The sequence below is a fragment of the Oculina patagonica genome, chromosome 9 (assembly GCF_052425735.1).
Source record: "Oculina patagonica isolate OP01 chromosome 9, crgOcupat, whole genome shotgun sequence".
Classification (NCBI taxonomy): domain Eukaryota; kingdom Metazoa; phylum Cnidaria; class Anthozoa; order Scleractinia; family Oculinidae; genus Oculina; species Oculina patagonica.
The window spans coordinates 31,751,314-31,823,402 of NC_135766.1; the positions used below are offsets into that span (position 1 = coordinate 31,751,314).

Here is a 72,089-nt window from a genome sequence, read left to right on the forward strand (position 1 = left end):
CAGTGGATAAAGAGCGGATACGCAGAGGATAAACAGTGGATACGTAGTGGATAAACAGTGGATACGCAGTGGATACGCAGTGGATAGACAGTAGATACGCAGTGGATACGCAGTGGATAGACAGTGGATACGCAGTGGATAGAAAGTGGATACGCAGTGGATAAACAGTGGATTAACAGTGGATAAACAGTGGATACGCAGTGGACACGCAGGGGATAAACAGTGGATAAATAGTGGACACGCAGTGGATAACCAGTGAATACGCAGTGGATAACAGGTGGAAACGCAGTGGATAAACAGTGGATACGTAGTAGATAAACACTGGATACGCAGTGGATACGTAGTGGATAAACAGTGGATACTCAGTGGATAAAGAGTGGATACGCAGTGGATAACCAGTGAATACGCAGTGGATAACAGGTGGAAACGCAGTGGATACACAGTGGATACGCAGTGGATACGCAGTGGATACGCAGTGGGAAACAGTGGATACGAAGTGATAAACAGTGGATAAACAGTGGATACGCAGTGGATAACCAGTGGATACGCAGTGGAAAAATAGTGGATGCGCAGTGGATACGCAGTGGATACGCAGGGGATACGCAGTGGATAAACAGTGTTTAAGCAGTGGATACGAAGTGGAAATACAGTGGATACGCAGTGGATAGACAGCGGATACGCAGTGGATAGACGGTAGATACGCAGTGGATAAACAGTGGATAAACAGTGGATAAACAGTGAATACGCAGTGGATACGCAGTGGATAAACAGTGGATAAACAGTGGATACGCAGTGGATAACAGGTGGATACGCAGTGTATAAACAGTGGATACGCAGTGGATAAACAGTGGATACGCAGTGGCTAAACAGTGGATACGCAGTGGATAAACAGTGGATACGCCGTGGATAACCAGTGGATACGCAGTGGATAACAGGTGGATACGCAGTGTATAAACAGTGGATACGCAGTGGATACGCAGAGGATAAACAGTGGATACGCAGTGGATAAACAGTTGATACGCAGTGGATACGCAGTGGATAGACAGTAGATACGCAGTGGATACGCAGTGGATAGACAGTGGATACGCAGTGGATAGACAGTGGATACGCAGTGGATACGCAGTGGATATGCAGTGGATAAACAGTGGATAAACAGTGGATAAACAGTGGATACGCAGTGGATACGCAGTTGATAAACAGTGGATAAACAGTGGATACGCAGTGGATAACCAGTGGATACGCAGTGGATAACAGGTGGATACGCAGTGGATAAACAGTGGATACGTAGTGGATAAACAGTGGATACGTAGTGGATAACAGGTGGATACGCAGTGTATAAACAGTGGATACGCAGTGGATAACCAGTGGATTCGCAGTGGATAACAGGTGGATACGCAGTGTATAAACAGTGGATACGCCTTGGATACACAGTGGATACGCAGTGGCTAAACAGTGGATACGCAGTGGATACGCAGTGGATAAACAGTGCATACGCAGTAGGTACCCAGTGGATACGCAGTGGACACGCATTGGATAAACAGTGGATACGCAGTGGATACGCAGTGGATAAACAGTGGATACGCAGTGGATCCGCAGTGGACAAGCAGTGGATACCCAGTGGATACGCAGTGGATACCCAGTGGATAACCAGTGGCTAAACAGTGGATACGCAGTGGATAAACAGTGGATATGCAGTGGATACGCAGTGGATTGGCAGTGGATAAACAGTAGATAAACAGTGGATAAACAGTGGATACCCAGTGGATACGCAGTGGATAAATAGTAGAAACGCAGTGGATAACCAGTGGATACGCAGTGGATAAAGAGCGGATACGCAGAGGATAAACAGTGGATACGTAGTGGATAAACAGTGGATACGCAGTGGATACGCAGTGGATAGACAGTAGATACGCAGTGGATACGCAGTGGATAGACAGTGGATACGCAGTGGATAGAAAGTGGATACGCAGTGGATAAACAGTGGATTAACAGTGGATAAACAGTGGATACGGAGTGGACACGCAGGGGATAAACAGTGGATAAACAGTGGACACGCAGTGGATAACCAGTGAATACGCAGTGGATAACAGGTGGAAACGCAGTGGATAAACAGTGGATACGTAGTGGATAAACAGTGGATACGCAGTGGATAAACAGTGGATACGCAGTAGATAACCAGTGGATACGCAGTGGATAAAGAGCGGATACGCAGATGATAAACAGTGGATACGTAGTGGATAAACAGTGGATACGCAGTGGATACGCAGTGGATAGACAGTAGATACGCAGTGGATACGCAGTAGATAGACAGTGGATACGCAGTGGATAGAAAGTGGATACGCAGTGGATAAACAGTGGATTAACAGTGGATAAACAGTGGATACGCAGTGGACACGCAGTGGATAAACAGTGGATAAACAGTGGACACGCAGTGGATAACCAGTGGATACGCAGTGGATAACAGGTGGAAACGCAGTGGATAAACAGTGGATACGCAGTGGATAACCAGTGGATACGCAGTGGATAACAGGTGGATACGCAGTGTATTAACAGTGGATACGCAGTGGATAAACAGTGGATACGCAGTGGCTAAACAGTGGATACGCAGTGGATACGCAGTGGATAGACAGTAGATACGCAGTGGATACGCAGTGGATAGACAGTGGATACGCGGTGGATAGACAGTGGATACGCAGTGGATAAACAGTGGATACACAGTGGATGAACAGTGGATACGCAGTGGATAAACAGTGGATAAACAGTGGATACGCAGTGGATAACCAGTGGATACGCAGTGGATAACAGGTGGATACGCAGTGGATAAACAGTGGATACGCAGTGGATAAACAGTGGATACGCAGTGGATAACCAGTGGATACGCAGTGGATAACAGGTGGATACGCAGTGTATTAACAGTGGATACGCAGTGGATAAACAGTGGATACGCAGTGGCTAAACAGTGGATACGCAGTGGATACGCAGTGGATAGACAGTGGATACGCAGTGGATAAACAGTGGATACACAGTGGATGAACAGTGGATACGCAGTGGATAAACAGTGGATAAACAGTGGATACGCAGTGGATAACCAGTGGATACGCAGTGGATAACAGGTGGATACGCAGTGGATAAACAGTGGATACGTAGTGGATAAACAGTGGATACCCAGTGGATAAACAGTGGATACGCAGTGGATAACCAGTGGATACGCAGTGGATAATTGGTGTATACGCAGTGTATAAACAGTGGATACGCAGTGGATAACCAGTGGATACGCAGTGGATAACAGGTGGATACGCAGTGTATTAACAGTGGATACGCAGTGGATAAACAGTGGATACGCAGTGGATAAACAGTGGATACGCAGTGGATACGCAGTGGATAGACAGTAGATACGCAGTGGATACGCAGTGGATAGACAGTGGATACGCAGTGGATAGACAGTGGATACGCAGTGGATAAACAGTGGATACACAGTGGATAAACAGTGGATACGCAGTGGATAAACAGTGAATAAACAGTGGATAAAGCAGTGGACAACCAGTGGATACGCAGTGGATAACAGGTGGATACGCAGTGGATAAACAGTGGATACGTAGTGGATAAACAGTGGATACCCAGTGGATAAACAGTGGATACGCAGTGGATAACTTGTGGATATGGAGTGGATAATAGGTGGATACGCAGTGTATAAACAGTGGATACGCAGTGGATAAACAGTGGATACGCAGTGGCTAAACAGTGGATACGCAGTGGATAAACAGTGGATACGCAGTGGATAAACAGTGCATACGCAGTAGGTACGCAGTGGATACGCAGTGGATACGCAGTGGATAAACAGTGGATACGGGGACAGTGGATACGCAGTGGATAAACAGTGGATACGCAGTGGATAAACAGTGGATACGCAGTGGATACGCAGTAGACAAGCAGTGGATACGCAGTGGATACGCAGAGGATACGCAGTGGATACGCAGTGGATACCCAGTGGATAAAGAGTGGATAAGCAGTGGCTAAACAGTGGATACGCAGTGGATAAACAGTGTTTATGCAGTGGCTACGCAGTGGATACGCAGTGGATAAACAGTAGATATACAGTGGATAAACAGTGGATACGCAGTGGATAAATAGTAAAAACGCAGTGGATAACCAGTGGATACGCAGTGGATAAAGAGTGGATACGCAGTGGATAAACAGAGAATACGTAGTGGATAAAGAGTGGATACGCAGTGGATAAACAGTGGATACGCAGTGGATAAATAGTGGATGCGCAGTGGATTAAAAAGGGAATACGCAGTGGATACGCGGTCAATACGCAGTGGATAAACAGTGGATACGCAGTGGATAAACAGTGGATGCGCAGTGGATTAAAAAGGGAATACGCAGTGGATACGTGGTGCATACGCAGTGGATAAACAGTGGATACGCAGTAGATAAACAGTGGATACGCAGTGGGTAAATAGTTGATACGCAGTGGAGAAACAGTGGATACGCAGTGGATACGCAGTGGACAAACAGTGGATACGCAGTGGCTACGTAGTGGATACGCAGTGGATAAACAGTGGATACGCAGTGGATAAACAGTGGATAAAGAGTGGATCGCAGTGGATAAACAGTGGATACGCAGTGGATAAACAGTGGATAAACAGTGGAAAAACAGTGGATACGCAGTGGATACGCAGTGGATAAACAGTGGATAAAGAGTGGATACGCAATGGATGAACAGTAGATACGTAGTGCATACGCAGTGGATAAAGTGTGGATACGCAGTGGATAAAAAGTGGATACGCAGTGGATAAACAGTGGATACGCAGTGGATTAACAGTGGATACGCAGTGGATGCGCAGTGGATTCGCAGTTGATACGCAGTGGATAAGAGTGGATATGCAATGGATACGCAGTGGATAAACAGTGGATAAAGAGTGGATACGCAATGGATAAACAGTAGATACGTAGTGGATACGCAGTGGATAAAGTGTGGATACGCAGTGGATAAAAAGTGGATACGCAGTGGATAGGAACAGTGGATACGCAGTGGATTAACAGTGGTAAAAGATACGCAGTGGATGTGCAGTGGATTCGCAGTTGATACGCAGTGGATAAGCGTGGATATGCAATGGATACGCAGTGGATAAATAGTGTTTACGCAGTGGATACGCAGTGGATAAACAGTGGATAAACAGTGGATAGGCAGTGGATACGCAGTGGAGAAACAGTGGATACGCAGTAGATACGCAGTGGATAAACAGTGGATAGAGAGTGGATAAACAGTGGATACGCAGTGGATAAACAGTGCATACGCTTTGGATAAACAGTGGATACGCAGTGGATAAACAGTGGATACGCAGTGGATACGCAGTGGATAAATAGTGGATAAAGAGTGGATACGCAGTGGATAAACAGTAGATACGCAGTGGATACGCAGTGGATAAACAGTGGATACGGAGAGGATACGCAGTGGATAACCAGTGGATACGCAGTGGATAACCACTGGATACGCAGTGGATAAACAGTTGATGCGCAGTGGATAAAGAATGGATACGCAGTGAATAAACAGTGGATACGCAGTGGATACGTAGTGGATGCGCAGTAGATACGCAGTGGATAAACAGTTTATAACGCAGTGGATAAACAGTAGATACGTAAAGGATACGCAGTGGATACGCAGTGGATAAGCAGTGGATACGCAGTGGAAAAGAGTGGATACGCAGTGGATAAGCAGTGGATATATAAGAGTGGATAAGCAGTGGATAAAGAGTGGATACGCTGTGGATAAACTGTGGATACGCAGTGGACATGGATAGTAGTGAATAAGCAGTGGATAAGGAGTGGATACATGGATATACAGTGGATAGAGAGTTGTTACGCAGTTGATAAACAGTGGATACGCAGTGGATACGCAGTGGATAAACAGTGGATACGCTGTGGAGAAACAGTGGATACGCAACGGATACATGGATACGCAGTGGATAAACTGTGGATAAAGAGCGGATAAACAATGGATACGCTGTGGATAAAAAGTGCATACGCTTTGGATAAACAGTGGATAAGCAGTGGATAAAGAGTGGATACGCAGTGGATACGCAGTGGATAGGCAGTGGATAAACAGTGGATACGCAGTGGATACGAAGTGGATAAACAGTGGATAAAGAGTGGATACGCAGTGGATAAACAGTAGATACGCAGTGGATAAGCAGTGGATAAACAGTGGATACGGAGTGGATAACCAGTGGATAAACAGTGGATAAACAGTGGATAAGCAGTGGATAAACTGTGGATACGCAGTGGATAAACTGTGGATACGCAGTGGATAAACAGTTGATACGCAGTGGATAAACAGTTGATACACAGTAGCTATAAAATCAGCAGTGTTATGTTCTTTCGAATAATGGTTGTATGTTGATGACGCCTTTTGACGGTGTTCCTCAACGTATGTGTGAATGTGACCCTTTGTGTACCCGACATAACCTGCATCGCACAGATCACACTAGAACAAATAAACAACACATTGCTAGGTTACGATGCTACGCTTGGGCTCACGCAGGCTTAGATCTTGTTTAAGCTTGTGGCTGGTTTACGTAATCACGAGTTGGATGGTCTTTCGCACCTTGCTCTTAAGATGTGACGTGATATGAAATGTTGATCATGAAACATCGGGAAAGTACGATAAGTATCGGTAAAGTATCAACTACAGCGGCAGGCATGTGTGTACATACATATTGGCCGATATGTCGGTCCATATAGCAGTTTTTTTGGCAACCGAGTATCTATCGATAGTCGACCGACACTCGGTCGACATATCTACCATGTATCGACCGATTATGATCTAGACATCGATCGTTGGGTCAAGCGATACATCGGTCGAGCATAACTTTTAATTTAAATCATAACTGCATAACTCTTCATATCATACTCAGCTTCATCCAATAATTGCCTATTAAAACGAGCTGTGGTACCAAAATGAGTTGAAGTTAGCAAAGTAACTCAACAGTTTTGCCCGCGATTGTGTCAAGTGCATTTCGAGCAATTTTTAGCACCGGCGTTGTTTTGGTAAACGTAAAAACTGAAATTATTTAATTGTCTTCAAATTGCTCTTGTAAAATGTTTTTTGCCTGCAGAAAAAAAATTCTTAAGTGACTGATGCAGGCGTGTGGGACTTCAAGGATTCCCAGATGCTGTTTCGGGTAGAATAGGTGTGTTTGTTGACGGATGCTGACGCTTTTCCGATTTTAACGTTACTTAAGTGAAGAATATACCTCTATAACTTCAGATAAAATATAAAATAAGTTCTTACGTAACTGTGGTAAGTAGAAGAATTTGTATCATTTTCTTCGATACCGTTCTAGATTTACAAACAAATAGAGTATACAATGAGTATATTAAATTGAACCGGAATTTCGTAGTAAAACCGGCAAGCGTTCAGTGCAGATAGGGAAAAAATTCAACATGTTTAGCATTTGAAAGGAATAGAGCGAAAGCTCTCTCGCGCGATTACGTCTCAAGCGTGATAAATTAGATAACGCGAATTCAGTTTGTAAAACACACAATATTTGTGGATTACGTCGCAGTCGTGACAAATCAAATGACTCGTGAAGGGCTGGTGGTGGAGGAATAGGGGTTGTGGTAGGCTGAAGAGGGGTTAGAATCCGTGTGAAAGGATCAAGGATGAAGTAGACCAAATATTTTTATAAAAGTAATGATTATTTTATTGAAACGATGGATTCCAATTCGGATCACTAGGGTTGCAAATATATACCTTGCGGGCCGTACATTTACTATTAATAATAGCCATCCATTTTGCACCAAAACAAGCGCGGTGACCTGCTCCCTCTATTTTAGTAGAATCGCCTCAAGTTAGTATTTTTGGACAAAAATAAGATAACATAGGATAATTTTATTTAACGTGGAACTAGCACTCCACTTAGCTAAAAGCCACTTTACAAGAAATTCACAAATAAGAAAAAGTTAACCCTCGGACGTACAAGGGGAGGGGGGGGGGGGGTGGATGCCACCCCCCGTAAGGTTTTTTCCGAATTTTGAAAAAAAGCATTTACCATACAATGCTGAAACTTTCGGTAGCTGTTCATTCATCCTTTGCGAAAATTTTGATATGTCAACCATGTGTCCATGGTATATGACGTTGCCATGGCAACGTCATAAATACAAGCAGGTCTTGCCAAAAATCATCATTTTTAACATTTTTCTTGATTTTTTCCAGTTTTTTAAAACAGAAGTGCAAGATTTGTTTATTTTTACCTTCCATAAGCATCCTAGCTTGATTTTGCATCAATTTCCGTTATTTTGTGACTTTCTAAGAAAATGTTGAAATCCAAGATGGCGGATCCAAGATGGCGGCTCTTATGACGTCACTGACGTCATATGATATCACAGCCAATTAAAATTATGTCATCTTGTAGAATAAGCTAAGGGCTTTCTTCTCAGAGTAAAATAATTTCGCTACGTCTTAATATAACGAAAACTCCGGGGAGGGGTTCCATCCCCTCCCCCCCCCCTTGTACGATGATGGGGGTATGAGTTTGCTTGTACGTCCGAGGGTTAAAATAACAAAACAAAAGGAAAATAAGAGAGGTATCGGTATTAGAGAGGAGTCCGTGAGGAGAGGTTAGTTGGTTACTTAGTCCGTAACAAAAATGTTTTTGTTTCCCTTGCTGTTTACCACTGCCTTACAAAAACATGAGGTGGATATATTGTATCAGCAGTATTATTGTATTGTTTGCGCTTAGTATGATCAAGGCATTCGTAACAACCTTTAATTCCTCCAGACCAGTACTCGATGGCAGTACAATTGGAACAGCGTTGTTTGCATTCTTCTTCTGTGATACCTCTTCCAAACTGAATATTTCTTCGATAGTTTTGGCCACACCATTGAGGAGTATACTCGCGCCATTGTTCTACATAAACCAAACAAAGAAAATACTTTTGAGTGACTATAAATTTAAAGCCATTAGTCCATTAGGGTCTCTGATTACTTTTAAAGTGAAGGAAACATCGAAATAATAAGTTTTCTAACGCAGAAAAACAACAAAGGAGCAATAGAAACGCGAAAATAAACAAGGATGTTTTTAACTGACGAAGAGTAAAGCCCTGGCCAAACGGGGCTAAACTACTCAATAAACTACTCAATATATCCGGCTACCGCAGTCCCGCAGTCAACATAATCTACACAAGATCTGTATATAAACATCACGGGTATTCTGAAATTGCTCCCCAAAGGGCAACGCGAGTAGACGCAAGATAAAAATTTGCGTCTACTTGCATCTCCCTTTGGCCAGGACTTGCGTACACTTGCGTTGACTTGCGTTCACTTTGGTCGAGATCAAATTTGCACTTAGATAACGCAGTTTTTTTTTTCACCGTCTGGCCACCCATCGCAAGTCAACGCATTTTTTGCAGTTTACTTCAAATACTGAATTGCACCTCGTAGCATCTTAAATGACTTTTTGCAACTAAACTTGCGTGTCCGTTTGGCCACCAAACGCAAGTATGTATGCAAGGTTAACTTGCGACTACTTGCGTCCACTTCTGTTACCGTTTAGCCAGGACTTAAGACTGACTACAAACGAAGGGATGGATAAACACCTGATCTTACAATCCTGACAGAATCGAAGGATAAGTTGGCTTTTTCACTTTGCTTTATTGCACACTGGTTCTAACCTTGAAAAATACTAAGAATCGTCGACGTGCTAACAGACCCAAGCTTGTTGGTTGCTTTACACTGGTAAATACCGACATCTTCCAGGCCAAAACTGGTTATTTTAAAGGTGCCGTTCTCAACGGACGTTCTTCCTTTTGGTAACGCAGCTAATGCCTTTGACCATTGAATTACCGGCGGAGAATAGCCAAAGGCTTGGCAGGCAACAGAAACTACCGTTTTCTCTTTTATCTTTATAACTGAATTGGGAATCTTGGTGAATTGTGGAGCCACTAGAAGGATAGAAACAGAAAAACAAAATTAAAACAAACAAAAGAACGAACTAGCAGATGTACAAAATAACAATAACTTTGCCATACTATCATTCACGTAAGTTAAATTTAATACAATAGATTTAATACAAATTTGCTTTGCGCTAATTGACTCATTAACTTATAGGATATAAAATATATGCAAACATCTTTCTTTTGGTATACGTCACATCACGTGGTAATTAGATCATGATGTCAAAACAGCCGCCATCTCGGATCTGCCATCTTGGGTTTCAAAATTTTTCAAAAATGCCAGAAAAACAAGCAAAAATTGATGCAAACTACACAAAATCAATATAACTGTGCATAAAAACCGTAAAAATGTTACATTTATTGCATTTAACTTAATTTTCATTAGTAGAAACACGAAAAGTAGAAATTTGGGAAAACATGCCTGTAAAAATGCTGATGCCGTACATTCCCACTGGTTGGAAATCTATTTCACATCTTCCTCAGCCTCCTGCTACAATTTCCGTCCCCTGCACCCCCGGATTTCTGCCCCTCCAGACATGGCTCAGTAAAACAACCTACCTTCCACAATAAGTCTCACTTCCTTCTGAACTTGTCCCAAGACACTTGAAGCTGTGCAAACGTACCTCCCTGAATCATTGTACGCAGCATGTTTTATCTGCAACTTGCTAAATTGACTGCCCGTATTCACCAGTGTTACACCGCTTATTTTTCTCCAGGACACACTAGGCTTTGGATTACCATCAGCTGAGCAGTTAAACATGGCGGTCTGGTTCTGAATGACAGTGAGTGAAGCAGGAGAAACAGTCACTTCTGGAGCAGAAATGGACTTTCCTGGTTCTCCTTTAGGTCCCGGATGTCCAGGCTCTCCTATGTCACATTGTTTAGATCAGATAAACAATAAAGTTTCTTTTACAAGCTATTTATATTAATTTTAAGCCATTTGAGCGTTGTTTGAAATAAACGTCAAATTAAATGAAAGCTCTAACTCCAGCTTAATTCGGTTGAAAAGCAAACCATCAATGAAGTGGGATGATAGGACTGGATCATATTCAGACGAAATTAAAGGCTAACAAAACTTCTGCATTTTCAAACTGTATAACATGGACTAAGCTCAAGATAAGATTATTAAAAAAAATGTCGATAAGTCTTCAAACTTGATTAGAAAAATATAATAATAATAAAATGGAATAATAATAATAAAATAATAATAATAATAATAATAATAATAATAATAATAATAATAATAATAATAAAAAAAATAGAATAATAATAAGAAATTTTCAAAAATTTAAGGTGGCTCGAAACCACTCCGGAGAATTTTTTTAACGGTGCAAAAAGTTGTATCTTCAACATGCTTATGACTATTCAATAATAAAAAATGGTAGTCAAAAGAGTCGTTTCAAAGTTTAAGGCACTTCAAACTAACTGACGTCAAGAAAATAACCACAATTTGTTTATCGATGATTGGGCATCTGTTTGATACCATTTTGACAGTGGTAACTGATAAAAGTTTGTAGAACTGAGCCATCAAAGTAAGAGAGCTAGAAAGTGCTCGAAAACTGTTGTGAGCCTCCGTAACACAAATTTCCCTCTTGCAGAAATTGAGTGTAAATGATGCTTTTTTGGTCAAAGATGATGACGTCAAAATTGACGCTGATTTCAAATTAAAAAAAAAATAGACATATGACCTAGATGGCCACCAAAGTGAAAAACAAACAAACAAAACCACAGTGATGAAGCATTTCAATAGTTGTTACCGATATCAACGGAGTTTAAATATGGCTGTGACTACCTTTTACTCCTTGAATTCCAGGAGGTCCAATATCTCCCATCATTCCCCGCTCTCCTGGTGCACCAGGCGGTCCTATAAAGCCTCGCGGTCCTATTTTTCCGTTAGTCCCCTTGGGCCCACGTTTACCGGGATTTCCGCGAACCCCTTTCGGGCCGGGTGGACCTGCCATGCAAACTTTACTTGGAGCCTGGCAAGCAGATTCCATGTAAACCTTGATAATCGATGTCACATATCTTTTCACATATTTCTTGATTTCTCCCCGAGAACCCTTTGTACTAACAGAGTCCTCGGTATTCACTGTGTCTGCGCTGCGACGAACAATGGTACTTTTGTATTGGGTGTCTGACGAGAAAAGAAATCAGAAGTTTTATGGGGCTTTGTCACGGATTTTAACAGATTTTTGAACAGCAATAATGTATCGTCTCGTAGATAACCTAAAAATAACAGTCCATTTTCATTGACAATATATTGCTTAGTGAATAATAAAGATGGTAAATTTTAAGCTCGGTGATAAATAGTGAAGAAATTGCTCAACATGACACGAGCGTGGGATTGAATTCGCCTTTGTTTCAGTTGTGGTGCAAAGTTTCATTTTTGTACATTTGGAGATCAGTCATAGACTGGATAGAACCCCTGATAGAAAGAGAGGATTTTGCATGGATTAACATGTTATCATTAAGAAAAGGAAAGGAAGGAGGGAAGGGAGTGAAATTATTATACACAAATTAGCCGAACCACTCCAAAGTATTCTGGTTTAGTGGAAAACCGACCTGTTTTCTATCTTTTTATAACAATCTAACCCTGATCTCTATCATTCTCAATCATCATTTTAATGATGAAATTCACTAACCGATGCCTTACGGAAAAAAATATAAAAACTGTCAAAAATCACCCAACACATGAACCTACATCTTGAATCTCATCTTGAAAAACATAAGGCAATTTAACCCATCCGAAATCCGTTTATATTCTATTTTGCCAACGTCTATCAAGAGTTCACGGAACCATAACGTGTCGCTGATGTTTTTATCCTATCGCGTTAAGGGATAATACAAACAAATGCTGACTTACGTTCCGGATGTGATTAACTTGGCTTAAAATTAGTTATGACGTTTGGAAGTCGTTCAACTTTTGAGTAAAGTAAGGTGAAGGCCAGAATTGATTGTAGCTTGTTGTGGAACGCAAGGCGTTCGAAAGACGTTCAAATGTTGTTTTCGTAAGGAAAATGAAATGATTTATAACGGCCCGAAGACGTGCAAAACAGGTCTTGTGACGGTACGACTTGTAGTGCCCAAAGTTAATCTGTGGCTACGTTTAGGATAACACTGGCAAGACCCTGCATCGAGACCTGCCTGGATGAAACAGTCCTCGCCTAAACAGCACACATTTTATTTTATATCACGTATCCGTCTTCAACTCAAAAAAAAAGGAAAATATTAATCAACAATCGGAATCCATGAAATCGCCAATTTCTATATTCTTAGTTTGTCGTTGACCCGGCTGACACGAATAAACAGAGTTGTAAAGATGCCCGAGTATAGATATGAACTAAGCATTTGTTACCTACCACTTAAAATGTCAAGTTCTTCTTTGTTATTGTCCTGATGATCAATAGCTTCTTTCAGAGTTTCTTGAATCTGTTGAATTTGCTGTGCCAATATCCTCGAGTCACGAGCCACCATCTCGATTCTCACGAATAACGCAAGCGTCAAAAGAATTCCCATAACGAATAAAATCAAGGAACGTTTGTGAAGTTTTTCACCATACTGCCCATGGGCTGATTTAACATGTGGCTCTTTTACGCAGCTATCCATCGCTCTTTGGTCCTTATCCGTATAGCAGAGAAAACGAAACACGAAGTAGCCGTGGCCTCTTTATATACAGTGAGTCCTAAAATAACCTGAAACATTAGTAACGTCGTTCAAGAAACAGCAGGGGTATAAAATAACAATTGTGGTAATTTGTGCCTGTACACGTAATATCACAATATTTTTCTTAACGGGATAAGACACTAAAATAGCTTTACCTATAAAAGTTGCTTTGCCGCCTTTATGGCTAAAATTACCTTAGAAAAAATTGACTTAGTAGGTGTTGGCGAAATTTTCAAGCCATCCTTTAATCCGCCTCAGCAATATCCAAACCTTATACCTCGTTGGTCAATGTTTTTTCAACCTGTTTAGCGATTTTTTTTTTCATTTTTTTGATGCCCTAGGAACAAAAAAAGACATGTTTTTTCAGACATCAGTGAGCAGGTGAGTATATTGCAATTGTCAATCACATGTCGACTACACCTACGCTGAAGGCATATTATGTCTAAATTCTAGTGTCATTTGAGTGTCCTGCACGACTTGAGGTCAGAATGCAATGAATACAGGGCAAATGCCGATTTCACGAAACTCAAAGGGAAACGAAAATTTGTTTGGATATATTGAGAGTGAAACAGCAGTAATTGACTACTGAGGTAAGGGAAACCGCTTTTGGTTTCAGTTATCGAAGATTTCGAGAAATTGAGGGTTCAAAAATCGGGATTTTACTCTTCAATCTTATCAGACCCTTGTTGACAGCAATTACTTGATTTATGCCCTGCACAGCATGAGGCCAGACTGAAAGTAAGAATTCATTACTTTAGCGCTGTTGACTTAGAAAAATATGAACATCATAGCTATGTTGGCATTAGTGACTTAATGGCGTGAGTTATTTATAACTAATTCAGCTTTGTAGGCCAGCAGTCTATTTGACGCCTCCCCTCAGGACCCCTAAAATTTAAATATTAAAGCTAGTGAGTTCCCTAGTAGTGAGTTCCCTAGTAGTGAGTTTCCTAGTAGTGAGTTCCCTACTGTGAGTTCCCTAGTAGTGAGTTCCCTAGTAGTGAGTTCCCTAGTAGTGAATTCTCTAGTGAGTTCTCTAGAAGGGAGTTCCCTAGTAGCGAGTTTCCTAGTAGCGAGTTCCCTGGTAGTGAGTTCCCTAGTAGTGAGTTCCCTAGTGAGTTCCCAAGTAGTGAGTTCCCTAGTGAGTTCCCTAGTGAGTTCCCAAGTAGTGAGTTCCCTAGTGAGTTCCCTAGTAGTGAGTTCCCTAGTGAGTTCCCTAGTAGTGAGCTCCCTAGTAGTGAGTTCCCTAGAAGTGAGTTCCCTAGTAGTGAGTTCCCTAGTAGTGAGTTCCCTAGTAGTGAGTTCCCTAGTAGTGAGTTCCCTAGTAGTGAGTTCCCTAGTGAGTTATTTAGCAGTGAGTTCCCTACTAGTGAGTTCCATAGTGAGTTCCATAGTGAGTTCCTTTTTGAGTTCCATAATGAGTTCCAAAGTGAGTTCCATAGTGAGTTCCGTTGTGAGTTCCCTAGTAGTGAGTTCCCTAGAAGTGAGTTCCCTAGTAGTGAGTTCCCTAGTAGTGAGTTCCCTAGTAGTGAGCTCCTTAGCGAGCTATCTAGTAGTGAGTTCCCTAGTAGTGAGTTCCCTAGTGAGTTCCATAGTGAGTTCCATAGTGAGTTCCTTTTTGAGTTCCATAATGAGTTCCATAGTGAGTTCCATAGTGAGTTCCCTAGTGAGTTCCCGTAGTAGTGAGTTCCTTAGTGAGTTCCCTAGTGAGTTCCATAGTGAGTTCCGTTGTGAGTTCCCTACTAGTGAGTTCTCTAGTACTGAGTTCCCTAGAAGTGAGTTCCCTAGTAGTGAGTTCCTTAGTAGTGAGTTCCTTAGTAGTGAGCTCTCTAGTAGTGAGTTCCCTAGTAGTGAGTTCCCTAGTAGTGAGTTCCCTAGTGAGCTATCTAGTAGTGAGTTCCCTAGTATTGAGTTCCCTAGTAGTGAGTTCCCTAGTAGTGAGTTCCCTAGTAGTGAGTTCCCTAGTAGTGAGTTCTCTAGACAGTTATGTAGTAGTGGGTTCCCTAGTAGTGAGTTCCCTAGTAGTGAGTTCCCTAGTGAGTTCCCTAGTAGTGAGTTCCCTAGTGAGCTATCTAGTAGTGAGTTCCGTTGTGAGTTCCCTATTAGTGAGTTCCCTAGTAGTGACTTCCCTAGAAGTGAGTTCCTTAGTAGTGAGTTCCCTAGTAGTGAGTTTCCTAGTAGTGAGTTCCCTAGTAGTGAGTTCCCTAGTGAGTTATCTAGTAGTGAGTTCCATTGTGAATTCCCTAGAAGTGAGTTCTTACGACATATCGATAGACATATCGACCGACATATTGATGATATATTGGTCGAGATATCGGTCGACATGTCGGTTGGAGTGTCATAAAGTGTTTAATTTAAAATAAATGACCGATTTAAAAACTTTCCAATATTTACGCCTAACGGCTAAATTTTTGGCCGTTTTACGGCTAACGGTTAACCCCATTGAGACCCCCTATTTTGTCTTTGTGTTTTACGCGACGATTTCTTGTTAAGTTTAACTTGATTTCTGTGCGATCGAAACAGACAAAAAGGCAAAAAGATCCGGTCGGTCGTGCGTTGGCATAAAGCGATGACGTCATCGCTTATAATGAGAACATCACTGCTATGTTGACATAGCAAACCAATTAAATCTATAACAACCCAGCTTTGCAGACCAGCATGGGCTAAATGCACTTTTAGGCGAACGATTGAACAAGCGAGCGATAAGTATCGTAGCGATATATTTCAGTGAGGTAATATTAACTACATGTACATAGCTCGAAATCACAGAAAAGAAATCAACAATAAAACTTTTATTAATATGTTTTATTATAATCTTGAAACACACTAAACTTCCAATTTATGATCAATTACCCTAAATATGCGTTTCTTAGGGACGGGCTTTTCAGAAATATAGAGTACCACTTATCGAATATCAGTCAATCTCAACAGAATTTTCCAAAGAACTAGCGAATTCTCGCAGTTGTTGTGTTAGTATGAATTGCGCAGTAATTTACAATCAAGTCAAACTGACATAACTTAATTATTTCCCTATCGATAGTTCTACGCTATCGATAGTTCTTTTCGTTAAGTTATTTACTTTGCTATATTGTTTCTATTTATGGACGTACAAAAGACCGTTGCTATGGTGTTTGCTATATACTCAGTAGTATTACAAGTTATGAAACTGGCATTGTAACACCTTTGGTATTTTCGATTGAAATATTTGGCACAAAGCTACTAAATTACTAAAAGATCTGCTCTAATTTATTTGCCCAAATAAATGCTAAATAAGCACATTCAGGGGCGGATCCAGGGAGGGTGGATTGGGTGGCTAGCCACCCCCCTTGATCCACCAGAAAAATGAAAATAAACATATTAAAATAGAAAATAAGGACAATGTCCATCCACCTTTCACAGTCAAGTAAAGAAAGGCCATTTTTCAAAAATAGGAGATTTTCGACAGCCTGTTTTACGAACTTCTGGCTTAATGTAACAAAACATGTGTGTATAATTTGAAAAAATTAGATTCCTCTTAACTTTCAAGAGTTAATCCATTAGATTATCAAGTTGTTTTAGCCTTGCTGGAATGATTTTCTTCTCCATTTACATCTTTTTTAGCGAGTGTTTGTACCGGTTTTTTCTCATTGAAGCGATTTCACAAACAAGCAAAGTCGCCAATGTTGTCCCCAGGCCACTTTGCAAAGGGCAAAAACTTTTCACGCACGTGGGTGAGCAAAAAACGCATATCTGTTCTTTCCTGTAAATTCGTGACCTGTCAACTTTAAATTTCAATCACTGTTCATTTCATAAGAACTAGACTTTTTCTCGGAAATATAACTCAAGGTAAGTTGAAGAAAGAATATTTTGCCAAATTTTCAAGGAAAAACAGTGGTTTAATAACTTAATTGAAAGCTGTATAAAGCTGCTCAGAATCACGGAAATCACGTCTAAGAGGCTTCAAGTTTTCAAAATTTTCTGAGGGGGCATGCCCCCAGACCCTCTTAGGGGGATGGAGCCTTCGGCTCCATTAAATATATGGGCCTCACATCCAAAATCATTTGCACTCCCACTTTCAAAAAACTGCCTAAAAGCCCACCCTCCCCCCCCCCCAAAAAAAAAATATTGGTAAACAACCACCCCCCTTTGAAAAATCCTGGATCCGCCCCTGACATTTCTGCTTTCTACGAGATGTTCCAATGTGCAATTACATTTAGAGATAAACAAATCCTTAGCTACTGTAGCAATCGTAGAAATATAAACCCCACTTGCATCTTGCGGAATAGAAAATGAGCAAACTTTGCAATTGTTCTAAATGAGCAAAGAGCGCACAAGGGGATTGCTACCAGTTGCATAATTCGTGCTCTTATAATTATATAATTATATACTTTAATTTATGGTGGTTGCTTATGACTACTTTTATAACATATTGTGTGCTAGGCTTTTTTTTTCTACAAAAATGTAATGGTCACGTAACCATGACCGGCTGCGTTGAAACAACATTCATTTTCCTGATTTGTTCCAACATTATAAGATCCTCCCCCTCCCCCACAGGAGTCAGTTCCATTACTTCCACTGCTTCCCCCAGAGTACCCTCCCCCGCCTCCCGACCCACCTCCATAGGGAAGACATGCACCACCGCCTCCAAACCCACCATCCAAATTTTTATAAACGGAGTTTCCACCCTTTCCTCCCTGAAGAAATCCTTGTCCTCCTTTGGCTATGATTGCAGATTTATTCCCATTTCTTCCATTGGAGTAAAAGCCACCACCGCCACCACCTAAAAAACATAAAACACACAAAGCAATATATCAATCAATCAATCAATCAATCAATCAATCAATCAATCAATCAATCAATCAATCAATCAATCAATCAATCAATCAATCAATCAATCAATCAATCAATCAATTAATCAATCAAACATTAAAATGAATAATTAAATAAATAAATAAATAAATAAATTAATTAATTAATTAGTGAGTAAATGTTTTGAAGTCAGTGAGCTCTTTTTGGAAGAGCAGTTCCCTTTCAAACACGCAACTGTCATATACCGATATGCACCATAAACCGGACACCAAGTTTCCATGTTTAAAACAAAGCTCGCGCAAACTTAATGCGACAAATACAGGCGTTCATGTTGTCCAGGAGTTGCCTTTTTAAACTGGTAGGTCGTTCTATTAAATTTGAACAAATACAGACTACAATGAGATGGAAAATGCAGGGCGATGGACAGCCTCACGCAGGTTTGCAATAGTTAACCTGCGACCTATTGCTTCAGTTTTGATCTGCTATGTCAGATGATATTGTTTGCTCCTGAAGTATGCCTTTTTATTATTCTCTGAGATAGTACGTACGCTGTGATTGGTCAATTTTACGGGCCGTATTCTGCAGTACGGCCCGCGAAATTTGACTGAGAGTTCTCCTGATGCCGTACGCCTTTGCAAGTTGAAATGTCTCGCGAAGGAGATTTTCAAAACTTCCTACAACGTTCGCAGTCAGAGGAAAAAAGCGAGGAACAAAGGCGAAGCGAAGAAGGTCTACCGAACTTTAAACTCAATTTTTGAATCCGGGCAGGATTCAAGTCAAGAACTTGAAAGTTTCATCAGTGCCGAGAAATATGGTCAAGAAGACGAAAAGTAATACGGTCAAGAGGAAGAAAAGTGAATGGAAACGGTTCGAAAATTATTGTCAAGAGCAGATTGATGGAACATTTCATGTAAAAACCGCACCTGCTGACGTCCTCGATAAGCTCCTCGGAAAGTTTTTCAAATACGTACGCAAACGCGATAGAGCTGAGTAAGAGCCAGACAGCATTTCAAGCTTTCAACGTAGCATTCAACGCCGCCTTAAAGAGCTAAGTTTTTTTAAGTAGTTCCTTCAAACTTTATACGTGTTTTCTTGTTCAGTATTTTCTACAAACACTGCCATAAGTTTTCGAAAGTTTGATAAGCTATAACGCATGTTGTTAATCGCGGCACTTTCGTCGCCAAGCAAAGAACTTTAGAAGTTATTCCAAAGGAAACTTGCACTGTATCTAGTTTCATCCTGTCACTGAAATTACTGTAAAACTAATTGCAGAACTAAAGTAGTAAAGGTTGGATTTAAATTATGTTTATACGCTTATTAATCAAGCTATTAAACGGCCGAATTGTTTACGACAAAGCCAATGAAATTTACTCGTCCTTTCTCCTTTGACGTACGTCAGTCAAACGAAGCCGCTTCCAGCACTCTTGACTTGAAATGTTTTCTTTTCTCCAGAGTGAGAGATAAAATAAATATCTTATTAACCTCGTTTTCTCGGTCCGTACTGTAAAATACGAATCCTCGTTTTTTCGCGTCGACTTATGGCCCGCGCGCTTCGCGCTGGGGCCATAAGTCGAACGGAAAAAAACTCGGTCCGTATTTTACAGTACGGACCTCGAACTCGATTAATAAGAGGTATGTAATCGAAGTTAAACAAAAAATAATATATAGATTTAGGCAAGCCTTAAAGCGGAGCTCCCTGGTTATTTGCCCTTAAACCTTTAAGACTGATTTTTTTTATTCATGTTATTTTCTTTACTGATGATATACATATATAGTATGTATCCTTTTTAACCATGAACAACAGCACCATATAAGAGAAAAGATATTGATCAATAAAAAAGGATTGTCAATTAGCAGTCTGTGCATTAAACCTCCTAAAGATAAACTAGTATAAACTTTCGAAGATGAACTAGAACAAAGAAAGCTTGATTGTTCTAGAAAATATCCATACCCCTACCATGACTGGTATGTTATGTATCAGTCAATTTCAAAAGCGCCTATACCCCACCCCCTGGGGGCATTTGACGTTTTGAATATAAACAAATAATATTCGATCAGTAATTTTTTGTTTAAATGTCTCCTGCGATATCTTTAAAGTGACCATAATATATATATAAAATACCTTACCAGAAGGATTATCGGCAACCTGTGCGCCATGTCCACCGCTCCCCCCTGACCATGACTTGTACCCAGGATTCCCTGTAGTGCTGGCGTTTGCATCACATCCTGCATGTCTTGACTGCACTTCCTGTATCCCTCCTCCGCCTCCAGCTATTATCAAAGGCGTGTTGCTCCCTCTCACTACAAATGTACCACCACCGCCAACAGAACTAAATTTGCTTTTCCTTCGGCCTTCGTGACCGACAAGTATTTGAATCAGTTCACCTTTGAATAAGTGGAAAGTTCCGATCATTCTGGCTCCTCTTCCTTGGTACTCACTGTTCATGACGTAACCTCCTGTTGCCCCAATTGCTTCAATTTTATATTCGCCAGTGTACGGCACAGTCCACTGTTGAATACCGCCAGAAAGTTGAACCTGACCGCCATGATCCTGACCTGTGTAGTAGTTTCCAAGTGATTTTGGGCCATTTCTTCCACTCGCACCGAGATTTGTGAAGACAGCATTGAACCCTGAGAAAGGAACTGAAAGGAGCATTTAGTGACAGACTGCATCATTCACGCTTATGCATGTGCAACTGGGTATTACCACTTAATGCTTGTGCAACTGGGTATGAAACTAAAGGAGGATTCAGTTGTAAGGCAGTAATGAAGGGGGATTTAAATGACCATTATATAGCCTTGTCACCTAGGACAGCTTATCTTCGTTAAATAATAAAATCCCACTCAAAACGCGCAATAAGAGAAAAAACGAGAAAGAAATGTCTCCTTGATTAAATCTCTGCTTTTAAGAGAAATAATTCAGAGTTTTCAAAGTCTGAAATTTGACGTCACCGCTAAATGTCTCGAAATAACACACATTTAAAATCGAGGCGAATTTCCAAAAGCCCACCCTTCTAACTCGTGAATACTCTGACACTTGTAAAAAATGCTTTATGGTAGCCTTACCAATTTCACAGTTTTCTCCATTATAACCATCTTGACACAAACAAATGTATCTCTTGTCTGTAAATCCATTTAGGCATGTGGCATTATGAAAGCATGGACCACTTGAGCAAGGATTCTAATGAGTAGAAAGAATTGTTTTTTAAATATTCCTTAACAAACTTCTTATTAATAATGGTTTTGTTAAACACATACAAGTGAAAATAAGCGAAAGTAACCGACGTTTCGGGGACTTCATGTCACCATTGTCAAGGTAAGTTTAAAAAAGATTACAAATTCTGCGATTTCAAAATGTCTAAAATAAAAATCAAAAGCAATCTCAAGACACCATCGGCTGCAACTTCAAACATTTGTCTAACCTGAGTGGCCCAATAAAGAAACCCTTCTTGTGGTTTGAGATCGTCAGGGTGTCGAATGTGGTCAGAGTTGCTTAGCTGGCATAGACTGAAGCCGTCGTTTGCTGGCGGGCCGATGTTGATAGACACACATGTACTTTCCGCGCCGCATAGAACTCTACATTCCAAACGTACGTCATCAATCTCCATCTTCACAGAGATGTTTTCAATTACATGACCTTGCAGAGCAGAACCATTTACTGGCTTGGCAAACCTAAGACTGCGGCAGCCAAGACCTGCAAATAATGACAGTGAGTTATATTATAAGCAAAAAAAAAACGTCAAACCTAAAATGACATCTTATTTTTTCTTGATGACATTTATTAAGAGTTCGTGCTGGATACATTTCACGTTCGTTTCTTTGAAACCTGAAATTGAACTGAAATTGAACTGGTATGATTATATTTTTGAGCGGAATTACATCGCAAAAAGCTACTTCAGTCAATTTAATTATCTTACTTTAACCCTCGCTCCCCTTTCATCTTTCCTTCGAGTTTACGTAATTCCACCATCGATTTTTCAGCCATCCCTCCTCCTGAAAATTTAATGACCAGTAGCTAAGGGCTTGTAGCAACGTTTACTCGTTAGGGAGTGTTTATGCATCAGCATCGAATTGAAATTAAGGGTGTTGGATTTTATGGACGAAGGAAAAGCGGAAAATTTGGAGTAAAACCATCAGAACGACAAAGCCAACAACAAACTGAACCAACACACGACACTTGATCAAGGATTTTGGGAGGCAAGTGCTCTCAATTCTGCACTACCGACATCTCTACTCAAATGACATGTTCATGCGTCGTTTACTCTTAAAAAACGTTTATATTCGCCGGTATGCTTCGCATATTGCAAAAGAATTATCGACCAGTTGGAGAGTCGTAAAATGGAAAACCTTAAACTTAGCAAGTACAGACAGCTACTACCATGGGGCAGCAACCGTGGAACAGGAAGCCAGCCCCCAAATGAAAAAACGAACAGCGAAAAGCGCGGAAGAGACAGCCTTTCATTCCTGGAGGTATCGTCAACACCTTTAAAGCTTTAACTTAGCAAGTACAGACAGCTTACTTACCATGGTGGTCAGCAACCGTGGAACAGTGAAGCCAGCCTCCCAATATGAAAAATACGAACAGCGAAAATAGCGCTGGAAAAGACTGACAGCCTTTAATTCCTGGAGGTATCGTAACACAGCAGAGTCGCTCATTTTCAGAAAAGTTGAAGTGCGGGCTCTTAAAAGAAGCTGAGTGAAGTCGCGCACAATTTAACTCAGGTGCTTGTGTTGCACTGCGCCAATTATTATAGACACTGCATCGCTCATGCCTGTTTGTCAGAACAAAACAGTGAATATTTTACACAAAGGTGGTCAATTATTTATAATATAGGAACGTATGTGAGAAAAAGGTGACACACTTCTATCAAAACGACGCTGATACTGGAAATACAAACAGGTTTTGTAGAAAATAATCATTCCAGTATAAATTAAGAAGCAGCTGTATTTGGTATGGCACAGAAAATTGTCATGTATGCCTTGCCAAGCTTAAGAAACTAAAGTGGTTTATACAATTGAACGAAATAAGTCAATTTGTGTTTAGAATGTCAATGCCCAAAACAACCCTTAGAAAGAAAAACACAGCAATGTGAGGCAGTCGGGTGGCTTGTGGCCAATTTATAGGCGAAGAGAGAAAAAAAATTCTCACTAGATCTAGAATTTCTAAAATTAGAAATTCATTGGTGTTAATCTGAATTCACTCTCGCATGCACAAAACCTGTTTGTTAAGGTCTGGCTAAACAAGGAAACGCTGTTGCGGAAACATTGTTGCGGACGCAAATGTTTCCCAGTTTAGCCACCCGGCAAACATATGTTTCGGAAACAAATTGTGCTTCACGGAAACAAAAAAAAAGTTTCTGCCTCAAGTCAATAAAATTTTTGCTTCCCGGACACAAATTTTGCTCCCGAAACAAATGTTTCCTAGTTTAGCCACCCTGGAAACAATGTTGACTAGTTCATGCGCATGCGTGACAGTTTATTCCCGGAACATTGTTGGCAAGTTTAGTCTAGCCTGTGTACAGCCGTCCCGCTCCCCTTAGGCTAGTTTAGCCACCCGGGCAGCAAAACATTTTCCTTACTCCCCGATAATTTAGCCACCTAGGAAACATGACAAGGAACAATGTTTCGACAGCAATGTTTCCTAGTTTAGCAAGGCCTTTAGAAACTCTGCTCGTTGGAGAAATGAAAATTTAACCTGGCGTCATGCAAGTGGCGAGGACAAGGGAAAAATACAACTCGAAGTAAGAAATGTAGAACTCGAAACAATCGTAACCTTCTAGAAAAATATTCAATGTCGACAATTGTTCCAAAAAATAGTATGTTTGATGCCTTATTCTTTGCAACACCTTGCAATGATTTATTTCTACAGTATCAAGCGCTCGATTTACACTTAATTATTTGAAGACCAACATTGTGTACGGCAGATAAAAATTTGCCTCTTCTAATAAAATTGTGTCTTTAATCAACGGAACCGTTTTTTATTCCTTTTGTAAATTACAATCGAAGTTATTAGGACTTTATTTTTTTCGCTAGCGTTTGTCCAGCGGTAGCCTTTAATTCAAGCTTTTTAACCATTCTTCATCCATTCCCTGTTTTAATAGTTTTTACCAATAACTGTTTTGGCCCGTAGTTCAAAACCTTGTGAGGATAAATGTGCTTGTTCGGTGATTAAATGACTACGTGCTATAGCAGTTGCTGTGAGAGACAACAGAAGATGGTCACAAACCACTATTTTTTTTTATCGCTATCGTCGAAAGATGTAACTTACAAACACCGTCGGCTAGAATTTTTTTGATGTAACGTAGGAAAATTATAACGTCAATGAGGCAATCTATCTCGTGGTAACATAGAAATATAACAATGTAAAACGGAATTACTATGAAAAAAAGGAAAGCAGTCGAACCTTTAGCTATATCACGAACAGTTCGATAAGCTGCCAGGCATCTAGTAATTTCAAGTTTGAATTTTAAAAGCTCGCATCATCAGGCGACATTCGCCGTGACGTCTGTCTTGAACAGGCCTGCTTTTACGCGTCAAATAAAAAGAAAACAATTTAATTTCCGTGCGTCAGTTCAGGTGTATTCACACGCTTTCAACTAGTTCAGCTCTCATTGTTTAGATTAATGGAAGTTGATGCCATGTTTAAGAACAGTTCCCCATTAAGCTTAAGGAACCCAAAAGTTTGACAAATCACTAATATGGAAAATTCACTTGATCTGAAAGGGACCAAAATTCATACAAATCTCTACTAGTTCGTATAGTGTGATCGTTCAGATGAGAGTAGTAATGAAAAGAATTGTTTATGGTAATTCACATTGCGACAACCTGTGCTGAAGTCATCTTCAAAGTCAAGTGAAAAGATGTTGACAGTCGATGTTGTTATAAGTGTGGTCCGTTGAAGCTGAGTGGGGGGGGGGGGGGGCACCCATAAAACATTGCCTTAGATTGCAAAATCCTCATAGCTCCCCTTCCATAAATTATAAACACTCCCTTATTACTCAATATCTTCACAACCTTTCTCTTTTAGACTTGTTCCCGTAATACTAAAACTACAATCCTCGTCGAAAGCGTTTATACTTTAACCATTTTCTTTTCCTTTTCTCAATCACTCGTTCCCCTCCTAGTCTAAGTGCTGAGCTTCCCAACATATGGTACAGAAAATCTTTACCCAGAAAAAGTCCAACATGGAACGAGGGGGAAGGGGGCTGAAAAAATGTTTGTGTGCTACGTCGATAAAGTTTAAACATAGAATATCCACATTTCTATCATTGATTACGGTTATGCGTTAGTCCTTTAGGGGTGTCATGGAGGTGTTTGAAAAAGAGAACAGATGAAGTCTCGTAATCCATCGAGAAATATTATGTTGATCACTCTGTCAAAAACCATCTTGGCTGAAATCCAAGAAGCAGATGTGTATGTTTCTGACAGCAACAGTGACGAAGAAGCCGAAATATTGTAAACGATTAGTTGTCAAAAATGTTTGGAGTGTATTAAAAATTTGGGTCAAAAATAATGGAAATTAACGTCGTGGAAATTAACGCTCCACTTAAATAATGACGCGGAAATTAACGCTCCACTAAATTAAGGGCGCGGAAATTAACGCAACTTAAATTAACGCGAATTTGGAAAATTCGCGTTCATTTCCTTTAATAAGGTAATATTTTTCATAAAGCGATGACGTCATCCCTACGTCATCGCTAGAAAACAATAATGGGAATATTTTCAATTAAAAAAAATTGTGATCGAATTTCAAAGGAAATCCTTGGTTGCATAATATTGTTCGGGCCTCGTATATGAGAACATTGGGGCGATTTCTTTCGTTTCACCAATTTATTACTACAGGAAAACGTCTGCATATACCACGAAAAAAATGGAGTACATGCACGATTTTTGGCGCTTTCTTTTATGTACATTTTTAAGGCGATGAAGTCATCATCGCCCTTAATTAGGTTGGTAAGCTTTGGACGATGTTACTTTTACACTAAACCTCGATCCCGTGCATTGAACTGGGGAGCACTGTGTGTGAAGAAATTGGGTTTCTTCCCTCGCCATCTTCAGCTGCATCTTGAGTTGTGGCGAATGGGAATTCGCTTTTGGAACTTATAGCATTGGCAAGGTGCGTTTGTTTTTAAGCTGTTAAACGAAGGTTTACGGCCTGAAGCGAGTGTTGGACTTAATCAGGCGGCTCGCTCACATGAATCGTGTACGTATAGTGACAGGTTTGTGGCGAAACTTTTGAGCCCGTACCAGAAGTCAAACCGATAGCTGCTTCTTGTAAAAAGTTGGGAAGGTGAAATAATTAAAATCTTCATTTTTCTTGAAGGTTCACTCTTAATATTCATTTCAAAGCCGTTAAGAATAACAGTGTCAGGCGGCATCGGTTTGCGTGCTTCAATTTGCTATATTCGACCAGAAAGCCAGAACTTAGTATAGAATTTCTATTTAATTGCTTAAATTTGCTGATTTAAAATTAAATGTCTGATAAGATGCATAAGGTGATTCTAGTGTGCACTGTTGACTTGATTCAGACTAAAGTACTTAAGATTTTACATGATCGTCGGTGATCTTTATACTAACGGAAATATCACACGACTTGACAATGATCCTTGGCCTTCCTGATGCTTATGCTAAAATAATGATAAGGTCGTTACAATAAAACGTACTTTTTATCATACTGTATAAGTTTCCAATGTGATGTACTAGTGGAATGTTGTTCTGTGATTCAAGCAAATCTCTTAAGTTTTTAAATGAGAATTAAAAAACCCAAAAATTGCGATTCATTTGATCATTGTGAAACGTCATCGCCTCTGCAGACATGTACGCGTGCTCAGAAGACTTGGAGTGTCCGTAGTGTTTCACCGAACTTGAACTCTTTCAGCAAAATCGAATTTTTCAAGAGCCAGCTCTTCTTGGCCCCTAAGAATTCTAATTTTTTAAACTTGCGTCAACAGTTAGTCAATCTACTAAACTTTAACATATCAAAAAATGAATACCAAGAGTCAATCTAGATTTCGAGAAAATTAGGCTTGTTTGAAAACAAAAAAAAACGACAATCGTTGTTATGGTAACCTTTGGGACTAAGTGACCAGTAAAAAATTAAACTTTCATTATGATGCATTTCGGAAAAAATCGAAATTGGCTACCTTGATAATTTTCACTTTCAAAACAACCACCCTAGGCCTTAATAATAATAATAATAATAATAATATTTAAAATTTATATTGCGCTTTTTCTATAAAAATATTCAAAAGCGCATTACAATAATTATTATTAAACTAAATTAAAAAAGTTACACAATAAAAATGAATTTAAAATTACAATATTTACATATTAAAATTTCCAGAGTAATAGTGAAAGGTAGTAAAAAGTAAAATTTAAGAATCACAATATTAAATCAAATGAATAACAAATCTAACTAAAAGCCTTTCTAAATAAATATGTTTTGACAGAACGTTTAAAAGACTCGATGGATGTTTCCTGTCTTATTGGCAGAGGAAGACTGTTCCATAAGAATGGGGCAGCTATCAAAAACGCGCGATCTCCCAAAGTCTTTTTCGTTTTCAGCCGAGGTCTTTCTAACAATATACCATTATTGTTACGGCGTAGTTGATAATGTGAGGCCGGTAAGACAGAGAATAGGTCCTTAAGATAGCTAGGCGCTACACCGTGAAGTATCTTGAATGTAATAAGAAGAATCTTAAAATCTATGCGAAAGCGCACTGGTAACCAGTGGAGTTCACGTAGTAAAGGAGTAATGTGACAATACTTAGGTGCGCGGTAAACTAATCGTGCACTGGCATTCATGACTCTTTGAAGTTTCTTAATGTGATGCTCAGGAGCGCCGTACAATAAACTATTACAATAAACTACATCGAGCGAGCCTCCTTAAATAGCACCGTATAGGGTGTTCAGTAAGTACTGCTGTGCTAATAGTGGACACTGTCAAACAATCCATAAGCTTATAAAGAATCCCAAATGTGTGGAGGCTGACAAAGTGACGTCTAGAAACTAACCCGAAACTACCTGGAGCAAAATCTCGCTGGAGGTAGGATAGATGATGAAACCAGATACTATAAAAATTTAAATCCAGCTCCTTAAACCACATTGCCACGCATCCTCTTTTTTATTTTTTACCCAGGACCGATTTAGGTGCGTGGCAATTAAAACTGGACGAGCAAAATTCAAAGGATCCCGTTAATTATGCTGGCCGAGAAACTATAGAGAAGACTTAATGCTACATAGATTATACGAAACATTATAATGCGGCTGGAAGCGTTACTGACCACAAACTGAATCTGTGAAACTAAAAGAACTGCGATAATAACACTAATAAACGCATGTGGATATTTCTAGAACGATGTTACATCTAGCACCACACTCGTTGGCACGAAACTTTACTCCAGTTAGTGAGAGTCACCACTATGAAGCTAGACGCTGCCGTATAAACCTATGTGTTCCAAAACCCAACACTAGGTTTCTTAAAAGGAGCCTCGCCTATAACGGAGTAGTAGCATGGAATGCACTTCCTGTAGAAGTTAAAAAATCGAAAGACCTCAATAGTTTTAAAACAATTGTTAAATATTAATATATATATATCTACACATATTTGAACTCATTTTTATTTTTAAATTCAATTTTGTAATTATATTAGAGCACGGATCTCTGGAAGACCATCAATTGATGAATGTGATTCCGTGGATAAATAAAGTTTCTTTCTTTCTTTCTTTCTTTCTTTCTTTCTTTCTTTCATTCATTAAAACAAAATTCGAAAAAGATCGAAGTAAAATACAAGACAAAAACTAACTAAACTCGTGAAAAATACGCATTATTTCCTTTGTCAAGCCTCGGATCTGCGAGAAGGACAAATAAAACTGGTCGGGTAAACGAGGAACAAATCCAGGTAAACTTAACATGAATTGCACGGTCACGCTTGTTCTGCACACTGCAGACACTTGACTAAAAAAGGCGCAAACTTTGACCGCGCGACTGACTCAGGGCTGACTACAGTCACAAGACCAGCAGGGAACAAATTGCTGCGAGTGAAAAGGTTCCTGCACCGTAGGTGATGAATATTCTTCTTTTAAGGCTTTGCCTTTCATTATAATCAAAAGATTTGTGATAATAAAAAATATTTGCGACAGTACCATTTTTCGGGGAGGTAAGACATTTGATTTCGGTTCTTTTATCATTGACAAAACAAGTTTGTCGTAAACAAATCTAATGAAAATTAACTGTCTTACTTTGTTAATACAATTTTCTTCCTATAATTTTGCGAATATATTAGGCCCCATGATATATTAGAAAAAATAAAATTTAATAGACTAGAAAACAAAACAAAAACAAGCAAACAATGCACTATAGTCGTTTATTGAAAGCTTCAAACTAGATTCACAGCATAAACTGTAAAGTTTAAAAACTTATAATATCCCGTTAACAACAACCAACTTACTTACTTTCTTTAAGTGTCAATAATTAAACAGTTTGTATTATTAAAAAAAAAAATAAGTTGCGCCAACTAAATGCTTAAGGATACCGAATGTCCTAATAAACTCCAAACTTTAATACGTTGTAAGCTGTACTAAACTGAGGCATTTTTTAAATCAACGTTAAGTAAGTATAGCTCCTAGACATATTACACCTTATTAGGTGCAATAAATGTTGTCAGATAATCAATATACAATGTCGAATTACAGTGTAACATTATTGTCACTTTATAAAGCTATTTGAACAATCTTTGACAGTTTGCTTCCATTGTAAGACCAATCTGGTGGTAGCATCGGCATTGTATAATAATGGATATTGATTGTCATATATCAATGACACACCGTTGCCAATCTAAAAATAAGTCTGAACATTTTTCTCACAGTGCACGGTCAATCAGGAGGAAGCCAGACGCCGATAGACTGCATGTGCAGTTATTTACTGTTCTTTGATTGGCTGAAAAATTGATGCAACAGAAAGGTAACAAAATGATTTTTTTAACGCTAATGGGAAAAATGTATCCAATGAAAACAACATGCCACTCTATAACATGTGATATTTTTTGAAATAAATTCAACTATTCGTACCGGAACAGCCAAGTAACAAACTGATGCACGCCTCTTATCCTATTCACAATAGGATAAGAGGCGTGTGATAATTTGCGTCAATGCAATTTAGTTGCAAACGTTAGTTGTCACCTATAATGGCAACCCGAATAGTGGTTGCCGAGGAGATGAGGTTTTCCTCTGTTCTGCACACAAATGCAGCAGTGCAAGTGCTACATAACGAAAATTATCACTTTTCAAACTTTTGATTGATCCTTGTAACCGATATTAAAATAATTCTAATCTTAAAAAGTAAAATCAATTTCCTCAAACGCAACAGATCTGTGCTTTAAAAGCACTGAGTAAACCGTCTGTTCATTTCCTAACAACTACCTGTCCTATTTGGGCTAAAATCGGGCTGCTGATGAACAATCGGCAGATTCAAGAGTTTTGTTATAGTTTTGATTATGGGTGATATAATTTACCTCAGTTCTGAAATATTTGCATGTTAAGAGATTCTTAACCTCTGGAAAATGTAAATCTGTTGTAAATCTGGTAATTAAAGGAACAATTAACATAATTTATATAACTGCAATAATGTAATGAACACCTGACCATGGCCAGCTGTTTTATAGCAACACTCATTTTGTTGATTTTTTCCTACATTGTAAGATCCTCCCCCTCCTCCACAGGAGCCTGATTCATTATCTCCACTGCTTCCACCAGAGTACCCTCCACCGCCTCCAGCACCTCCTCCGAATCCATAAGCGCCACCGCCACCGCCAAATCCCCCGACAATATTGTTATACCAGGCTCTTCCACCCACTCCTCCCTGAAGAAATCCCTTGCCGCCTTCTCCGCCATTACCCATGGAGCCACCGAACTGTTTTGAACTTCGTCCATTTGAGAGAAAACCTCCTCCACCACCACCTGAAAATGAACATGTTTTTATTACTATTACGATTTCCATTTCATTAATTTTTATAAACCATATATATGATCCAAAGATCTTAAGTGATATCAAAAAGCCTAATATATGTGAAGAGTGTGAACCCATCGTACGTCTACTATTGGTGTTGTTTTGTTAGGAGCCAATCTCCTTCCAGCGTAACTTAGTCTAGTAGTACATAAGATGTTTATAACCTCTAGGCCATTTCCGAGTTACCCTTTGCCTCTGTTTCAAAACGAGTCTACGCGCGAAACCATTCAAATGAAAATGAGTTTGATTTGCATACAAATGAACCTGTAGGTGAAACTCATTTTCATATGAATGGTTTTGTACGTAGACTCGTTTTGAAACAGAGGCAAAGGGTAAATCGGAAATCGCCTATTAATCCTTCGTGCAATATGAATAAATTTGTTTTGTTTTTTTATTTGAAAGGGACTAAACCAGGAAGAAAAGCATACAGCCATTGAAGTTTTGTGTGATCGAACATTTTTTTGTGTGATTGTACTACAGAATAGCATGAGAACGGCCATACTTGTATTCCTTTCAATACAACCACGATCTACGCTGTATCGTCTCTCGCCTTTAATTTAGGCCTTTTAACTATGCGTCAAATAAATTAAGATAATGCCTTGATAATAATAAAAAATATGTAAGTTTAAACTGATTATCCTTTATACCCAATTTACTGAAATGAAGGTGCTTTGAACAATATGTTCTTACCTGAATTACTACTATCAGCAGTCTGTGCGCCATGTCCGTTGCTCCCTCCTGTCCATGATTTGTACCCAGGATTCCCTGTTGTGCTCGTGCTGGCATCGCATCCCGCTTGCCTCGAATTCAGAGCTTCCATGCCGCCCCCACCTCCAGCGATTATCAAAGGCGTGTCGCTTCCTCTCACTACAAATGTACCTCCACCGCCTCCAGCAGAATTTGAAACACTGTTGATTCCTCCTTCTTGGCCAACTAGGATGCGAATTATTTCACCTTTCGATAAAGTGAACGTCCCAATCACTCGTGCACCTCTTGCTCGGTGCTGACCGTTGTTGCTTCTTTGACCGTATCCTCCTGCTGCTCCTATTGCTTCTATTTGATACTCACCAGTGTACGGGATAGTCCACTGTTGAATACCGATGGACAGTGTAACTTGCCCGGCATGATCCTGGCCTGTGTAATGACTACCAAGTGATATTGGACCATATCTTCCACTCGCACCGAGATTTGTGAAAAGAGCAGCGAAACCTAAGTGCATGAAATTGAATACAAAAACGTTCAACGGTAGTAGGTAAAGTCTGAGTTCGAGTCTAATGGCCCATCAGGCCTGAGCTTATCCCGGTTAAAAAAATGTATACTTAAATCAGTGAAGTGGAGGTGCTAAATAAATATAAATGACATTTAAAAATATGATTCTTTCAACTCGACTTGTTATCTTTAACCTTTATTGGTATACTGGTTAATCCAATCTATTCAGTTATACACTGTACAACGAAAGTTTTTATTATTGAATTCAATTAGATACACTTTCAGTTACTACCACGTGCACTAACTTACAATTTCACACATTTACTTTACTTACATTCGGTTCTGTAAATAACTACATACTAGTTTACATGCTTACACTTACGCTACTCTTACGTGGATACAAAAAAAAAAAAGAAACAAAACAAAACAAAGGGAAGAGAAGTGTACTTTCAAGCCTTTCCGAGATCGCAGTTCTTCATCTGTATTTACAGAAAAACGAATGCTTACAAGAGGGTGCCACTTTTTGCTATGTTTGTTTTGTCTGTTGTTTCTAGCCGCTATATTCCATTCTAACTTTTCTATAGCATCTAGCTTATTTTTCAAGTGAATAAGTAAAGATTTACATTTTTTTAGACGACTCTACAATACACAATACTATAATTTGACACTCCCCTTACGGGGCTTTTCAGTGACAATAAATTACAGTAGAAATTACAATTTTAAAATTATAAATTATTACAATGATTTATAATTTTAAAATTGTAATTTCTACTGTATATTTATTATTTGCTTTCCAATAATAATAATAATATGATTGAGATGAAGAAAATGTGGTCTTGTACATGTACGACCAAAAAGGATATCAGATTCGTTTAGAGGATCTAAATTTAAACCTACTCTATTAAACCAAAAAACAACAGACATCCAGAAATCTTTACTAAAACTACAATAGCAAAATAGATACTAGAGGGATTCCTCCACAAGATCGCAAAAGGAACACACAGGGGAATCAGCTAATTTCATTTTAATTAAAGATGTATTGGTACAAACAATTCGATTAAGAAGTTTATATTAAAAAGTTCTCGTTTTAGTGTCTAGTGTTTCTTTTTGTGTGGAATAAGATAAATTTGTTTCCAGTCAAGAGTTGATTCGTTGAATACATTGTTGTATTTCTGTTGGGCCGATGGGCGTACTTGCACGTTGTTTACAACGAAAGTTGAAAACATTGTATCCCACACATATACCTTTGTGCATCCCACACATATACCCTTTGGGTACATAAATTTATCTTTACAGCAACGGAAGCTCAGTGAAAGAAACAGAACATCTGTTGTAGCATTTTACAACCAAACAGCCTCTTACTTCATAAAATATATCAATGACTGATGCAAAGACAAAGGTAACAACTGACAAATTTGCCCCACTTCAAATATCAGTATTTGTCTATTTACGTAGTACTAGCCTCGCATTTCAACAAATTGTCTGATTTTGGCTTATTTGTTTGGCAACTTTAATCGACTGGACTCGACAAATGTTAATAACAATCGTTTAGATTAACTCATTTCTTCCTCATCCTCCGATTAGAAATAGGGTCGGAAAAGTGACAGACACCGATCACCTTGTTGAAACTGATAATTACAACTGGCAACTCATAGCTATGAATTAGTAAAAAAAATTACTTTCAGCTAGTTTAGAAATGACACTTTTTGTTTTCCATATGATAGCTGAGAAATCGTCTGGCAGTTAATTTCGGCGCCCCCATGCAATCCTCTTACCTTTGGTTTTGTTGTCTCCTTTCTTTGTTGCTTTTGAATCTCGTCCAGTTGTCTCTTCATGCCCATGATTATATCCTCGAGCTTCTTGTTTGGTCCGGCATAGAAGTTGTTGTAGTTGTTAATGTTACAAGAAGTCGCTTTCGAATCTAAGTGACCCTGTTTCTGTGTTGTCACGGGACCTTGGGAGTTGACCAAGTTCTGCAACAGCGAAACGCCTAATAGAAGGACAGGGATCATTTTAGTTACGGAACCACAGAGCCTTTTACACTTCGTATGATCGCGATTTAGTGAAATATATCAAGTAATAAAGTGAATGGGTTTTATTTTAATCAGAGGTCACATACGGGCTATGCCTGGGCGTGAATATGCATGCTGTTTCAAGATACTTCCATCCAATCAAGAAGAAGATTGTAACATTTGCCTTGACACACGCATCGCTGTAACCAAAACTGAATTATAATTCCATCACGTTCGCCAATGTTTTCATCTGACAACGTGATACGATAGCGAGTTTCTGTTGTTATTCGTTCTGAACAGGCGGATACATCGGGAAGTTTTCAGTGTGCGCACAAAAAACTTCTCTACCAAAAAAAAAAAATGTAACGTCGATACGTAGTTATTTCTATGTCTGCTAAATTGTTTGTTCCACGACAACTGAAGTTTGTCTAAAAAAAGTTCTATTCGGCAAAAAAAAGAATGTGTGAGTAACACGATCCAGACACAAACAATCTGGAACATAGCTAAATATATCCGGTTTAAAGCTGGGTTTAAAGAGTCTGTCTGTCTCCTCTAAGTTTTGTCAAAACCATAAAACAGAACAATGTTATTTATTTTTCTGTTGGTAGCTCCGTCAGTCCGCGCTATACTAGTCCCTGTGTTACAAGTCCTGGTTTTACTTGTCCTCGTTTTACAAGTCCACGTTTTAAGAGTCCTCGTTTTACTAGACCTCGTTTTACAAGTCCAGTCCAATCAAATCCAGTCCTCGAAAAACAGTAAACCCTACCTCGACTTATCTTTATATAATTTGCTGGTTTTGGATTTCAGACTATCGAGAATTCTTAAGGTAATATTGACCCTTCTACTATTTTTGTTGCTTTTAATTTGTTTTTGCATTCCTCAGAACTTGGTAGAACATGTTGAATATCGGTTACAGATTCCGTTGGTATTTCCGTTTTATTCTTTTATTAAACAGAATCGATTGCATTTTTTTAAACTAACAACGGTGAATAGCTGCGCCATGTAATAAAATATTTAGCTTTGCTGGCGAAAAGTGAACATCGGCTTATTTCCTTTAATAAAGATTCTTTTAAACGCAACAGAAGTAGAGAGGAGCTTTTTTCTAAGGATATCCGTGCGAGATGTTAAAGCGATTAAGAATGTTTATAGAAATCGTAAACAATTTCCGTATACCACAGTTGGATCCTAACTGATATACAGTATTGGGTTTACTGGCTTTTCACAATATGACTTCGTTTAAACCCGTTAAGTTATACTCCTTAGTAATTTTTTTGTCTTTTTTATGCCTACAATAAGAACAGGACTGGACCTAAAAAATGTCAATTTAAATTAATAAATATTCGTCATGTAAACGTAACCAACACATAAGAAACAAACACAAAATGACACAAATGCGATTTTATCTCTTTGGTGAGTCAGGGCGAATGACAGGAATGAGTAACTTAAAAAAGAAAAAAAAAACCTCTGGCACCCAGGGAGAGAGAGTGCAAACCAATTGAGACGATTTTAAAGAAATATATAAGTCACATCTATTAATTCAAATCCCAGAAATCTCACTGATATATACCTTATTGACTCGAGATATATAATAACATTAAACTATCAGGCTGAAGCTGAACGGAAGCTTGATCAGTCCTTTGTGATGACTCGAGCCTGAAAGCGTTCTTAGCACGTTCTTAAGTTCAATAAAGTTTCAAAGTCGTTCTACCCTTATTGTTTTCTATTTTAATCAACGATTTAGTGGATATATAGAGGATATTACATGGTTGCGCGGAGATATGCAATTTATCTTCGAGTGTTCAAACCTATATCTCACGAGTGAGCTGCGCTCACTCGTAAGATCTCGGTCTTGAACACGAGAAGATAAATTTCATATCTCCAAGCAACCATGTAATATTCTGCTTATTATATAGATCAACTAATTACGATGTTTTTGGCGATTTTCCGAAGATTTCCGAGGATTTTCCGAAGATTTCCGAAGATTTTTAAAATGTTGTCTGAAGATCGTACGAATGTTTCCGAACATTTTTCGAAAATTTCCGAAGATTTCCGAAGCTAACCGAAGATTGCCGAGGAAGATCCGAAGATGTTTCGACTTAATATCGATAAACTTTGGCTCATTGAGCTATGAAACGTGGCAAACTGCGAGATGATTGGTAAAAAATGATATCCACACATGTGTGGATACCATTGATATCCACACATGTGTGGATACCATTTATCTCGATTTGCTACCACTCGCTAAAGCACTGCATTCTATATAATAAAATACGATAGAAGTCACGTTGTTATTGATGTAATAATATACAAGCAGCAATTTCTCCATTCTGATTGGCTAAGAACACGTCAATTTATCCCAAACCAGTGCAAAAAGTGTAATTGGCAGTGCAAAACGTGTAATTGGCAGTGCAAAAAGTGTAATTGGCAGTGCAAAACGGTGTAATTGACAACAGCCTCACGAAAAATACATCTTGAACAAACAAAATGGCGGACGAAAGTGAGACAAAATTTAAACTTAAAAGCGCAATTTTAATTAAAAGACTTGAAAACGACGCAAAGTACAGAAGAACAACAAACATTACTTACTGTAAAAGACGTAGAATTATCAAAAAGGCAAAAAGGACAAGACATAAACTAAACTCGAAATAAGCTCACGGCCGACGGCCGATAGTTAAATTAAAATTCTCGCCGAAACATTGCTTCACTTCTCTGAAGCGAAACGCGAAGAAGTACTGACCAGACTTCCAAGGAACCGGTTACCTAGTTTTGAACACAGAAGGAGCAAGTATTTCATTTCATGATTGTTTAATAATAGCCGAAGCTTGTTTATTTAAAAGCTCGCTCAACAACAAAAGGCACAAAAGATAGTTTTACAACTGTAAGAGGCAAATCTAACCTGTAAAACGTCCAGTGAAATCAGGTAGCAATGCGGAGTTGTAGCAGAGTGCTCATCTGTACTAAGAAAATCCGTTCGGTAGATTTTTATAGTTCAGTATTTCAGTTCGGTATTCTAGTTTGACTAGTTTGTCAGCTAGAGCAACATGTGTTGAACTGATCATGAGGTTGATTTCTGTTCGGGCGAACACAAACACAGCACGGATAAAACGTACCAAAAAAGTACCTCTCAGCCAAGAACAGCAGCAGAACCTTAGGAATTTTTTCCTTGCTTTGTCATTCCCATTCTTCAAATTCAACGGCGAAAAGAGTCAAAAGACTGTTCTGAAAACTTTTCATGCAGCACTTCCAGAGAGTGAATGAATATTTACGCATGAATTCACACGTCAAAATTTTTAGCCAGGCGCTACTCTGAAGTTGTCACGAAAATTATCAAAGCGTGACCGAAATTGTCGCTTGTATATTATTAACAAGTAATCACATGATTTTTCTCGTGCAATTTGGAATAAATAAGCACTTGTAAATTTTTCAAAGGCTACAAATTGCACTTGCCCTGCGGGCTCGTGCAATTTTGTTAGCCTTTGAAAAATTTACTCGTGCTTATTTATTCTAAATTGCACTCGAAATCATGTGATTACTGGTACATATCAGTGTATTAATTTTTGTAAGAGGTATTTGATATAAACAACATACTCCGCACACGTACGTTTTGCCTTTTGACTACGGATTACCAACACAGTTGGGAATAAGTAGTGTATAGTCTTCTAAGCAGTAATTGAACTGCAAGACGTCTGAAACACGACAATATCAATTTCAACTTCGAAATAAATTTTTTTTCCACATATTTATTGCCATTGTTTTGCAAACAGAAATTTTACAATTTTACAGACTTATATACAAATTTGCGGTGCATATATACCAATGACACCGTTACAATATACCTATGTACTATCTTATCTATTTACCATTATCTTACTCGTAAGAACTTATGATTTAGCTATTATTACTTATATATAAATGCCATCTAGTCTGAAATTTGCTCTGCATATTATTTTTAACTGCTATATACTTCTCAGTTCTATATTTTAGATCAACTAGTTCTTTAAATACATCAATATTTGGGATTTTTGAATGTTTCCGACTCAACCAGATATGCAATTTTGCTAGAATTAAAAAATAATTCAACAAATCACTTTTTTCTATTTTCCCAATGAACACGTCTTTTAGCGTAAGTTCCTCCTGTTGGCCTGTTAATACAAACCAGAAATTTTTAAAGTGTTCCCAAAAGAGATGTGTCAAAGAGCAGTGATAGAATAAATGATATACTGTTTCTGACTCATTTTTACAAAATGTACAAGTATCATTTGGAACATAACCGATTTTTGCTAACCGCGTATTAGTGAATGTAATATCATTTAACAGTTTAAATTGAAAACTTCTAACAAAGGTTTCCGATAAAATAGACTTTAAATTAAGAAAAGCCTTTGACACAGTTGTATCATCTAATCCAAAATCTTCTTTAAGTTTATTAAAACCCCTCGATACCGTTGCCCTTTTTGAGAGTAGCAGTTCATAGAATTGCTTACTTTTACAAGTTACTGGGTCAAGCAGCTTTTCATTAAAATGAAATGTTAGTGAATCTATTTCACTTTCATTTCCATCTAAGGCTTTTAAGTGGGTGGGAATTGCACATCGAGTCCCTGACCACGTTAAAAAATTTGTGTGTCTCAACCCTTCATTTTTTGCCCTATTATATGATTCCACGTTATCCTTATTAAATTGCATCTGATTGGTTAGAATGATTCCAGCTTTTACGTAATTGTCAAAATATATACTCTTACCATCTATTTTAATTAGCTTATTGTTCCAGATTATACGTTCAGATATAAGAGGCCTGGTAGAGGAATCATTTCTAAAGTCAGCCCACCATTGGAGAAATTCGCTATAGAAAGGGCATTGAAAGTTGTAATCGTTAACATCATAATTACATCTCAATAGAAAAGTGCCACCGTAACTGTCAAGCATTTGATTAATATAAGCTTTCCATGGTGCAGAGCCCTCAGAAAATATTCTACCAAGCCAGGCTAATCTTAAAGATTTAATTGAAGTTTCTACATCTATCAGCCTTAGCCCTCCAAATTTAATGTCATTAATTGTTGCTGCTCGTGCTATTTTGTCAGGCCCATTCCATAGGAAGTTATATATAATAGTGTTAATCTGCTTGATGAAATCTTGTGGAGTTGGGAGAACTGAGAATACATATATCATCTTCGAAAGCAAAAAGGATTTAATTATTGTAACTTTTCCAAGCAGTGAGAGACCTCTGCAACGCCATAACCACGTGTGCAACTTAATATCTTTTAGTTTTTCATAAAAGTTTTTCTGCAATTGTTCAGTTTCGTTATATGTAAAAACTATTCCAAGTGCCTTCACTGTATTTACCCATTTAAGTCCCAAAGGTGCCGCTGTATTATTTCGACAGGAGCCAATCCACATAGCTTCAGTTTTGGTATAATTGACCTTTAAACCCGAACAAGTTTCAAATTGATCTAGCAAATGAAAGGTACGTTGTACACAATCGAGATTTGGCACAAACACAGTGAGGTCGTCAGCATATTGTACGAATTTAAATTCCTCTCGCCCTATTTTAAGTCCTTGAATTTCTGTTTTACTTCGAATCGCAGTAGCTAAAATTTCAGCTGCAATAATAAAGAGATATGGTGATAATGGGTCGCCCTGCCTGACTCCTCTCTGTACATCGAAGTAAGATGTGCACATCCCATTATTTATCACACAGCTAGATATATTTTTATAAAATGTTTCTACCCATCCTTTAAAACTAGGTCCAAAACCAAACACGTCTAAGCACTTTAACATGAACTCCCAATCGATGCTATCAAATGCCTTTTCGAAGTCAATAAAAAGTAATATACCTGGTATATTTTGCTTCTTTGTATAGTCCATAATATCTATAATTGATCTTGCTGCTTCGCCAATGAACCTACCCTTTACATAACCGGTCTGATTACAGTGAATTATTTCCGGAAGGACTTTAATAACTCTAGCTGCAATTACTTTAGATGCAATTTTCGCGTCTACATTAGTCAATGATATTGGTCTCCAGTTTTCAAGATAGTTTCTTTCTTTTCCTTTCTTTTCAATAAGTGTTATAACAGCTTGTTTCTGTGAGTGAGACATTTCCTTTTTGTAAAAAGCCTCATTAAATGAATCAACCATAAATTTGCCTAATAAAGGCCAGAATGCTTTATAAAATTCTATTGGAATTCCATCGTTTCCGGGCGTTTTACCCGTGTGAAAAGAGCCTAATATATTTTCGCATTCCTGAAGAGTTATTTCTCCCTCACAATTTGTGCTTAATTCCTCGGAGAGTCTTTTTAAATTTGGATTTTGAAAGAAGAAATTAGCTTCATCACCGTTTACATTAACTTTTTGTTTACTATAGAGCTTTCTATAAAAGCATTTTTCAGCGTTGAGTATTTCGAAAGGATCAGTTGAGATGGACCCACTGACAAACAGTTTACGTATATGCTTCTTAATATTATTACGCTTTTCTAAATTTAAAAAATATTTAGTATTTTTCTCACCATGTTCGTGCCACCTTGCTCTGGAGCGAATGATAATTCCCTCTACTTTTTCGTCATATAATGCTTCTAACTCACTTTTAAGTTTTTCAGTTTCTAGTCTAGTTGTTTCGCAAGGGTTTTCCTGAAATTTTCTTAGCATGTCTTGATGCCTGGCGTTAAGTTCTTCCTCCCTTCTCTATCGGTCTTTTGACAGCTGCTTTGAATAAATAATTGAGCTAGTTTTGATTTTAAATTTAAGCCAGTCCCATTTTGCTCGCTTGTCTGACGGATCTCTTGCATCTTTCTGCCAATTGGGTAATTCTTTACTTATCATCTCAACATAATCAGGCCTGGCCAGCAGGGAAGTGTTTAGTTTCCAGAAACCTGGTCCCCGTTGACTATCTTTAATATCTTCTAGTTCTAATATTATGGACGAGTGGTCAGTTTTTATTGAAGCTTGAATATCAACATGCGTAACTAAGTCATTTAACTTGTCTGAATTAACCAGTAGTCAAGTCTGCAAAAGATGAAAGGGTGGCTTTTGCTCCATGTGAAGCTACGAGTGTTCGGATTTTTAATACGCCATATATCATGAAGACTAAATTCATTTTGAATTTTTTCTATTGAATTGATCACATGTTGGCGTGGAATTAGTATTCCACCCTTTTTGTCTAAGGTTGGATTTAAAGGACAGTTGAAATCTCCGCCTATAATGATATTGTCATCACTGTCAGGATCCATTTCTCGCAATGTTGCCGACAGATTTTGATAAAATCAAACTGCCTCTGCATCTTTATTTGGACCATAAAGATTTACTAATAAATAATTTTTGTCTTTTATTCTCACCTTAAGTACTATTGACCTGCCATTGGACTTTAGAAACTCATGTTGAATTACAATGTCCAGACCGCTCTATATTAATACAGCAACACCTCTGGCGTTCGAGCTCCCGTGGGAGAAAATGATTTCAGAGCCCCATTCTTTTTTCCATTTACACTCATCATTTTCTGTTGAATGCGTTTCTTGAAGAAAGATAAGATCTGCTTTTTGTTTTCTACACCAGGTGAAAATAGCCCTACGTTTTCGAAAGTTGCTGAGGCCCCTCACATTAAGAGATAGCAGTTTCAGACTATCGGGTTTGATCTTAGAATTTGCCATTTGTCATTTGCCTAGGAAATGTTTTTCCCCTGAGAGATGTCATTGTTGAAGTTTTCAAAAAATTAGCATTTCTGAGCAATTGATAAGTTCGCAATTGGCAAAATATGTGGACTTTTGCAGACACGAAACAAAAACAGAACAACAAACACACACACAAACATGAAAACGAAAGCGTACTCACCGCAGCTCTGCCTGCCAGGTATCCGGTACACTTTCGCCGAGATCTCTAGCCAATTTCGCCGATAGTTTAAGTTAAGCTAAGTTAACTAAAGGTTAAAGAAATTTTGAATAAATAATTGTCATCACGGTCTTGTAATAGAGTAATGTCTTGACAATGTCTTCTACACTTTCGGTAAATAGAATGACTTTAAGTTTCCTGAACTTTCTTCCTTGTACAAGATTTTGGCGGGAACACTCCAAGGTATAAATGCGAACTGTACTCCAGACTTTGCTTTGATGTTTGGAAGAAAGTCTTTCCTCAACTTCGATCGTTCGTCGCGTACAGTTTTCGAGACATCATCCGATATGAAAATTCCTGCTTCTTTTTACTTGTTATCCTTTAACTTGCTTGCCGCTTGCTTGAGAAGAAATACCTTGTTGGTGTACCTGAGAAGGTACACGTGTATCGGTCTTGGCTTCGGCGTGTCGTTCTCAGAAGGATTTCGTTTAATGCTGGTTCTGTGCGCCCTCATCACTTCAATTCTCCTTTCAAAATTCATGTGCTTTTGAAAGAGTTCAACCTCAATAAATTCTTCCATCGAGGTATAATCTTTCTCACTGCCTTCTTGAATGCCCCAGATGACCACGTTGTTTCTTTTGGAGCGGTTTTCTAGGTCGTCAATCTTCTCCTTCAGAACTTCAACCTCCGTCTTATCCGCTTTCAGCAGTAAATTAGACTTAGACTCCTGGATTTGCAGTTCTGTTTCCTGAAAGCTTTTTTTCAAGTCTTCCACGTCCTTGTTAATTGTGCTTTGCGCCTTCTCCAGCTTGTCAAGCTTGTTTAACATTTCGGTCTTCGCTGTAATAAGCACGTCCATCTTTGCAAGAATGTCGTCCAGTTTGACAGAGTCGGCCGTCATTTCCAATTTTCGCGTTCTAGACCTTGTTTGTATACTCATAAATAGATTAATATCAAAAAAAGCTGCAACATCTGCGATTAATTGCGGGAAAATAACAAAAATGGCAGAGAGCTCGGAGGAAACGTCCTATCCACGTGGAGTCATGCGCACTCCTCGATCGTGCTTCATTCGTACGTTCCAGACGCTCGGAAAGCGCTTTTACGTTCCAAACTTCAGTGGTGAGTTTTCATCACAAGTGGTGATGCTGTAATTAAATTGGCTCAAGTCCATTATAGGCTTCGTAAAAGAAATATTATTTTTGAAAGCTAAACGGGACGTTAACTAGGCCCCTCTTTCAATCATATATATACACGTCCAGTTTTGTTGTCACAAACAATAAAGTGATCCTTTGGACTTGGAAATAAATAGGATGCAACAAGTATTCATTTGATCGTATTCAACTTTGCGAGGCGGCGTGCCCGTCAAACATGTAGTGATATTACGATAAAAAGCAAAAATTATAACTCTTATAAATTAAAGTTAATGTGACAACCAAAACACTTTACATTGTGTGACATTCTATACAGGCAAACTTTGCTGTCATGCTCAAAGGTTAGCCTTTGTTTACGTGTAAACAACATCTGATTTTACGTTTGGCCAATCACGTGCCGGCTTTAACACAAATAGGTTGTCATAGTGATTTTCCACAGTTCATCTTTGCCATGTTCTTCAAAGCAGAGCTTCTCACTTAGCCTGCTACAAAATTTTTGTCCGATAAATCCAGAAATTTCCGCCGTTTTCTTTCAAGTTTCGAAACCTACTTGGTTTAGAAGTAAAGCTATCCTTGCATCATAACACCCATACGGACTGGTAGGACACATTTTGGCGACAGAAACGCACAAACACATATGCAAGTGAGCGCCGCCATTTTTCGCCATTTGACAAATGCACAGTTACAGGAACTCTGCAGAAGCAACGGCCTTTCCGCACAGTGTCGGCGCACCGTTCTGGAAAAAAGATTAAAGGACGCTGGCAACACACAGACCGCTCACTCCACATAACAAATCGCAGACCGAAGCTCGTCTACCAGAACTGTCCAGCAAACCGCCAGCCCTGGGGCATTTACAGAGGAGCAAATCTCCAAAATCAATCGGCTCATTCAAGATTCCGTTGCATCCGCTTCCAGAGATATTGCTAGAAAAGCCGCTTCTGCAGCTGCCGAAGCTATGCAGTCACAAGTCCCGCCTTCGTCGCCTTCTCAATCTCTGCAAGTTGTGAATCCAACTAACCCCGGAGGTATTGACATTTTACGCCCACAAGAACAACAACGAGCTGGGCAGAGTCCTCAACTAATAAATGATGGGCCGCTTTCACTAGCGCCTTGCCGTTACGGAGCTCCATTACAAGACGTCCCGGCGAGCTACGTTACAGAAATTCATTCCGGTGAGTTTTTTATCTTTCCAAGCTCCTTCCCAAAAATCTGTCGTTGTATGATGAACAGGACAACCTCGTGTTGTCTCTTGACAACTCTGTGATTAAGGTGTCCAAGAACACGAAGTCATCCACGTTCATAACGGACATTGAACAATGGACTACCGCATTTACCATGTATTTAAGCGTTCTAACTGACAAGTTTCCTTTGCGATCACAAGAATTACTGCAATATCTAAGCCTCATTAGGTACGCTGCTAGGGTACACAAGGGGCTGGATGGGTGATCTACGATTATAAGTTTAGACAGAAGGCAAGCAAAAACAAATCCCTACCTTGGTTCATAGTTGACAGCCAATTATGGCTTACTATTTTTACAGTATACCCAGCGGTACTGAGAGAGGAATATCCTCTTTTCACTAAAGGACCCTCATGCAGTTGTGCCATTTCCAGGGGCTCAAACCAAGGCACCTGCAATAACTTCAATAAGTTTGGGTCATGTGTCAGGGACATGTGCAAGTACAAACACACCGGCAACCGGAGCAATGGGGCTCACCCTGGATGCGACTGCCCCTCTCTTTCCAAACACGGAGAGCATGAGGGCAATAGAGGAAAAGACAGGGACCAAGGGAACTCCAAGTCCAGTTCCTCTCATAGACACAAGTAGGCAAAATTTGGTGCCCCTTCCTACCCCAATCAACGTTACTAAACTTGAGGAAGTATTGAGGGAGCACCCCGATCCTGTTTTTGTGGCCAGGCTGTGCAGTTTCTTTAGAACAGGGGCAGATATTGGCTTTACTGGTCCCCGCGTTGCTATGTTTTCAAACAATTTACCCACAGCTTTATCACAGCCCGATATTGTTTCAGAGAATTTGACTAAGGAAGTTGCCTTAGGGAGGGTAGGTGGCCCCTTTTGTACTCCACCCTTTCCCAATTTACAAGTGTCTCCTATAGGGTTGGTGCCCAAAAAGCATTCTAATAAGTTTAGAACCATGTAATTTCACCTATCCTTTCCCAAGTCTGGGGTTACAAGCATCAATTACTCAATCTCCAAGGAAGACCATAGCTTGCAATATATTACTATTGACAATGCTATCCAAGGAATATTTCGTCATGGCAGAAGCGGTTTCCTTGCCAAAACGGATATTGAGTCCGCCTTTCGACTTATTCCTTTAAAACCCTCTGACTACGAGCTCTTTGGCATGTTTTGGGATGGCAAGTATTGTTACGATAAAGTTCTTCCTTTTGGATTAAGGAGTGCACCCTTTCTCTTTAATATGTTATCAGATACTGTTGAGTGGATCCTTCTCAATGAGTCCCACATATCATTTGCCTGCCACATTCTTGATGATTTTTTAAATTATTGAGCCCGCCTCAGCTTAATTCCCTTGCACATAGCCAGCTCTGCATGGAGAGCTTGTCCAGCATGCTTCTCACATTCAAAAATCTTGGTATCCCTGTTGCACTTAACAAAACCCAGGGTCCAGACACAGTCTTAGAGTTTATGGGCGTTGTCCTTGATTCAGATAAGATGGAGGCAAGGCTACCTGCTGACAAAGTTGAGCGGATCCTGAACTCTTCCCCAGTCGTCTTCATTCAGCACAGGAAGAAATGAAGGTGACTGGGGACGAAAGAAAAGGGAAAGAAAAGTTTCTTATGTGATTACCATACTGTGACCTCCGAATTCCACCACTTATTTTAGTTAAGAATTTGGATCTATGACGCGTAAAAATTAGTAACTAGCGACAAAGGCTAGTGCAATCTGTGACCAAGAAACAGAAAAGGATTAAACCCTCTCAGACAGCACTAAAAAAATCAGCTGCGCACGGTTCATGCAATGTCACGCAAGATACCAGTTATTAACAGGGCCTTAATGAACAAAGAAGGAACGACGGATCAAAAGAGAACAAAGTAGCCTGTTATGTCTTGGCGACTTCTCCTGATTGGTTGGGGTTTTTGTTAATTTATTCCTGTGTATTTACCGTAGAATTTAAACATACTTACAGCGCGACGCGCCATACCGTGGCCACCCAACAAACTTTTTCACAACTTTTTTACAAGTGTTAATGTTCCCAACCCACCCCACGACCAAGAAAAAGACACACACCACGTTCAGTTAAGTTCAGGGTTCTTCAAAGACCTTCTTACTTGGCAACAATTCATTTCTCACCGGAATGGGGCTGCCTTTTTCTTATTAACTTGTTGGGTTGACTCTCATTCTTTGGAACTTTACACCGATGCCTCAGGTTCCTTGGGGTTTCGGAGGGATCTTTGGCCACAAATGGTTTCAGGGCTACTGGCAAAGCCATCAACAACTATCTCAGCAAAAAATTCAAATTCAAATTCAAATTCAAATTCAAATTCAAATTCAAATTCAAATTAAAGAGCAAACTACGCATTTTGTTTTGTTTTGTTGACGTTGTTACAGTAAAATTGTAATAAACGCCTATCTCTAATAAACGCCTCGTATCCAGGCGGTGTTGGACACGACTCGCAAAGCATGCCGGAAAAAATTTTCATTTGCACTTAGGGCCTGTTTATATGGAGGAGAGTTGTCCCTGGTAGGAGGGTTACCCTCCATACCGAGCCACCCCGGGCGAGAGAGCTTTTCATCCGTTTCTTTATAAATAGCTGCGAACTGTTTATATGAGAAATTGCAAAGTTGGCTCGGGGGACAGGGTGACCCTGGGTGGAGGGTCACTCGCTTTGAAGGTAGGGTGACCCTGGGGAGCGAGCCAACTTTTTTCCATATAAACAGTTTGGTTATTTTCGCCAAGTTGACACATACAGAGCATGCGCAAACGCTGCAGTCGACCAAAACAAAATTGCAGATACATTTAAATCGAAGTCGCCGGTAAATTTGTCCAAAAAAAGGTCGTGGTCGATGTTTCAGCGTTCCTTATTTAAAAAAGGCAGACATAATAGAAGTTTCAAAACAACTCTCGCCAGTCTTTTGAACCGAGAGGGCCAAGTTTTGGCTCGGTCAACAGGGACAACTTTTTCATATAAACACTCGGCAAAAGATAGCTCGGGGGAGAGGGTAGCCCTACTACCAGGGACAACTCTCCTCCATATAAACAGGCCGTCTGATTGCCGATCTGTAAACATCTCCTTGCGGAGCGAAGATATTCCAATGCTGAAAGAAATATCGGAGGAAATCCATATCAAATCTTTCGCGAGCCTAGTAGCACCTATAGATGATCATAGATGCGTATTACTGGATTCATAAAGGCAACATTTAATGGCGGAACAACTCATATTTTGGATTCGAAACATCGCGGTTCGTCGACTATTAATAATTCGATTCTAGCACGTTTGTGTTCGAAGTAAACGGGCTAAAATTGAACTTATCTTTGGCGCTTTGTTTTTCAGAAATGTCGAGTTATGTATGAAGTACGTCGATGTACTGCTGGCCAACGCAGTTCGCCCTATCGTGGTTTTTGATGGATTTTCGCTTAAGGGCTTAACGGCCGTTTTGATATACCGTATATGCCGAGTATCAGCCAAACAAAATGGTGATATAAACACTTAGTATTCGTCTTCTTGAATAGATAGGTGGAACACATGCATATTTTTCGTTCTTTAAGCGTGCTGCGCGAAGGATAAGTGGAGTACATGCATATTTTTTATTGTTAAAGCATGTTGCGCGAAGGATAAGTGGAATACATGTATATTTCTCGTTCTTTAATAAAGCGGGTGCGCGAAGTATAAGTGGAATACATGCAAATTTATCGTTCCTACCAAAGGGTGTTGAGCGAAGCCGTTAGTGTAATGCAATGTGTATTTATCATTCATAAAGCATGTTGAGCGAAGGATAATCATTCGTCGACTGCGAGAGCACTATAGTTCAATGGCCTGTGGCTAGGCAATCTGCCTCGTATCTATTTCACGCCCCCCTCAGGACCCCTTGCCAGCCACTCAACCAGCAAGCCAGCCAGTCGGTGGGTCGGTCAGTCGGTCAGTCGGTCAGACGATAGAACGACCTACCAGCGACGATTTCTTGTTAAGTTAAACTTGATTTCTGTGCGATCGAAACAGACAAAAAGAAAAAGATCCGGTCGGTCGTGCGTTGGCATAAAGCGATGACGTCACCGCTTATAATGAGAACATCACTGCTATGTTGACATAGTAAACCAATTAAATCTATAACAGCCCAGCTTTGCAGGCCAGCAGGGGCCAAATGCACTTTTACGCGGACGATTGAACAAGAAAGCGATAAGTATCGTAGCGGTATATTTCAGTGAGGTAATATTAACTTGAAATCACAGAAAAGAAATCAACAATACAACTTTTATTAATATGTTTAATTATAAGATTGAAACACACTAAACATCCAATTTATGATCAATTGCCCTGAATATGCTTAGGGACGGGCTTTTCAGGAATATATAGTACCACTTATCGAATATTAGTCAATCTCAACAGAAGTTTCCAAAGAACAAGCGAATTCTCGCAATTGTTGTGTTAGCATCAATTACGCAGTAATTTACAATCAAGACAAACTGACATAACTGAATCATTTCCCTTTTCTTACGTTATCGATAGTTCTTTTCGTTAAGTTATTTACTTTGCTATATTGTTTCTATTTATGGACGAACAAAAAACCGTTGCTATGGTGTTTGCTATACTCAGTAGTATTACAAGCTATGAAATGAAGCTATTAAAATATTTGGCACAAAGCTACTAAATTACTAAAAGATCTGTCCTAATTTATTTGCTCAAAATTATCAAGGTTCTTTTACTGCTTCCTAAATACGCACATTTCTGCTTTCATACGAGGCGTTCCAATGCGCAGTTACATTCAGAGATAAACCAATTCTTAGCTACTGTAGCAATAGTAAAAATATAAATCACACTTGTATCTTTGCAATTGTTCTAAATGATCAAAGAGTGATTTGTTACCAGTTGCATAATTCGTGCTCTTATAATTACATAAATATATAGCTTATGGTGGTTGCTTATGACTACTTTTATAACATACTGTGTGCCAGGCTTTTTTTTCTACACAAATGTAATAGTCACATAACCATGGCCGGCTCTGTTGTAACAACATTCATTTTGCTGATTTTTTCCAACATTATAAGATCCTCCCCCTCCCCCACAGGAGTCAGCTTCATTATTTCCACTGCTTCCCCCAGAGTACCCTCCCCCGCCTCCCGACCCACCTCCATAGGGAAGACATGCACCTCCTCCTCCAAACCCACCATCCGAACTTTTATAAACGGAGTTTCCACCCTTCCCTCCCTGAAGAAATCCTTTTCCTCCTCCGGCTATGACAGCAGAGCTATTCCCATTTCTTCCATTAGAGTAAAAGCCACCACCGCCGCCACCTAAAAAATTGAAAACAAGCAAATCAATGTATCGATTAATCAACCAATGAATGAATCAATCGATCGATCAATTAAATGAATGAATAAATTAAATAATTACACAAACAAGATATGAAATAAATAAAATTAAATAATTAAGTACGATTAAATAATTCTACGGCTCGAATATTACACCTTTCAGTCTAAAATTTGGCACGAAGTATCTCTGTATGACTCTTTATAACCCTACATTTTTTGTTTTTGATGAAAATCTTTCGAGAGCCGAGAAATTAGCAATTCTGTCTAACGTGCCCATACATTGCTCTGTAATTTATAATTAAACAAGAAGCTTGAGAAGCTTAAGAAGCTTAAAATCGGGCGCTTAATAATAAGCTATTTGTTTTGACTTGAAAGGCAAGGTACAGTACAGTAAAAATCACTGGAAAAACAGCTACTTAAACCTATTCAGGCCGGGGGGGGGGGGGGGGGTGCTTTTGTGGCCCACGCTGACTTTGGACGCTTATAACTTTTTCAATATTCAACCAAACGCTGCCAAACTTTGCGCGTTTATCTAAAATTTATCTCGCGGTAATTTGGTAGGATTACAGTCAAACCGGATGTTCTTTTGATGGGAACTTTGCAATGTTGCGGCGCAATGTTCCAATATTGATTGACAGTTTGCTCGTCGCAACTTGCAAATTTCAATTTAAATTTGCCTGAGCAAGTTGGAAACATAATAATTCCTCCATTGTATCAAAGAAGGATGAAATAATTGTCCTAAGGTCGACTGCTTATCAACAGACTGTGATAAATTAGCGACAGGCATAGTTGAAATCGCCAAACTTGAAATTGCGCTTAAAAATTCAAATTTGCTCCGCAAGTTACGGCTTACGTTTGTAATTTAGAAGCGTAATTCCTAACTTAGCAATGTAAGCTAAGCCTGTCGCTTATTTCTCGCATTCTGTTGATGAACAGTCGAATAAGGGGAAATAATTTTCTGTTTCTTTGAAACAAAGGTGGTACAACCTCGTTTTATACGGCAAAATGAAAACCGGAATTTCAAGCAAATTTGAATTGAAAGTTGCAAGTTGCGACGAGCAAACTGTCAATCAACATTGGAACATTGCGCCGCAACATTGCAAAGTTCCCATCAAAAGAACATCCGGTTTGACTGTAGTTATTGTTCCAGTAACTTGTAACCATGGCAACGTCAATTTGACAGGCTTGTTTTCCCAAATTTGAATTGTTCGTGTTTCTATTTTAATAATGAAAATCTGGAATGTTTTCAAGATTGCATTATTACTTAATGACATAATGGTCTCAATTTATAAAAATATATTTCGCACAATACAAATAAACGATTGAACTAGACGTCTAGAAAATATAAATTTGTAACACTTAGCAAAGTGCAGCCTTTTCGCAATACTTAACAAGTCCGCGTTTTACTAGTCCTCCTTTTACAAGTCCGCGTTTTACCTGAGTCCGCGTTTTACTAGTCCGCGTTTTACAAGTCCGCGTTTTACTAGTCCGCGTTATACTAGTCCGCGTTTTACAAGTCCGCGTTTTACTAGTCCGCGTTTTACTAGTCCAGTCCAGTCCTCGAAATACAGTATCCCAAAACTCCCCGCCCTCTAAAGATAAGTCCTTGACGGTTCTTGTCGTTTTTCGGTGCCTATTCATCTTCGGCATCTTTCTCATCCACCTCTCGTTCTGTCCTGTGTCTGTCATCACACGAAAGAAAAGCTGATTCTCAAAAAATCTGCCACAAAAGGAAATTGACAAAAACAATATGAAAACCATATATCGAAAGTTTCTTATTCTAAAATTTTATCATACGTCTTAATTCAGAGCTACAAAGAAGTTCCTCCTTTTGAGTTATTGATACTTTTCTTACAGTACCTCTTTCCACTAGCGAAATTTTACAAAATTCCTTCGCGGCGAAAAGGTAGCGCAAATCCAGAACAGACTCCAATCGAGAGTGGGTTAATTCTAGATTACTATTAATTAACTATTACAACATTCATTTTTAAAATAGTTTCCCAAGCCGACTAAGCTAACTTAACGTCGAGTGTATCTTTCAGAACAAAACATGCCGTTATGACGCCGGAAATCCAGCTCACGCATACTATACCCCGTGACTCACGCAAACCTCCGACTTACGTGCTACTACAGTCATTCCTTTCCAAACATTTTTTATTTGACCACCACCGTACCTTTCTACCCAAAAACTCATGAAACCGCCCGGTTTTAACCTGTTTTAACCTTTCAAAAATTAGAGCGTTCGAAACTAAATAAGATCCGTAATCACAAACAACATACAGCCGCTTACCAGCACTCTTTAAAACTCCTGAAACCCTTCAAAATCAGGCAAAATAAATCTTTGAAATAACCTTTATCAATGTTTCTTATTTTTTATTCAGTTCTATAAAATGCCTTTCGTACACTACTGTCAAACAAAAATTTCAATTTCCTCAAAGTTTCAAGACAAAAGAATAACAAATATTTCGTGCACAATGTAATTTGATTAAGCCAATATTATCACGTCTAAAAATACTTCAAGCAATTCAGTGAAAACCCGTTTTTTTTTCGTATCAACGAAAACCACTTTCGAATAATCAATACATGAAAATAACAATAAGATCAAAAGGAAGAAAGGAACCTTTCTAATTATTTGAAGACTTTCAAAGCCGTGATATTATGCATCCAATCCGCGATAAAATTTAATTACAACAAAATCCAAGTTCTCATTTTGAAGTCCATTTTTTTCAGTTGATACCTTTATCCAACTTGTGAAAAATTCCATTCAAGTTCCTATTAATACTGTACATTCCCAATGTTTTGCTCAGGTCTTCAGAAGCGTCTTACTAACCAAATCTAAAATAATTCCAAAACATGCTGTACAAACATTCTACTCTTTGTGACAAACGACTTGACGACCAATTGTTCAGAAATGAAAATCGACACAGTTCTTGCTAAATAAAAAAAAAGTTATACGGCGGAGTCAGGCTCAAAAAATATACCGCAAGATCACACCCCCATCCATAGTCAGAAACCAGCAAACCATCTAGTTTGCTAAAAAAAACACTGCGTGACATCAATGACGTTACCTTTTTCATTTACAAAAATAACTTTAACTTGTCAAAGTAAGTGCAATTTCACAATGGTGAATATCAGTACAGTATGGGGCCCAGTTCTCGGCCGGGTCCAGTTCTCGGCCACTTTGTGTTCAACGCGTTTTTTCACACTCCCGTTGAATTAAAAGAAAAAGGTATTTCCTTCAAACGATAGACTGATTCATGTGCTTTAAGTATCTTGAGTTCGATCGTTCAATTCGATTTAGAAAGCTCACACGTCGAGTTTACGCGGAGGTAGGTGAATTTGCATTCCCGAAAAATTTGTTTGTTTACGGCTCCTTTATAAAATTCATGGATGTAGTTAAATTCGTATTTTATCCAAAAGCCCCCACCATACGAGCTAATTTTTGGCATGTGAAACGTAGAATAATTCAGCTTTCTGCTTTAGTTAGCTTTTCGTTGAACCGTTGTATTTTTTGGTCTTAATTTACTTCGAAATTTTTTCTTGCGACGTTTGCGTATTCGCCAGTTCTCGGCCACCCTGCTCGCTATCACAGCTTAGCGCTTGGTTTTTAATATAATTTCATCTGCTGCTGCCAGAATGAAAGAAATAAATGTTTTAAAAATAAAGTTCAATCTTATCTCTAAGTTTTGAGCTGACTCTTGTCTTGTCTATTATTTCTACAACACCTAAATCTTTCAAGACCTTTTCACTGCAAAATAAACCATCTAAATGCACGGGTCACACAATGCGGTTTTGCCAGAACCTGCACATAGGCAACTAGGCGCGTTAAAATCCTTCTTTTCTAAAGTAAAACAAAGCCTCATAAAAAATAATTTGGGATCGATATAACATAAATAGGTTTACAGAGTGATTATATGACTGTGAAAATTAATTGAGCATTTTTTTTACAGATAATTGCGCACAAGCTTTTTAGTGGCCGAGAACTGGGCCAAGGTGGCCGAGAACTGGGCCCACAAATGGAGCTTTTATTTTTATTATTGCTCGGGAAAATTAATTTTTGACCGGTCGATAGCTTTACACAAAAAAGCTGAATAATGTAGCTAGCTCTGGGAGAAATTTCAAGTTCCTGCGGTTCTTCTGAGGTAAGAAATACAAGTTTACGTCAAAAGTGGCCGAGAACTGGGCCCCATACTGTACTTTGCCCCGTAAGCTTTTTTCTCTGTCCTTCCGCCGAAGCAAAAAAACCCAACCTGATTACACATTAACCCAAAAGTCGACCAAGTGTGCCTGCAACGATTTCCTGTCAAAACTAAAATGAAAACCATTGCGGTATGCGTCACCCGTAGCGGTTTTGTAGCAACCCCAAGCTATCCCCGTCTTTTTGGCCGCGCCAGGAGACTACGCTCTAGGACGACCAAAGGGTAAACTATAAATCGGCCACGCCCGATTAATAAATACCATTTAATAATTCTACGGCTTGAATATTACACCTTTCAGTCCAAACTCTGGCATAAAGTATCTCTGTTTGACTTTTAATAACCCTACATTTAATGTTTTATTTTATCTTTTCCTAGTTTTTTTTAATCAGTTTGCCGTTTCATGTAAAATTTAAAGGTTGAACAAACGCAACAGGTATCACGGAAGGAAAATCGGCGTTTGCGTTCCAAGAGAAATTGTGTGCAAACCATAAATGCTAACCCCAATAAAGTACATATTTTCTGAAAGCTTATTGAATATAGATTGTAAATTTAGATTTTGTTTTGGTCATATAGACCATAATAAACAACGTCAGCATTTTGTTTGCAATTATGATGTTGCGCAACATTAAACTTTTATGTGGAATTTGATCTACATATATTGGTCTAAAAAACGATGTATCAGATTTTTCGTATCTTGCTCCATTATTTTTCATACATTTTTAAACTTAAAAATGGCGTTTTGAGTGCTTCTTCAGTTTAACACTGGTACACATCTCATTGATATGGTCAAAGAGAATATTCTGCTCCGTGTTGTCTCCATAAACGGGCTTTGTGCCCAGTTTTGTGTTAGGGTAGCCTCTTGTATGCAATTCAAGTGACAAGCAGTGCGAGGGGCCAATGTGTCTCTCACTTCCAGAAAAAGCAGCACTGCTCTTGTCTACCCTTTAACTAATGTGGCCTGCATGTTATTTTTCTTACTGGATGCATGGTCTTGGAGAGTGAATAACAGTGAAAAAATATTTAATAACGTTATTACTCACGAAAATCACAAAAACGGTATTCCAATAAATAAAAAATAAACAAATAAATAATTGAATAAATAAATGAAATGTTTTGAAGTCAGTGAGCTCCTTTTAACTCGGAAAATTCCGAGTTTTGGTGAGTGGGCCGATTTCACTCCTTCCCTCCTTCCCTCGATTCCCGTAAACGTTTTAATTGAATTAATTAATAAATATCAAATTGAATTAATCAATTAATCTTGTGAAGCGAGTAGGGGGCTGGGGAAAATGCGAGCGATATCTGTGTTACTTTATATGAAGTACACAAATGCTATATATTTGTTTCTGAAAACCCAAAGTTCTCCTTGTGGTATGCATTCTTCCAGGCGTAGACTCAAGCACACGGAATTTTGTGCTGAACGCATGCGCATATATGAAGTACACAAAGGCTATATATTTTCACCAAATCTTACTGAGAACTGGTTAAAACTCAACAAAATTGGGGTTTCGATTTATCGCTGAGTATTTCCGAAACAAATTCGATGATACTAGAAAAGAATTAAATTTGAATGAAATATTCATCTATAAGCCGAGGCCGAGCGATCATCAGCAAACGAAAATTATTAGCAAGCATTTGTAATTTATTCTTGGTCAGTACCTCTTATTTTAGTGGCGGCTCTTTAAAAACCCTTTGGTTTAATGAAGCAACATTAGGAATGAAGTTTTTATTCGCCTTTTCTTTGATATTTAGGCTGGAACTCGTCGTCCATCGGCTCGCTCTGGAATATTATTTATTTTGTCGGCGTACTGTGATCGTCTTTTGAACTGACGAGGGCATTCAAATTCCCGCATGTCATAAACAATTTCCTTGCAATCTCTTCTACAATAATTATTTCTGCCTGAGACTGTTCTTGAGACTGAGACTGTTCCTTTCCTTCCGAGGCTGTTTCTTTCCTTAAAGTTTAGTTAAATTGCAGAATCACTGCTAACGTGACTTTTCAAGAGAAGAAGGGTCAGGAATCGATCGTTTTGGCTTGTTGTGGCGACACCAGAAACTGACCAATCAGAAGCTGCTGTTCCCACGCGCTTGGTAAACATTGTAACACGATCTGACAGAAATCGGCTTGATGTAATATTCTTGTTCGAAACCGAAAACTTATAATACCACGACTTCTCTGCTAAAAGAAACCACTCCAGTAGAGTTTGATTGGATTCAGAGTACTAGACAAATACTGGTAACAGCACATGTTTCGTTTTGATGACATTTAAAGTTCACCTGCTTGATCTGCTTGATCTTTTCGCTAGCAACTTGGCGAATTGCGACGAACTGAAGATTTACTGAATCATCAGGAATCATCCCGTATCCTCTGGCGATTTTGCAGTTGTTCTGAACTGTCTCTACCTCGGCAACAACTTTCAATTTGAAGGTTTAGTTGTTTGAAAACCAGTAGCTTTTGGCATGATGATCGATAACCGCTTAATTCTTCAGAAGAATGCGTGATTGTTTGAGATGGGATTCTGAACTCAGGTGAATGTTTTGTCACGCTTGTGTACGGTTCTATTAATAAATTAATTCTTTATCAGTTGTTGTTTTTCAATTACATAGTTGTGATTTAACGAATATGTTGATTCGCTCGCTGCGCGTGGATTGTTTTATAGTTTGAAGGAAAAATTGGGTCTCGGCTTATAGCCGAGTGATTTGGGTTTATTTTTTGTCAGAGTCTAACTGGTTCCAAAAACTAAAAGTCTAGGGTCTCGGCTTTATATAGCCGAATAAATACGTTACATGCATGCTTAACTACCAGCCGAAATATTGTATTAATGTCAGTTTTCTTGAAATAGACCAAAACTTAATTTTTCTAATGATATTATTATTTTGCCTAACCTTCAAAAAACAAAAAGGAAAAATAAAAAGAAAGAAAACAATTTGCAACCGATGGGAACTCTATCACTTGCCCTTTCGGCCTGCTCTCGATGAGCAGCTAGATGACAATGAAACTAAGCTAGTGAAGTGAACTGAATAGTGGAGAGTTTAACATCATTTGTTTTAGCAAATCTCTATTTGTCAGTTTGTTGTTTTCGATTCTTGTTTCATAATAAATTTTCCGAGTTTAGTGGCTCATAGCCACTTTGAATAGTTATTTAAAGAGCAGTTCACTTTAAAACACGCAACTTTAAAAATATGCACCATAAACCGGACACCAAGTACCTATGTATAAAACAAAACTTGGACAAACTAAATGGCACAAATACAGGCGTTCAATGTTCTCCAGGACTTGCTGTTTAAACTGGTAGGTCGTTGTATAAAATTGAAAAAAACGCTGGTTTGCAATAGTTAACCTGCGACCTTTTGCTTCAGTTTTGATTTGCTATGTTAGATGATATTATTCATCCCTGATATATGCTTTTGGGAAAACAAACAAATAATATTCGATCAGTATTTTTCCAAATGCGATATCTTAACCTTACCTGAAGGATTATCAGCAACCTGTGCGCCATGCCCACCGCTCCCCCCTGACCATGACCTGAACCCAGGATTCCCTGTGGTGCTGGCGTTTGCATCACATCCTGCATGCCTTGACTGTGCTTTTTGTATCCCTCCTCAACCTCCAGCTATTATCAAAGGCGTGTTGCTCCCTCTCACTACAAATGTACCTCCACCGCCAACAGAACTAAATTTGCTCTTCCTCCCTTCTTGACCGACAAGTATTTGAATCAGTTCGCCTTTGAATAAGCGGAAAGTTCCGATCATTCTGGCTCCTCTTCCTCGGTACTCACTATTCATGACGTAACCTCCTGTTGCCCCAACTGCTTCCATTTTGTATTCTCCAGTGTACGGCACAGTCCACTGTTTAATACCCCTGGAAAGTTTAACTTGACTGTCATGATCCTGACCTGTGTAGTAGTTTCCAGGTGATTTTGGGCCATTTTTTCCACTCGCACCGAGATTTGTGAAGACAGCATTGAAATCTGAGAAAGAATTTAAAGGAACATTTAGTTACAAACTACGTCATCCACGCAAGTGCAATTGGGTATGAAATTAAAAGAGAATTTGGTTGCAAGGCAGTAATGAAGGGCAGCTTAAGTGACCGTCATATAACCTTGTCATCTAGGATTCCTTTGACAGGTTATCTTTGTAAACAATAAAACCCCTTTCAAAATGCGCAATAACACCGAGAAAGAAATGTCTCCTTGATAAAATCTCTGCTCTTAAAGGGGCAGTATCACGAGAATCACTTCAAAAAGTCAAAGTCAAAAGAAATATTCATATTAATGGAAACTTTAAAGTGTATATGACATGAAAAATATTTTCTGCTAATTTGAAAGGCCTTTCGAAATACAGAAGAATGGCGTTTTTCTTTTCGAAATATCTTTTTTCGTTTCAGAGATTTTGACGTTTTTGTATTATGCAAATTAGATCAGTGATGACGTCACAAGATTTGACTCTAAAAATGGTAAAATACTGAATAAACAATACCTCTAAAACTATTAAAGCAGTGTTCTTGGAACTTGGCACCACAAATGTGCATCACAATAGCAGGTCCAGTTATGGATCCGTCCCGGACCGGTTCCAGAACGGTCCCGTGTAAACAGAAGGCCTATCCGGTCCGAAAATCGGACGGTATCCGTTCCGGACAGCAGCAGTGGTAGATAAATCGATTCGGCCGGCGAATCTTCTTTTTAAAAACGGCTATTTGAGATTTGTTGGCCCTTTGTCCTGCGGTATGCAGATGATGTATTTCACACTTGCGTAACATCTGGCACATGAAATCGACAACCGCCGTGACCAGATAGTACCCTGCGTTTTGGTATAGTATTGGTTGAGGCACCATATTATTGCTATATTAATATAAGCTCTAAATAAAAAACTTTTGGGCTGAACATGTAATTTAGGTAGCCACCGTTTGAGAAAGTTGCTAAATGGTTGCATGGCAGCGCTTTTAACTCCCGGGTCTAAAGTTCTTCTGTTGCGTTGCTTCGCTTTATTTTATATTGTTTTGTTCTTACCTTTGCCCAAGTTCTTGATTAGGTCAAGACAAAACAGGTGAAAACAAAATCTAAGATGGATCCGTCTTCCTTGAATGTTAAAAATATATATATATGACCATATAACTAACTGCAGACAGTACTGTTTCGGCCTTCTGGGCCTCATCAGTGCAGTGCTGAAGCTAGGATGGAGGTTAAGCTGTATAGCTACCACACTTGTGGTATCATCTAAGCCATGCCAGAGTGCTCAAACTAGAAAAACTAGTGAGCATGCGCAATGCTAGCGGCAATGACTCATCCTAGTAGAGTGCTCAATTTGGACATGAAAGCAAAGCTTTGTAATGCCAAAGAGCTATATCTAACTGCAGACAGTACTGTTTCGGCCTTCTGGGCCTCATCAGTGCAGTGCTGAAGCTAGGATGGAGGTTAAGCTGTATAGCTACCCCAAATGATCCCACACTTGTGGTATCATCTAAGCCATGCCAGAGTGCTCAAACTGGAAAAACTAGTGAGCATGCGCAATGCTAGCGGCAATGACTCATCCTAGTAGAGTGCTCAATTTGGACATGAAAGCAAATATATTCTGTTGGGGTCCGGCGTAAACAAGGGAAGGTGCCCCCCGCCAGAGCTTGCGGGGAGGGACGAGCGCCTCGCCGTCAGGGGACCAAAATGTATTAAAAGTATCACAGTCATTATATAAATATTTTGTTTTTAAACCTGTTTTCCGGTGTGTTTTTGAGTTGATTTGGAAGCTATTAGGGGAAAGACGGTTTAAATTTCAAATATTATCCGCAGTCTGTTCCTTCGTAAATACGACGGTTGTAATTACAATACGACTCAAGTTTCCAAACAACAAGTGATATAAAGTAATAACTTTATAATCACCTTAATTCTCAATTCCCTAGGCGAACTTCATTAGGAGGGAGTTGTGGAAGCTGGGGTATTCCCCAAAACGGCTCTGTGCCGTCCAATGAGGTCGTGATTTTGGGTTCCCGATCTAGAACGGGATTTTCAATAAAAAACGATATCTAGAACGAGGTATAGCATTTTAACTCAACTGGGTTACCCTCTTTAAATATCGTTCCTTCAGGAACGATGACGAAAAAAATCACTGAAAATTTATTCTTCGTCCAATCGCTACAAAATTTTGCAGAATGCGTGACAAGATAATTACCCAATCCCCCCGCAAATTTGAGCTAATACACTTGAATGTGGCCTACACGACGTATTTCACGATTCGGACAAAAATCAATTCAAAATGGTGTCAAACGCGAAGCTTTCGTCAATTGCGGTTGTCAGGGCAGAGAGAGCTTTTGAATTTGTTTTAAGAGAAAGAAGGCAGTAATAATGGGATGCCTATTGATCTTGATCGTCAACTGCGAAATACAAGCGATGAATCGATCGAAATCAAGGTGAGAGTTGTGTACTTGGTACGAACCGTACGAGGGCACATGGTCTGAAATGCAATGAAATGTTATTTATATTTGCTTTCTGCGTACAAAACCTTGCTTGTTGCTTAGAATGGATGTCTGAATTTATCTCTGAGTATAAGGAGATCGTAATATTTTGAGGAAAAGGGTTTTTAGGACAACAGAAGTAACAAAATATTCGAAATTCTGTGACGCTACTTGACCTAAATATGTATGCTAATTTATGCAAATTAGGTTCAAAATTTGCTTAGATAAATTGTAATAAATTCTTGTTTCATTCTTTTTCAGCCAGAATTGCTGAATATGTTGCCAAAATAACAAGGAACATTTTTGCTTTTAACTTTTTCTTATAACCTTAAACATTTGTGAAACTTGTTGCTTTTTGTCCAAAATTTTTGGCCATTTTATTGTAATTTAAGGTAATTAAATTAATATATTCAAAAATATTATGGTTTGTTTTGGACAAAAACATTTTTTCCTGAAAGCCTGTTCCATAACCTTTCAAAAGAGGTATGTCTTTCTTCTCAGTTGTTAATATCTCCTGAGAAAATAAATAAAAACCAAATGTGGTCAATTTTGACTGTTTTTTGGCCTTCCCTGCAAGAGTTAAACACACAAAAGTTTCAAAATATCAGCAGCCAAAACGGGGTGACTTGTTTCTAGAACGCGGTATCTTTTGAATGCAAGTTCTTTCTAACTGAATACCAGAGGCCCTTCCAATTATGCTGGTAAAAACCTTCGGGACCGGCTCCAACTCAGTTCGTCTAAAAGAGATGTCCGTCTTATAGGGATTTTAACGTCGTTTCAAATTCTGGTCACGGTGGTTGTCGATTTCATGTGCCGGAAGTTACTCAAGTGTGAATTAATTATCTGCATACCGTAGGACAAAGGGCCGACAAATCTAAAATGGCGGTATTCGAAACGAAGATTCGCCGGCCGTATCGATTTATCTACCACTGCTGCCAAGCTTTAAGTTGATTTCAAGCAAAGTACTTCGTATTTCTGTTTACACTGATCAGTTAAGACTGGACTGTTTTCAAGAATGCATGGAAAAGAACTGTCACTTCAAGACGTGGAAATCAGTTACAAATGGCGCGTCAGGAAAATCGGATAACCAGCTTCGCCGAGGGCTTAGGTTTCGTCGTAAATGAGGAAAACAGGATTTACAATGTATCAGTGAACACCACGGTAAGCAAGTCTATGTTTTTATTTTACTCAGTTGAAGTTCACATGGGGAAAATTAACCTTTGCCTGGAATGTTTACATAAAGTTGATAAGATCAACAATGTCACGGTCGGTTAAATTAACGAATTTTAAGCAACTTTGAGATCTGAAAGCATCGCACTAAATCATTTCTCCAGGAAATCCTTTTTGTATCGAAAAGAACAATCATTTTTCTGTCTAATACCAAATTTTCGGCCATTTATTTCGCTTCGCTCATACTTAAATAAAGCAATAAGTTTGACCTATTTTGAATTAAATCAAAAGTGTGTCGAATAAATTTAATTATATTTTGTAAATAAAAGGACTTCAAGAGCAGAAATTGCTTTCGACGTACTAATTTGATGTTATTCTTCGATATTTAATAGGTATTTTTCTCCCAGAGTGCTTTATTTTTCGACGCGAAGCTAACAAACTCGGCATAAATTTTGAGCTCCGAAAGCGTCAATTTTGCTGGATTTTAGAATTATCGATTTTCTCGAAAACAAATCGATATGTAGCCAAACAAATTATACTGTGATTTATTTCATATTAAGACCTACCCATGGCAAGAGTATGAGCGAAATCCATTAAAGGACTCTTACCGGAAAATGTTTGACCGTAAGTAACATGTGCACTTAACGTTTCGAAATAAAATAAAATCGAGGCGAATTTCCAAGAGCCCACCCCTCAACCTTGTGAATACTCTGACACTTGTAACAAATGGCCTGGTAGCCTTACCAATTTTTTCAGTACATGTTTCTCCTTTATAACCATCTTGGCACAAACAAATGTATCTCTTGTCTGTAAATCCATTTAGGCATGTGGCATTGTAAAAGCATGGGTCACTTGAGCACGGATTCTGATGAGTAGAAATAATGGTTCCTCAATATTTCTTTACAAACTATCAAAAATTAAAATCAAATTAAAAGCAAAGTCAAGATACCATCGACTGCAACTTCTAACATTTGTCTAACCTGAGTTGCCCAATAAAGAAATCCTTCTTGTTGTTTGAGGTCGTCAGGGTGTCGAATGTGGTCAGAGTTGCTTAGCTGGCATAGACTGAAGCCGTCGTTTGCTGGCGGGCCGATGTTGATAGACACACATGTACTTTCCTCGCCGCATAGAACTCTACATTCAAATCGTACGTCATCAATTTCCATCTTCACAGAGATGTTTTCAATCACATGACCTTGCAGGGCAGAACCGTTGACTGGTTTGGCAAACCTAAGACTGCGGCAGCCAAGACCTGCAAATAATGACAGCTAGTTATATTTTAATCCACAAATACGTCGTGTTTAAAATGACATCTTATTTTTTTTTCTTGATGACATTTAATAAGAGTTCGTGTTGGATACATTTCAAGTTCGTTCCTTTGAAACCTTTGGAAATTGATTTTTTTAATATGATTTTATTTTTGAGCGGAATTACATCGCAAAAAGCTACCGCCAGTCAATTTAATTATCTTACTATAACCCTCCCTCCCCTTTCATTTTCCCTTCGAGTTTATTTATTCCCCCTTCTATTTTTCATCCGTTGACCAGTAGCTAAGGGTGCCAAGGAACGTTAACTCGTTAGGGAGTGTTTATGCATCAGCATCGAATTGAAATTTAGATTGTTGGATTTTATGGACGAAGGAAAAGCGGAGAATTTGGAGGAAAACCATCGGAATGACAAGGCCAACAACAAACTAAACCAAGACACGACACTTGATCAAGGATTTTGGGAGGCAAGCGCTCTCAACACTGCACTCACGACATTTTTACTCGAAACAAATGTTCAAAAAAGCGTTGATATTTCCCGGTATGATCCGAATATTGCAAAAAGAAATTATCGCCCAGTTGGAAAGTCGTAAAGTGGAAAACCTTTAACTTAGCATGTACTGGCAGCTTACTCACCATGGTGGTCAGCAACCGTGGAACAGTGAAGCCATCCTCCCGAAATGAAAAATACGAACAGCGAAAACAGCACTGGAAAAGACTTACAGCCTTTCATTCTTCGAGGTATCGTCAAAACAGCAGAGTCGCTCATTTTCAGAAAAGTTGAAGTGAGGGCTCTTAAAAGAAGCTGAGTGAAGTTGCGCACAATTTAACTCAGGTGCATGTGTTGCAATGCGCCAATTGTCAAAGGCTACATCGCTCATACCTGTTTATCAGAACAAAACAGTTAATATTTAACACAAAGGTGGTCAATTATTTATAATGTATAAATCATTTTTTTTTTTTTTGGGGGGGGGGGGGGGAAGTCAACAAAACAAAACAAAAAAACAAAAAACTATAGAAAACGTTTTACATTTAAGCTAAGTAGACCTAAAGCAAACGATAGATGTCCTTTTGTTACGTTATAACGAATGATGAAAATACTAAGAAAATATTTAAACTTGACAGATTCTTTAAAAAGACATCTTCGCTTTTAACATGTTAACATGAATGAATGAATGAATGAGGGCACCCGTTATTACATGTTGAACTATGTTCTTTTTGCCAAAATATAATGCCTTATCATGATAATAAATATTACCGTACCCAAATTCGCAAGTAGCCAATCAGAAGCGCGATCTACTGTCCTGATATCCTACGATATCAAGTTACTGACCTGATATGCCACCATATCACGGTCACTTTGAATTAAAGTAGTGTTTCCGTACTATGAATTGGAAAGAGGTTTTACCAATAAAACAGAAACGAGTATTTTAAATTAGCTGGTGCTTACCGGTCGTAAAATAAGAAAAACTTTCCCGCCAAAACTAAACTTGAGCGCGCTCGCCAATTGCGCGATGTTTGCCGACGAGTACTGAAACATTCACACTGAAACAATGGAGTCGGAGTTTCCAAATTTTTCGCTGAATTTGGATTTTGAAAAGTTAGGGAATGAAACTCCAAATAAACGAGTAAAAAAATGTGAGAGAGGACTTGATAAAAGAGTTGAAGACCAAAAAAGTATCAATACAAGCAGGTCAACACATTTTGCACTACGTGTCTGGCAAGCATGGCTTCGACAGAGCGAATAATATCACCGGATTTTTGGCTGGGTATTTTGGCTCGACTACGTCTCGCCAAAATACGAACCATGGCTCGACCAAACTCGCCTGATATGCCGCCGAAGCGTACCAAAAAGGTACGATTAGGTATAAATATCTTAAAACTTTTTACAAGACCGAACATCATCTTAAAAATAGCAAACAAAAATAATTTTAATTATAGCTCTTCTCGTTAGCAATCAACACAAATTAAACACTGACACCACAGGCAGCCCAAGCTCACGTTTAGAGCGGTCGGTAGGTATAAACAAACTGGTGGTTGCATAACACTAGACCGTTGAGAATATTATAAGGCCTTGTATGGGATTTGGGTCGATTTTGCCGTATTTATGCTTAAAATACTGTAAATATTCAAAATAAACTTACTATTGCCATTTGCTGTGTCCTCTTGCCTGTTTTGCGTATAGAAGTGGTGTTTTAGTCGATTTTTCTCTTTCCTGTTCCTTCCTTCTTAAGACGGAAGGAACAGGAAAGAGAAAAATCGACTAAAACACCACTTTTATACGAAAAACAGGCAAGAGGACACAGCAAATGGCAAAAGTAAGTTTATTTTGTATATTTACAGTATACGTATTTTAAGCATAAATACGGCAAAATCGACCCAAATCCCATACAAAGCCTTATAATATTCTCAACGGTCTAGTGTTATGCAACACCAGTTTTTTTATACCTACCGACCGCTCCAAACGTGAGCTTGGGCTGCCTGTGGGTTCTTTAATTAAAAACAGTCAAAATAATTCTCGCAATATTGTGCCGTACGTCCAAACTACGCATTTCATTCAGTTTCATTTTCGCACTGTTCATCACAAAGAAATTCTGCTGGGAATCAACGCAGAGTTTATTAATTCGTTAAAAACAAGTATGTTTAGCTGTACCGAAACTGTCTTTCAGGAGATAATATTTTTTAGTCCGAGAATTACTATCCTACGAACACAATTCCTTTCAAAACATTCATCGGGAAGCCGAAATCGATTGAAAAGTGTTCAGTTTTGTCAATGATATAAATGCTTTGCCACGATTTTACATTTATGCCATATTTACTACTTCAATTTCTATTATTGAATCTACAATATTGTTACTACAGTCTCAAGCGCTCGATTTACACTTAAATACTTGAAAGACCGACATTGTTTAAGGCAGGTAAAAATTTGTCTCTTCTAATAAAATTGTGTCTTTAATGAACGGGACCGTTTTTTATTTCTTCCGTAAATTACAATCGATCGAAGTTAGGAGTTTATCTTTTCGCAAGCGTTTGTCCACCGGTACCCTTTAACTCAAGCTTTTTAATCATTTTTCTTCCATTCCCTGTTTTAATAGTTTTTACCAATAACTGTTTTGGCCCGTAGTTCAGAAACTTGTGAGGATAAATGTGCGTGTTCGGTGACTAAAGACTAGTACGTGCTATAGCAGTTATTGTGAAAGACAACAAGAAATGGTCACAAACCATTATTTTTTATCGCTATCGTCGAAAGATGTATACAAGCAGCATCGGCTATGATTTTTTGATGTAAACTCGGAACATTATAACGTCACTGAGGCAATCTATCCCGTGGTAACATCGAAATAAAACAATGTTAGACGGCGCTGCACTTACCTTTGAAAGTACTGCAATTGAAGTGAATATTTTAACCTTCTTTGTTAAGGCAGCCGTTTAAAAAACTCACGTCCACCTGAAATACTGCCAGAAAACGCAACAAAAATGGCTTGACTATAGCCACGGAATTACTATAAAAGGGAAAGCAGTAACGTTAAGCTAGCTATAGCACGACGGCTCAAAAAGCTGCATTAGCAATTCCAAGTTTAATGAAAGCTCGCATCATTCAGGTGACATTCTCCCTGACGTCTGTCTTGAATTGGCCTGCATTTGCGCGTCAAATAAAAAGAAAACAATGTAATTTCCGTGCGTCAGTTTAGGTATATTTACACGCCTTTCACTGGTTCATCTCTCACTGTTTAAATTAATGGCAGTTGATGCAAGTTTAAGAACAGTTCCCGATTAAGCTTAAGTAGCCCAAAAGTGTGACAAATCACTAATATGGAAGATTCACTTGATCTGAAAGGAGCCAAAATTCATACAAAACTCTACCAGTTCGTATAGCCGTGATCGTTAAGATAAATGTAGTTACCAAAAGAACTGTTTATGGTAATTCACGTTTCGACAACTTGTGCTGAAGTCATCTTCAAAGTCAAGTGAAAAATTGTTGACAGTCGATGTTGTTATAAGTCTGGTCCGTTGAAACTGAGTGGGGGGGGGGGGGGGCACCCATAAAATATTGCCTCAGATTGCAAAATCCTCATAGCTCCCCTTCCATAAATTATAACACTCCCCTATTACTCAATATCTGTACAACTTTTCTCTTTTAGACTCTTCCCGTAATACTAAAACTACAATCCTCGTCGAAATTGTTTATACTTTTACCATTTTCTTTTCCTTTTCTCAATCACTCGTTCCCCTCCTAGTGTAAGTGCCGAGCTTCCCAACATTAGGTACAGAAATCTTTATCCACATCGAAAAGGAGGTTTGGGTCTGAAAAAATGTTTTTATGTTACGTTGATATCGATAAAGTTTAACCAAAGAATATCCGCATTTCTATCATTGATGAAGATAATGCGTTAGTACTTTAGTGAAATAGAAGATGGATGTAAATTGCGTGGGGTGCACGCGGGGTAGGGGTGTGAAGGTGCATGGTGTTAGCTAACGACATTTTCGTTAGCTATTTCGGCCGGTACATTTATACGGCTAAATTAAATTTTGTTAGACGATTATAGGACCAATTCCTCTCGGCTGAAATGACATTTTATAAATGTTGGTAATCATTGAAATGTGCAGGTGTACAATTAGGGATCTGCATTCATAGTGATATTTGAATATTCTCTCAAAATTTAATTTTAAAAAAATAAAATATCATGAAAAATGGTAATTTCTATTTGCCGAGCTTTTATACAAGTACACATTTACCATACGAAAACTGCGATCGCGCGCAACTCAATTTGCACTGCATTGTAATTTAAAATCAGTAATATTTTTTCCCTCAGCCAATCATAATGAAGACATTTTCTCAGTTATTAATAACTTCGGAAAATCGACCCGAAGTTGGCTAAGCGAGTTTCTCACCCACAAATCACATACGACTCGACAATAGTTAAAAGCAGTACCAGAAAATAATGTACTTTACAACTTGTTTATTTATAACGGCTTACTAAGTGCCCAGTATCTCCAATAATACTGTGGGAGCGTACAGCTCGGAATAATATTACTCAAAATAAAGTAGCGTTAGGCTTCACTTCACCCGTTTACTCATCATTATTCAAGATGCTACTGAACGACAACTTTAGACGTTTACAATAAAGTTATTTTGACACACGAAGAAACACCCAATAATTAACACAAAAACAAGCCTAAGCCATATATTATACTGTCACAAAACACGATCAGCAGGCGAATATGTTTTAATCATCAAGGTCTCCTTTAGGGTTACACGTGAAAAAATAACAAGCGCTGTCATACTAAGTTGGCGGTCTACACCGATCAGATAAAAAAAATATAGTTTTGACAGTAAAATGTATAGCTTTGGCTTCTTTCTTGTGCTTTATGATATACAATTAACGCGCGCGAAACAAGAATCGTTCTCGCACGTGATTGGTTATCAATATACACGTACATAAAGGGGCTTTGTCACCGATTTAAACAGAAGTTTGAAAAGCTTAAATTTCAATTTGTGTAGTTTGAAACCAAGAGTAATGGTCCATTTTTATTAACAACTGCTATATTTGAGCACGGAAACAACAAGCGTCTTTGGTTGCGGATGGCTAGAATGGAAATGGAATACAACTTGAAAAATTCCGGCTAAACTTTTCAAGTTGTTTCCGTGCGTCTTCAAAAAAAAATCGATATTTATAGCCGCAGTTTGATTTATTTCCGCAAATAAAGGTTATATCTTCTCTTTTGATGTTCAAGGATAATGTTCTCATGGTTTCACTTGCCTTCTATAATTTTAGAACAGTTTAGACCAAAAATCTGCGAAATCCCGTGACGTGGCTCCTTTAACCTCTTTACATCGTCTGGTAAGTACTAAATCAGCATCATTGTGCAGAAAGCAAAAAAAAATTATACGGAAGGCTCCACCCAGCGGTCCAAACCCTTATATGTATACCATTTTGGACAAAAATGTAACTCTTTCGTGTACCTAAAAAAAGGAAGCTGCATTTTTGTTCTTGATTTTTTACTTGAATAACTCCTTAAAATGCTTAGATAAATCTACTTTACGGTGGGTCTTTTCGACATATTTTGAAAAGGCCTTTTAAATACCTAAGTGACAGTTATCCCTACCCTTTTCTATACTCCATGTCGTGAAATGCTTACTCTTTTATATACCTACAGCTTGAAAAAGGTATCTTAGCCGTATAGTCCACTATAGAGAGTACCCGCCCCAAGGAACTTTGCTATCCCTCACTTGCTTCTGGCTTCTTGTCCGATTCAATTCCAAGTAAGGGAGTAAGTGATTTGATGCCTTCTGTCCCAAGCGTACAACACTCTTTCTCTGGGGTTGTAATCCACCATAGAGTTGTAGCCGTACTTGTTTGTGAACCGTATGTTGGGATTCCACTGTTTTCCTGTCTTGGTGTCGTAAGCAAAGTTGATAGTAGTGGGATTGACGCTATAACTGTCAATACAGTAGATTACTCCACAGGCCACAAAGGCATTTCCCATCGCGTCCATACGTTCTGTATGAAACAAACAAAGGAACAAACAATGAAAAAACAAGCGCTAAGAAAACGCGCGAAGCGGTAAGGTCAGCTCATAAAGGAATGACTGATGTAGTATTATCAATGGCATGCCGCAACATGTGTTATAAAAGCTTCCAGTTTTCTGTATTCTTGTTTAACGGATTCGCGCCGAGGAGTAAACTATTGCATATGATTTGACCCTGTTTCGCAAATGCTACCTTCAATTTTAAACTCTTTTCAGTACCTTCAAGCAGTATGCTATGCTATGCTATGCTGAGCTATGCTATGCTATGCTATGCTATGCTATGATTTGCGTTGCGTTGCTATGCAAATTTATGGTTTGTTTTTCGTTGCTATGCTATGCTGTTGCTGCAAAGCGCAACATATTCACAGTTTTCCTAGCTGTAAAATGTGCCTCGCTATCAAATTGTTGAAAAATCAAACAATTATCCTGCTTAATCTTGCAGAATATCGTCCGATTTTAGCCAACTCGGTCTACGACAAAGTATCAGGCGATATTTCACGCGATTTCGCAGAATTATTGTTAAATATTGTCACCAGTTTTTCAGTATTTTGGCGGGCCCGTGGGGCGCGTCAAAAGAAAAGGATGAGCAAACTTCGAATGAACGGTGATACTTCCCCCTAAAATGTGTAATAAGAGATTTATTATCCAACATTGCTCTTTTTCGAAATTCCTACTTTGAACTGTGTTTGTCGCTTTCGCTCACTCATATCAAATAAGGACTACGTTACAGAAAACTTGTTAAACCGGTCTCCTAGATATCTGTACTCGTTTGGCGCGCTTTTTTGTACCGAGTTGAGTTGGATAACAAAGAAAATTAATTCCCAGAATGCTTTCTTACCCGTAGCCAAACTATACGTGTGGGTTATGACGTCATTGTCAATTTTTGATGCATACAGTCGTTTCCTATCCCTTGTGTTACCCCACAACACCCACAATCCCTGTTCGTCGACTGCCAGGTCCACTCCACTGCCACCACCCCATGCGTAATAGATTTGCCTTGGTGCGTACCCGTTGAGAGTGATCTGGGCCTCAAGGCTTTCTGTGAGCAAATTGTACTTGACGATGTACTGCGTATTCGCCCTGTTATGAAGAAACAGAATAATAATATACAGGGTGACCATTTCAGTTATAAAAACCAGGTAGTGGGGGAAGCAACTTCCCATACATTCTCTTAAATGAAATCCGAGCGAAGCTCTCATAACTTGCAAAGCAATCATCGGGGCGGTAGTCAACGGATTCATCCAAGGCGCATGAGCAGTTTTTCTCATTGTGAACTTGCCAAAACAATTTCAACAACAACAACAACGTCATGGTGCCAGCAGGAGAGTTCGGTTCTTTTTTTATCACAGTAAAGTGATTTTTTTAAGTTTTGTCTTTGGCGGCGAAAATGTCTCCGGAATGGTTCTTGAGCTCCTGGTGGTGGTTGTTGTGAAATCAAAAAACGACGGAGATGGTAATGAAAACGTGGCGATGGAATTTACTCATGCCGGATGGAGGTGTTGTTCTTGCGCTATTGTTTTGAGGTTCTTGTTGACTTGGTCGTTCGTTGTTTTACGTCAATTGTGATTCCCACGTGCGTTGAAAATTGTGGTACAATCATTTGCATTTCAGCGCTAAACAGTACCGCAACATCTCAAAATTCTGCCTTTTTATAAGTACACACGACGACAAAATTTTTGGAAAAAATAGTGCATTTACATTTTTAGTGAAAATTGTTCTGACCCCTTTACAATAACTGAATCCACGGCATCGTTTCGTTGTTTCTATAGTCTCTATTTCGCGGGAAAAGATCGTCTGCTTCCGCGCCGTCCATAAACCGCTGACTATAACGTGAATTGATCACTTTGCAAGTTGTGAGAGCATCTCTACTCGATCTGCGTAAAAATAAATAAATAAATAAATGAATAGTTAATAAAATAAAATATTTTGAAAAACTTAAAATTAAAGCTGTATAAGAAATCATAGAATAGACATATAAAAAGCGATAAAAAGAGTGGAACTAGATTCATATACAATTATTAAAAATATCGGCCCTTTTATTAAAAAAAAAAAAAACGTTTTTTAGTCGAATCTAAGTTATAATAATCCTTTCAATAACTAATTTCGTCTTATTCAGGGGGAAGAAAGTTGGCACTTTTCTTTGACGGCATAGCAGTGCCGTGAAACGGTGCAGGTCTGTGTCAATCAAGCCGTTGCTAAGAAAAACGTCACCCAAAGTTTTGTTTTTCTCAGAATGATATAAATATCAATGACTGCATGCGTGTGAAACGCGATTAGTGGCAGTTTTTGCGTTTGATGTTTCAGGCCGCTGAGATGTTTTCTGCATTTTCAGCCAGATTTCTCACCTGATGTTTCACGTCACTGAAGGTGGATTTCCA

The 72,089-nt window shown here is 38.8% G+C and overlaps 4 protein-coding genes and 2 pseudogenes across 6 annotated transcripts in view; 1 reads left to right on the plus strand and 5 right to left on the minus strand.

Annotated features, from left to right (window-relative positions):
* Positions 1-7,691: 7,691 nt before the first annotated feature.
* On the minus strand, positions 7,692-14,277 carry LOC144664712 (uncharacterized). Its single transcript, XM_078525914.1, has 5 exons — positions 13,317-14,277; positions 11,750-12,091; positions 10,516-10,824; positions 9,676-9,945; positions 7,692-8,912 (listed from the first exon to the last, which is right to left on the minus strand). The coding sequence occupies exons 1-5, from the start codon at positions 13,561-13,563 to the stop codon at positions 8,674-8,676; spliced, it is 1,407 nt and encodes a 468-aa protein (XP_078382040.1). The 5' UTR covers positions 13,564-14,277; the 3' UTR covers positions 7,692-8,673.
* A 3,455-nt stretch (positions 14,278-17,732) lies between these two features.
* LOC144664745 (uncharacterized) lies at positions 17,733-23,024 on the minus strand. Of its 2 annotated transcripts, none has more exons than XM_078525953.1 (5): positions 22,930-23,024; positions 21,828-22,099; positions 21,481-21,586; positions 20,533-21,048; positions 17,733-18,376 (listed from the first exon to the last, which is right to left on the minus strand). In XM_078525953.1, the coding sequence occupies exons 2-5, from the start codon at positions 22,011-22,013 to the stop codon at positions 18,048-18,050; spliced, it is 1,137 nt and encodes a 378-aa protein (XP_078382079.1). In that variant the 5' UTR covers positions 22,014-22,099; positions 22,930-23,024; the 3' UTR covers positions 17,733-18,047. The 2 variants fall into 2 exon arrangements, with proteins under 2 accessions (XP_078382079.1, XP_078382078.1); XM_078525952.1 differs by having other exon boundaries at positions 21,472-21,586.
* A 7,820-nt stretch (positions 23,025-30,844) lies between these two features.
* On the minus strand, positions 30,845-32,629 carry LOC144664786 (uncharacterized). The gene is made up of 2 exons (XM_078526000.1): positions 32,101-32,629; positions 30,845-31,361 (listed from the first exon to the last, which is right to left on the minus strand). The coding sequence occupies exons 1-2, from the start codon at positions 32,627-32,629 to the stop codon at positions 31,003-31,005; spliced, it is 888 nt and encodes a 295-aa protein (XP_078382126.1). The 3' UTR covers positions 30,845-31,002.
* Positions 32,630-43,447: 10,818 nt separating this feature from the next.
* On the plus strand, positions 43,448-45,879 carry LOC144665118 (uncharacterized; annotated as a pseudogene).
* Positions 45,880-49,105: 3,226 nt separating this feature from the next.
* LOC144664850 (uncharacterized) lies at positions 49,106-63,935 on the minus strand (annotated as a pseudogene). Its single transcript, XR_013572862.1, has 5 exons — positions 63,817-63,935; positions 62,896-63,167; positions 62,660-62,780; positions 57,771-58,271; positions 49,106-50,086 (listed from the first exon to the last, which is right to left on the minus strand). The product of XR_013572862.1 is annotated as an uncharacterized LOC144664850 (transcript).
* A 5,462-nt stretch (positions 63,936-69,397) lies between these two features.
* The window catches only part of LOC144664810 (olfactomedin-like protein 2A), a 5,541-nt gene continuing 2,849 nt past the window's right edge, over positions 69,398-72,089 (minus strand). The window contains exons 3-4 of the mRNA XM_078526030.1: positions 70,550-70,791; positions 69,398-69,683 (exon numbers count right to left, since the gene is read on the minus strand). Coding sequence (XP_078382156.1) covers positions 69,436-69,683; positions 70,550-70,791 — 490 coding nt within the window. The 3' untranslated portion in view covers positions 69,398-69,435. The remainder of the gene's footprint in view (positions 69,684-70,549; positions 70,792-72,089) is intronic.

What these genes read in the sequence shown, in the direction of transcription:
- LOC144664712 (XM_078525914.1), bottom strand. Translation starts at nt 13,563, where the DNA reads ATGGATAGCTGCGTAAAAGAGCCACATGTTAAATCAGCCCATGGGCAG. An exon ending in TGGAATTCAAGGAGTAAAAG is followed by an intron (nt 10,825 to 11,749) that starts GTAGTCACAGCC and finishes AATGTGACATAG; the next exon opens with GAGAGCCTGGACATCCGGGA. An exon ending in AGTGAGACTTATTGTGGAAG is followed by an intron (nt 9,946 to 10,515) that starts GTAGGTTGTTTT and finishes CTATCCTTCTAG; the next exon opens with TGGCTCCACAATTCACCAAG.
- LOC144664745 (XM_078525952.1), bottom strand. Translation starts at nt 22,013, where the DNA reads ATGGAGATTGATGACGTACGTTTGGAATGTAGAGTTCTATGCGGCGCG. An exon ending in TTCTTTATTGGGCCACTCAG is followed by an intron (nt 21,587 to 21,827) that starts GTTAGACAAATG and finishes TCTACTCATTAG; the next exon opens with AATCCTTGCTCAAGTGGTCC. An exon ending in TGGAGAAAACTGTGAAATTG is followed by an intron (nt 21,049 to 21,471) that starts GTAAGGCTACCA and finishes TGCTCCTTTCAG; the next exon opens with TTCCTTTCTCAGGGTTCAAT.
- LOC144664786 (XM_078526000.1), bottom strand. Translation starts at nt 32,629, where the DNA reads ATGCACTTAGGTTTCGCTGCTCTTTTCACAAATCTCGGTGCGAGTGGA. An exon ending in TGCTGATAGTAGTAATTCAG is followed by an intron (nt 31,362 to 32,100) that starts GTAAGAACATAT and finishes GTTCATTTTCAG; the next exon opens with GTGGTGGTGGAGGAGGTTTT.